Consider the following 72,089-nt stretch of genomic DNA (forward strand, 5'->3'; position numbering starts at 1 on the left):
TCTATGATTAAGTATTTCCATTAATTGAACTGAGTACTAGCAAATTGAGATTGATTATAGCTAATTCTCCCTTGCCGGGATGACTATTTCAATATCCTTGTTCCCTTGCCGAGAAGTTATTATATTACTTATGTTCCCTTGCCGGGAAGTTATTATACTACTTATGTTCCCTTGCCGGGATTTCTTGTGATTGTGTGGTGAAATGAAATGGGAGCGGGTGGTACGCCTACCACAAGATATTAGGAAATGGGAGCGGGTGGTACGCCTACCACAAAATATTATGAAATGGGAGCGGGTGGTACCCCTACCACAAGATATTAGGAAATGGGAGCGGGTGGTACGCCTACCATAAGATATAATGAAATGGGAGCAGGTGGTACGCCTACCACAAGATAGAATGAAATGGGAGCGGGTGGTACGCCTACCACGAGATATGAGAAATGGGATCGGGTTGCACGCCTGCAACAAGTGGAAACTGAAAGTGAAAGTTGCCTTTATTTTCTTCATTTATGATAGAAGTTATAGTGCTAGCTTCCTTATTATTCCCTGTTAATCCTTTTAACTGCTATCCCCGAAGCATGTTCCTCTTCCCCAGCATTAACTGCTTATTACTTGTTTACTTTTCCACCATATATTATATAACTGTACAGGTTTATCTGGACTCTGGTCCTAGCCTCGTCACTACCTTGCCGGGGTTAGGCCAGACACTTACCAGCACATGGGGCCGGTTGTGCTGATACTACGCTTTGTGCTTTTTTGCACAGATCCAGGTTTTGGAAAGCAGCAGTAGCGCGGGAGCCAGCCTTCAGTCCAGTGAGACACTGAGGTAACCTTGCAGGCGTTCGCAAGCCCGGCGTCTCCTCTATCTTTTATTTCCGTCTGTTATCTCACATATTCGAGACAAACAGTTTATATTTTCTTTCAAACGGTTGTATTTAGCACTCTTAGAAGTTCGTGAGTAATGTGACACCAGTTCTTGGGTGGAGGCATATGTTGATTCTCGCATTATTGTTCAGTTTTCTTTAAATTTAAGTCTTCCGCATATTTATTTAATTCCATTGCGTTCATGCTATCACCAATAATTGTTAAAAGAAGTAATTGTTAACGATGTAAGCAGTTAAGGATTAGTTTGCCTAACTCTCATTAGTAGGCGCCATCACGACTCCCGAGGGTGGAAAATCTGAGTCTTGGCAAGTTACTTTTAATTAATGATCCTCTATGATTAAGTATTTCCATTAATTGAACTGAGTACTAGCAAATTGAGATTGGTTATAGCTAATTCTCCCTTGCCGGGATGACTATTTCGATATCCTTGTTCCCTTGCCAGGAAGTTATTATATTACTTATGTTCCTTTGCCGGGAAGTTATTATACTACTTATATTCCCTTACCGAGATTTCTTGTGATTGTATGGTGAATTGAAATGGGAGCGGGTGGTACGCCTACCACAAGATATTATGAAATGGGAGCGGGTGGTACGCCTACCACAAGATATTAGGAAATGGGAGCGGGTGGTACGCCTACCACAGGATATTATGAAATGGGAGCGGGTGGTATGCCTACCACAAGATATTATGAAATGGGAGCGGGTGGTACGCCTACCACGAGATATAATGAAATGGGAGCGGGTGCTACGCCTACCACAAGATAGAATGAAATGGGAGCGTGTGGTAAGCCTACCACGAGATATGAGAAATGGGATCAGGTTGCACGCCTGCAACAAGAGGAAACTGAAAGTGAAAATTGCCTTTATTTTCTTCATTTGTGATAGAAGTTATAGTGCTAACTTCTTTATTATTCCCTGTTAATCCTTTTAACTGCTATCCCCGAAGCATGTTCCCCTTCCCCAGCTTTAACCGCTTATTACTTGTTTACTTTTCCACCATATATTATATAACTGTACAGGTTTATCTGGAGTCTGGTCCTAGCCTCGTCACTACCTCGCCGGGGTTAGGCCAGACACTTACCAGCACATGGGGCCGGTTGTGCTGATACTACACTTTGTGCTATTTTGCCCAGATCCAGGTTTTGGACAGCAGTAGTAGCGCGGGAGCCAGCCTTCAGTCTAGTGAGACACTGAGGTAGCCTTGCAGGCGTTCGCAGGCCCAGCGTCTCTTCTATCTTTTATTTCTGTCTGTTATCTCACATATTCGAGACAAACAGTTTATATTTTCTTTCAAACGGTTGTATTTAGCACTCTTAGAAGTTCGTAAGTAATGTGACACCAGTTCTTGGGTGGAGGCATATGTTGATTCTCGCATTATTGTTCAGTTTTCTTTAAATTTAAGTCTTTCGCATATTTATTTAATTCCGTTGCGTTCATGCTATCGCCGATAATTGTTAAAAGAAGTAATTGTTAACGATGTAAGCAGTTAAGGATTGGCTTGCCTAGCTCTCATTAGTAGGTGCCATCACGACTCCCGAGGGTGGAAAATCTGGGTCGTGACAAGTTGGTATCAGAGCTCTAGGTTACATAGGTCTCACAACTCACGGAGAAGCTCAGTAGAGTCTGAGGGATCGGTACGGAGACGTCTGTATTTATCCTCAAATGCTAAATGAACTTCTACTTTGTTCTTCATAGATGGCAAGAACACGCACCTCCTTATCTACCGCTCAGCAGCCCGAGCCCCCTGTAGTAGCTTCCACTAGGGGCAGAGGGTGAGGCTGAGGCCTTACTAGTGGCCTTGGTAGGGGCAAAGCTCAACCCCAAGCAGCAGCACCAGTGGCGGAGCCTCAGGTTGATTTTGAGGAAGAGTCTCCAGCCCCAACAGTTCTGGTGGGCCCAACTCAGGTCCCAGAGGGGTTTATCGCTACCCCAGTTCTTCAGGTCGCTCTGGTTTGATTGGTGGGCCTTATAGAGAGTGTCACCCGAGCAGGTTTGCTTCCAGTAGAACCAGCCACTTCTCAGGCTAGAGGAGGGGCTCAAACTCCCGGTACTCGCACTCCGGAGCAGGTAGCTCCCCGGATTCAGGTTCCAGCGGTTCAGCCAGTGGTGGAAGTTCAGCCGGGTGTAGGGTCTCAGATCGACAATAGAGAGGCTATGTCCGCCGATGCTTTGTAGAGACTGGACAGATTCACCAAGCTCTTCACTACTACTTTCAGTGGAGCTTCTTCTGAGGATCCCCAGGATTTCCTATACAGCTGCCATGAGGTTCTCAGGAACATGGGCATTATTGAGACCAATGTGGTCGATTTTGCTGCATTTCGCTTATCTGGATCCGCCAAAACTTGGTAGAGGGATTATTGCTTAGCGAGACCAGTCGGATCGCTATCCTTGACATGGGCGCAGTTTTCAGTGTTGTTTCTGGAGAAGTTTCTCCCCGTGACACAGAGAGAAGCCTGTCGGAGGCAGTTTGAGCGCCTTCAGCAAGGTTCCATGATGGTCACTCATTATGAGACCAGGTTCATCGATCTAGCTCGCCATGCTCTTGTCATACTTCCCACCGAGAGAGAGGGGTTGAGGAGGTTTATTGATGGTCTTATTCAGCCGATTCGTCTTCAGATGGACAAGGAGGCCGGGAGTGAGATTACATTTCAGGAGGCGGCCAATGTGGCCCGTAGAGTTGAGATGGTTCTGTCATAGGGAGGTGGTCATGGGTCGGATAAGAGGCCTCGCCATTCGGGCAAATTCAGTGGTACCTCGTTTGGAGGTAGAGATTCATATGGTGGAGGTCATCCTCCTAGGCCCTTTCAGTCAGCTCTTCAAGTCTCCCATGGTACTTCAGGTGGTTGTGGTTCTCATACGCACTATTCTGATCAGCAGCCTTATGATGCACCATCAACACCTATCAGTGCATCGCCGCTTTAGAGTTTCTAGGGTCATCTGCCCCAGGTCGAGGGCTTGTTTTACTTGTGGCGACACAAGGCATATTGCTAGGTATTGCCCTCGAGCTTCGAGCAGTTCTCCGCATCAGGGTTCTCGTGCTATGGTACATGCACCAGATGTCCCACAGCCTGCCCAGCCAGCTAGAGGCGGGGGAAGAGGTGTTGGAGGTGGAGGTAGAGGTCCTAGAGGTGGATCCAACCAGCAGTAGGCTGTCCCAGAGAGGCAGTTCAAGGTGGTGGGGCCCAGCCCCGATGTTATGCACTTCCAGCCAGGCCCGAGGCTGAGTCTTCAGATGCAGTCATTACAGGTACTATACTGGTTTGTGATAGAGATGCTTCAGTGCTATTTAATCCAGGGTCTACGTATTCGTACGTGTCATCTTATTTTGCCCCGTACCTGGTCATGCCAAGTAATTCATTGAGTATTCCTGTTTAGGTGTCTACACCGGTGGGTGATTCTATTATGGTTGATCGAGTTCATCGTTCTTGTATTGTAGTGTTTGGGGTCTTGAGACCCGTGTCGATTTAGTGCTTTTAGACATGGTCGATTTTGATGTTATATTGGGAATAGATTGGTTATCCCCATACCATGCTATCTTGGATTTTCATGCCAAGACCGTGACCTTAGTCCTACCGGGTTTGCCCCGTTTAGAGTGGAGAGGGACCCCTGGTCATTCTACCCGTAGTGTTATCTCTTATGTGAAGGCTCGGCGTATGGTCGAGAAGGGGTGTTTGGACTATTTGGCTTATGTTCGCGATTCTAGTGTGGAGGTCCCTTCTATTGATTTTGTACACATTGTTCGGGAGTTTCCTGAGGTTTTTCCTTCAGACCTGCCGGGTATGCCTCCCGACAGGGATATCGACTTTTGCATTGATTTGACTCCGGGCACCTAGCCCATTTCTATCCTGCCGTATCGCATGGCCCCGCCGGAGTTGAAAGAGTTAAAGGAACAGTTGCAGGATTTACTTGAGAAGGGTTTCATTAGACCCAACATTTTGCCTTGGGGTGCGCCGGTGTTGTTTGTGAAGAAAAAGGATGGGTCGATGAGAATGTGCATTGATTACCGGCAATTGAACAAGGTTACGATCAAGAATAAGTATCAACTGCAGAGGATTGATGATTTGTTCGACCAGCTTCAGGGTGCCAAGGTATTTTCAAGGATTGACTTGAGATCTGGCTACCATCAGTTGAGGATTAGGGCATCCGATGTCCTTAAGACAGCATTCCGCACTTGGTACGGGCATTATGATTTCTTGGTTAAGTCATTCAGGTTGACCAATGCCCCAGCAGCATTTATGGAGTTGATAAACCGAGTGTTCAAGCCTAAATTTGGACTTGTTCGTGATAGTCTTTATTGATGATATCCTGATATATTCCCGCAACCAGGAGGAGCACGAGCAACACCTCAGAGTGGTTCTTCAGACTTTGAAGGGCAGTCAGTTATATGCTAAGTTCTCGAAGTGTGAGTTTTGGTTGAGTTCGGTGGCATTCTTGGGTCACGTTGTATCAGCAGAGGGTATTCAGGTTGATCCAAAGAAGAATGAGGCAGTCAAGAACTGGCCTAGACCAGCATCAACTATAGAGATTCAGAGTTTCTTTGGATTGGCAGGCTACTATCGTCGGTTCGTAGAGGGGTTCTCATCTATTGCAGCCCCGATGACCAGGTTGACCCAGAAGGGTGCCTAGTTCAGATGGTCGGACGAGTGTGAGGTGATCTTTCAGAGTCTCAAGACAGCCCTGACTACGGTGCCGATGTTAGTTTTGCCCACAGGTTCAGGGCCTTACAGTGTTTATTGTGATGCATCTCGCATTGGACTTGGTGCAGTGTTGATGCAGGATGGCAAGGTCATTGCCTATGCTTCGAGGCAGTTGAAGTTTCATGAGAAGAACTATCCAATGCATGATTTGGAGTTGGCAGCCATTGTCCACGCATTGAAGATTTGGAGGCACTATCTATATGGCGTGGCATGTGAGGTGTTCATGAATCATAAGAGTCTTCAGTATTTGTTCAATCAAAAGGAGTTGAATTTGAGGCAGAGAAGGTGTGTGAAGTTGTTGAAAGATTATGACATCACTATCCTATATCACCCGGGAAAGGCCAACATGGTGGCCGATGCTTTGAGTAGAAAGTCAACCAGTATAGGCAATCTTGCTTACATTCCAGTCGGTGAGAGGCCGCTTGCTTTGGATGTTCAGGCTTTGGCCAATCGATTTGTGAGGTTGGATATTTCTAAGCCTAGTCGAGTATTAGCTTGCACGGTCACTCGTTCTTCGTTATTAGAGCGTATCCGTGATCGGCAGTTTGATGATCCCCACTTGTGTGTCCTTAGAGACACGATGCAGTGTGGGGGTGCCAAGCAGGTTACCTTAGGTGATGATGGAGTTCTGAGATTGCAGGGTTGAGTTTGTGTGCCTAATGTGGATGCGTTTCGAGAGTTGATTTTAGAGGAGGCCCATAGTTCCCGGTACTCTATCCATCCGGGTGCCACGAAGATGTATCGGGATTTGAGGCAACATTATTGGTGGTATAGAATGAAGAAGTATATCGTTGCCTATGTGGCTCGGTGTATGAATTGTCAGCAGGTTAAGTATAAGCATCAGAGGCCTGGTGGTTTATTTCAGAGGATTGAGCTTCACGAGTGGAAGTGGGAGAGAATCACTATGGACTTCGTTACTGGACTTCCGTTGACCCGGAAGAAGTTTGATACAGTTTGGGTCATTGTTGATAGGCTGACCAAGTCAGCGCATTTCATTCCTGCGGCAGTCTCCTATTCATCCGAGAGTTTAGCTGAGATCTTTATCCGGGAGGTTGTTCATCTTCATGGTGTACCGGTATCTATCATTTCGGACCGAGGTACGCAGTTCACCTCGCATTTCTGGAGAGCAGTTCAGCGAGGGTTAGGCACCCAGGTTGGGTTGAGTACAGCATTTCATCCTCAGACGGATGGACAGTCCGAGCGGACTATTCAGATATTGGAGGATATGCTCCGAGCTTGTGTTATTGACTTTGGAGGTTCGTGGGATCAGTTGTTGCCTTTAGCAGAGTTTGCCTACAACAACAGCTACCAGTCGAGTATCCAGATGGCTTCTTATGAGGCTCTATATGGTAGGCGGTGTCGATCTCCGATTGGATGGTTTGAGCCAGGAGAGGCTCGGTTGTTGGGTACAGATTTGGTTCAGGAGGCCTTGGACAAGGTCAGGATCATTCAGGATAGGCTTCGTATAGCTCAGTCCAGGCAAAGAGCTATGCAGATCGTAAGGTTCGAGATGTGGCTTTTATGGTTGGTGAGCGGGTATTGCTCCGAGTGTCACCTATGAAGGGCGTGATGAGATTCGGGAAGGAAGGCAAGCTTAGCCCAAGGTTCAATGGTCCATTTGAGATCCTTGATCTAGTGGGAGAGGTAGCTTATAGACCTGCATTGTCGCCTAGCTTATCAACCGTACATCCAGTGTTTCATGTGTCCATGCTTCGGAAATATCACGGCGATCCATCCCACGTGTTAGATTTCAGCACTATCCAGTTGGACAAGGATTTGTCATATGAGGAGGAGCCGGTGGCTATTCTATACCGACAGGTTCACCAGCTGAGGTCGAAGAGTTTTCCTTCGGTTCGTGTTTGGTGGAGAGGTCAGCCTCCTGAGGCATCGACCTGGGAGTACGAGTCCGATAGGCGGGACCGTTATCCTCATCTTTTCCCCCGACTCAGGTACTTCCTTCTTCTATCCGTTCGAGGACGAACAGTTGTTTTAAAGGTGGAGAATGTGACGACCCAAAGAGGTCATCACCTGTTTCTAATTGAAATCTATCTCCGAGGCCTTGAAAACCTCATATAGAGTTGCCTCGATTTGTGTGCACAGTCCGGGCGCGTAGTCGAGAAGCTTAAACGTGAAATCTTGTGAAAATTTCTAAGTTTTTACCTCGAAATGAATAGGTTTAACTCCAGTCAATATTTTGGGTAAACGGACCCGGACCCGTGATTTGATGGTCCCGGAGGGTTCGTAGGAAAATATGGGACGTGAGCATATGCCCGAAATCGAATTCTGAGGTCGCATGCCCGAGTTATGAATTTTTAATTGAAATTATTTTCTAAAAATGTTTAAAGAAAAGTGAAATGAAAACTGATGTGAAAGTAATGGTATTGGGCCGGTATTTTGGTTCCGGCACCCGGTACAAGTCTTATATATGTTTTGAATCACTCCTGTAAAGTTTGGTAAAAGAAAACGAACGTCGTTTGACGTGATCTGGACCCTAATTGGAAAATTGATGTTTAAAAGGAAATATGAGGAATTTCATGGATCTTAAGATCCAATTCGATGTTCATGACGTTATATTGGTGATGTGATGACACGAATATGTTCGTAGGGTGTTTTGAGGTAGTGTGCATGCTTGGTTTAGAGATTCAAGGGCTCGGTGAGTTTCTAGTAGGTTTCGGGATGCCTTAGGCTTAAAAATATCAGATGTTGCAGGTTCAGAGAAATATTGCAGGCCTCTGAACCCTTTGGCGCGGCTCGCGAGGAAACATGTGCGGCCGCGGTCCGCGGTGGGTGCTGCGCGGCCACGGTCGGACTTGCACGGTCCACGCGGGGCATAGATCCGCATGCCTTCAGGAAGCCTGTGCGGTCGCGGTCCTTCTTGCGCGGTCCGCGGTGGGGACTTCGGAGGGGTATAAATACACGTGAATTTCAGTTATTTTACACTTTTCAAAACCCCAAAACATAAGAGGCGATTTTCCAAACAACTTTTCTTCTCCAAAACAATTAGTAAGTGATTTCTAACTTATTTTCTTCAATTCTTAACATCTTTTAACATGATTTCAACTTTAAATCAAAGATTTTCATGGGGAAATTGGGTGATTTGAGTAGAACCTAGGTTTTTTCAAAAATTGGGGATTTGGACCTCAATTTGAGGTCTGATTTCAAAACAAACCATATATTTGAATTTGTGGGGGAATGGGTAATCGGGTTTGGTTTAACCCTAGCTTGAGGGATTAGGAGTTGGGTCATAATTGCTACTTGCTTCTTGTTGAGTACGACGTATAGGCATGGTGACGAGTATCTATATGTTGGTGTCAAGCATAAGCGTGGGTCTTATCTAGAAAATTGTTGTGTTTTTGAATGACACCTTGTATACTTTAATTAATGATCCTCTATGATTAAGTATTTCCATTAATTGAACTGAGTACTAGCAAATTGAGATTGGTTATAGCTGATTCTCCCTTGTCGGGATGACTATTTCGATATCCTTGTTCCCTTACCGGGAAGTTATTATATTACTTATGTTCCCTTGCCGGGAAGTTATTATACTACTTATGTTCCCTTGCCGAGATTTCTTGTGATTGTGTGGTGAATTGAAAAGGGAACGGGTGGTACGCCTATCACAAGATATTATGAAATAGGAGCGGGTGGTACGCCTACCACAAGATATTATGAAATGGGAGCGGGTGGTACGCCTACCACAAGATATTAGGAAATGGGAGCGGGTGGTACGCCTACCACAGGATATTATGAAATGGGAGCGGGTGGTATGCCTACCACAAGATATTATGAAATGGGAGCGGGTGGTACGCCTACCACGAGATATAATGAAATGGGAGCGGGTGCTACGCCTACCACAAGATAGAATGAAATGGGAGCGGGTGGTACGCCTACCACGAGATATGAGAAATGAGATCGAGTTGCACGCCTGCAACAAGTGGAAACTGAAAGTGAAACTTGCCTTTATTTTCTTCATTTGTGATAGAAGTTATAGTGCTAGCTTCCTTATTATTCCCTGTTAATCCTTTTAACTGCTATCACCGAAGCATGTTCCCCTTCCCCAGCTTTAACTACTTATTACTTTTTTACTTTTCCACCATATATTATATAACTGTACAGGTTTATCTGGAGTCTAGTCCTAGCCTCGTCACTACCTCGTCGGGGTTAGGACATACACTTACCAGCACATGGGGTCGGTTGTGCTGATACTACGCTTTGTGCTTTTTTGCACAGATCCAGGTTTTGGACAACAGCAGTAGCGCGGGAGCCAGCCTTCAGTCCAGTGAGACACTGAGGTAGCCTTGCAGGCATTCGTAGGCCCGGCGTCTCCTCTATCTTTTATTTCCGTCTGTTATCTCACATATTCGAGACAAACAGTTTATATTTTCTTTCAAACGGTTGTATTTAGCACTCTTAGAAGTTCGTGAGTAATGTGACACCAGTTCTTGGGTGGAGGCATATGTTGATTCTCGTATTATTGTTCAATTTTCTTTAAATTTAAGTCTTCCGCATATTTATTTAATTCCGTTGTGTTCATGCTATCGCCGATAATTTTTAAAAGAAGTAATTGTTAACGATGTAAGCAGTTAAGGATTGGCTTGCCTAGCTCTCATTAGTAGGCTCTATAACGACTCCCGAGGGTGGAAAATTCGGGTCGTGACAAGTTACTTTAATTAATGATCCTCTATGATTAAGTATTTCCATTAATTGAACTGAGTACTAGCAAATTGAGATTGGTTATAGCTGATTCTCCCTTGCCGGGATGACTATTTCGATATCCTTGTTCCCTTGTCGGGAAGTTATTATATTACTTATGTTCCCCTGTCGGGAAGTTATTATACTACTTATGTTCCCTTGCCGGGATTTCTTGTGATTGTGTGGTGAATTGAAATAGGAGCGGGTGGTACGCCTGCCACAAGATATTATGAAATGGGAGCGGGTGGTACGCCTACCACAAGATATTATGAAATGGGAGCGGGTGGTACGCCTACCACAAGATATTAGGAAATGGTAGCGGGTGGTACGCCTACCACAAGATATTATGAAAATGGGACCGGGTGGTACGCCTACCACAAGATATTATGAAATGGGAGCGGGTGGTACGCCTACCACGAGATATAATGAAATGGGAGCGGGTGGTACGCCTACCACAAGATAGAATGAAATGGGAGCGGGTGGTATGCCTACCACGAGATATGAGAAATGGGATCGGGTTGCACGCCTGCAACAAGAGGAAACTGAAAGTGAAAGTTGCCTTTATTTTCTTCATTTGTGATAGAAGTTATAGTGCTAGCTTCCTTATTATTCCCTGTTTATCCTTTTAACTGCTATCCCCGAAGCATGTTCCCCTTCCCCAGCTTTAACTGCTTATTACTTGTTTACTTTTCCGCCATATATTATATAACTGTACAGGTTTATCTGGAGTCTGGTCCTAGCCTCGTCACTCTCTCGCCAGGGTTAGGCCAGACACTTACCAGCACATGGGGCCGGTTGTGCTGATACTACACTTTGTGCTATTTTGCCCAGATCCAGGTTTTGGACAGCAGCAGTAGCGCGGGAGCCAGCCTTCAGTCTAGTGAGACACTGAGGTAGCCTTGCAGGCGTTCGCAGGCCCAGCGTCTCTTCTATCTTTTATTTCTGTCTGTTATCTCACATATTCGAGACAAACAGTTTATATTTTCTTTCAAACGGTTGTATTTAGCACTCTTAGAAGTTCGTAAGTAATGTGACACCAGTTCTTGGGTGGAGGCATATGTTGATTCTCGCATTATTGTTCAGTTTTCTTTAAATTTAAGTCTTCCACATATTTATTTAATTCCGTTGCATTCATGCTATCGCCGATAATTGTTAAATGAAGTAATTGTTAACGATGTAAGTAGTTAAGGATTGGCTTGCCTAGATCTCATTAGTAGGCGCCATCACGACTCTCGAGGGTGGGAAATCCGGGTCGTGACATCTGTCTCATGTTCTGGATTTTAGCACGGTTCAGTTGGACGATGATTTGACCTATGATGTGGAGCCAGTAACTATTTTGAGTTGTTAGGTTCAAAAGTTGAGGTCAAAGGATATAGCTTCATTGAAAGTGCAATGGAGAGGTCGGCCCGTGGAGGAGGCTACCTGGGAGACCGATCAGGAGATGCGGAGCAGATATCCTTACATGTTTGAGGCTTCAGGTATGTTTCTTGACTCTTTCAAGGACGAACGCTTGTTTAAATTGGGGAAGATGTGACGACCCGGCCAGTCGTCTCATGAGTTACCGCTCCGTTTCCCTCATTTCTGCTTCTTATTGCATTTTTATTCGTGTTTTATGGTATCGGGTTGGTCAGATCGAATCCGGAATAATTTTGGTAAGGTTTGAGACACTTAGTCTCTTTTAAGGAAGTTTAAGTTGAAAAAGTCAACCGAATATTGACTTATGTGTTAGAGGGATTAGATGTGAGTTCCGATGGTTCGGTTAGCTTCGGGAGGTGATTTATGACTTAGGAGCGCGATCAGAATGATTTTGGAGGTTCGGAGTAGATTTAGGATTGAATTGGCGAAATTGATATTTTGGCGATTTCCGGTTGGTAGGCGAGATTTTGATATTGGGGTCGGAATGGAATTTCGAGAGTTGCAGTAGTTCTATTGTGTTATTTGGGATGTGTGTGCAAAATTTCAGGTCATTCAGACGTGGTTTGGTTGGTTTTTTTATCAAAAGCGGAATTCGGAAGATTTTAGAAAGTTTGGCTTCAATCCGATGTGTTTTGGTTGATTTGATGTTGTTTGAGGTGTTTTGAAGATTGGAACAAGTTTGGATAAGGTATTAGGATATGTTTGTGCCTTTGGTTGAGGTCCCGGGGGCCTCGAGTGAGTTTCGGAGGGTTGAACGGATCATTTTAAGTTAAGAAAAATTGCAGAAAATAGTTTCAGCCATTGCAGGTATTTTGGTCTTCGCGTTCGTGAGTGGACCCTCGTATTCGTGAAGGGTCAGGAAGGGAGGCGTCAGGTTTGTCCTTCACATTTGCGAAGGGGAGTTCCGCATTCGCGAAGGGCCGGATTAGTAAGCATCGCGTTCGCGAGAGGGTTGGTCGCGTTCGCGTAGGTTGGTGAGGCTGAGGCATCGCGTTCGCGATGGTGGGATCGCATTCGCGAAGAAGAGTTTTAGTCAACGGAATTTTTGTGCTTCGTGAACGCGAGTCGTTGACCGCGTTCGCGAAGAGGGAAATTAGGCCTGGGCAGAAATTTTAAAAGGTCGTCTTGTCCGCGAAGGTGAGGTTTATTTCTTCCATTGTTGGTCATTTTTGGAGCTTTTTGAAGGAGATTGAAGAGGGATTCAAGGGGAATCACTTGGAGGTGAGATTCTTGGACTTAAAACTCGATTCTAATCTGAATTCCACCTAAATAATCATGGAAATTAAGCGAAAAATTGAAGAACTAGGGCTTGAGAATTTAGGCCTTTGATTGAGGATTTAAGGACCATTTGAGGTCGGATTTCAGAACTCTTGATATGTATGAACTCGTGGGGAAATAAAGAATCTATTGATGCAAATAATTTTGAATTTCGAGATGTGGGCCCGGGGTCGGGTTTTGATAATTTTGGGATTTATGTTGTAAATTGATTATTTTTGCTTGGACTTCGTTCCCTTAGCATATTTTGACGTCATCGTTCTGATTTTGGATAGATTCGACGCGAGTGGAGGCCGATTCGAGGGGCAAAGGTATCATGAGCTAGAGATTTGACCCGTTCAAGATGAGTAATGATTTTAAATGATGTTCTGAGGGTTCGAAACCCCGGATTACACATCGTAGTGCTATATTGAAGTGACACACATGCTTGATGACGAACGTATGGTCGTGCACTATTGGGGATTGTGACTTAGTCCGTTCCGAATGACATTTTACCGTGTATTTGACTGAAATCCATTTGCTATTATCATGATTTGGGCTGAATGCCATATTTGGGCCTTGTGCCAACTACTTGAACCCTTCGGGGATTTTTACTGGTATTTCCTCACTGATTTGACTTTATACTTGAACTCAGTCATGTTATATTTCACTATTTTCGTACTCAGCCATGTTTACTCTGTTTTTAAAAACTTGCATGATTTTTTAAATGATATTTTTGGGCTGAGAATCATGTTTTACCATTGCCCGAGTGGCTTGTGAGGATTTTGACTGAGTAAGGTCGAGGCCCTATGTTGTAAGGCAACATTTGATACTGATTATGAGGCCGAGGACCTGAGATATGTACGCCATGAGGTGGCTTGATTGATATAAGTCCGAGGGCCTAGTGATGATGCCACGAGGTGGCTTGATATCGAGCTTGGGCCGTAAGGGGCCCCTCCAGGAGTCTGTACATCCCCAGTGAGCACGGGTACCCATTGTGATGTGAGATTGAGCCCGAGGGGCTGGTATTGTTTTGAGATGTTGCTCGAGAGGCAGTTTTGTTGATACAGTGCCCGAGGGGCGAACTTCTATGCGTTTATTTTTCCTCAATTGTCGTCAATTACCTGCTTATTTATTGAATAAGGATTTTTCTCATCTTTTCACTGGTTCACTGTTTTCAAATGGTTTTACTGCTTCATTATAGAATGCCTTGTGCCTTACGTGTTTTCTTGCTTTCAGTTTTTATTTACTTTTGTTACTCACTGAGTTGGAGTACTCACTTTACTCCCTGCACCCTGTGTGCAGATTCAGGCGTAGTTGGTCTTGCTCCCGAGTGCTGATCATTCCAGCTTCAGGCGGATCTGAGGGGTCTTTAGGTAGCTGTTGTCGTTCGCAGCCCGGAGCTCCTCCCTATCTCTTTTCCTTTATGTCCTTAGTTCAGTACTAAACTCTGTAGTTACTTTGGAGTATTCAGTGTTGTTAGATGCTCATGACTAGTGACACCCCGGTATCGAGCTATGTTGGGTTGTTCTTCTGCGTATTTATGATATTATCGGCTACTTGGGTTTATTTATTTATGCTTAGACTGTTTCTTATTGTTTAACTGTTTAAAAATGGAATTGAGTTTAACTAGCTGGTCTTGTCTTCACGAGAGGCGCCATCACGATCGGGTCCGGATTTAGGGTCGTGACAATTACATTGTGAATTGAAAAAATTTGTGACGTTGTCCGATCTCAGTACCTTTACAGAAACATCAAACTGATTTCTTACCATTGTTAAGAAGTCTTTAAGCACAATTGAAACCTCACATGTGGATTGAATTAAACAGACCCAAGTATATCTACTGTAATCATCTACTATAATTACAAAATATTATTTTCTGTCAAATGTAGCCTTTTTATAAGGTCCCCAGACATCAACATGAATCAACTGAAAAATACTACTAGATTTACTCTTACTAATAGGAAAACTTAACCTGATTTGCTTTGCCATTGGGCAAACTGGGCAGTTCTCCTGTATTGTAATAGACTTTATTCTTTAAGCTAGGGATATGTTGCATTGCAACTGTTGATGGATGCCCCATTCTTAGATGCCATTACTCTGCTTCATTCACTCCTCCAACTATCGCTGCTCCTACTGTGGGTTTGAACTCTCTCTATAGAATGTAAAGACCATTACTTTCTCTACTAATCCTCATTACCTTGCCATTGTAAAGTCTCTAAAACACACAGAAGTTAGGGGAAAAGGTGACTTTACACAGTAGATCCTTGGATAATTTTGACACTGAAAGCAGATTAAATTTTAAGTCTGGGACATGTAATATATTTGTGATTTTATGACTCCCTAAAATCACTGTATTTCTTGCACATGCTATGGAAGATCTGCTTCCTATTGGCACTTGCACTCTACTGTCTTGTTGTTTTTCTAAGCTTCTTAGTTAATCTAATAGTTCCTTGCATGGTGTAATATGATGAGATGCTCCAAAATCAATTATCCACTCACATGCATAGGTACTATATAACAATGTAACAGTACCTGCCATCACATTTGAGGTACTGTTATTTGATGGTGACTTATTCAATAGGCCCATTAATTGTGAGTATTCTTCCTCAGTGAAGAAATGTTCTTGCAGCTGATTTTCAGTTGTTGCATTATTGGCATATGGTCTGAATCCTCCACTAGACTGTGCTCTGCCACCCGGCTGGCCTGTGTTTCCACCAAATTGTCCAGTTTTCTTCTTATTTTTAAAATCTGGAGGGTATCCTACAATTTTGTAGTAGTTTTCCTTCAAGTGACCCTTATAACCATAGTGTTCACAGATTAACCCTATGACTTTAGGTTTGAATCCTTGTGTCTTTCCTGCTAACATAGTTAGTGGATCCCTGTAGGTATCTACCACACCAAGTATTCTTTAGCTTTCTTCCTGAGTCATAATTGCATAATCTTCATTAATAGTAACTACTGGTCTCCTTGCAAGTATGTTACTCCTCACATTCTCATAGCTTTTATTTGAGCCCATAAAGAATAGCAACACACGCTGAGATTTCGAATGTTCAATTGATCCCTTGATTCCTCACAATCACAGTAAGAAAATGGAGCCAAAACATCCAACTCATCCCATAGGTCTTGCCGAGGCAAATGTGTATTGGATTTTCTTGCTCGTGCTTAGTCAAATTCTAATATAGTTTAAGATATTGTCCCATAGAGATTGGAAAATCTATGCTACAAATTGTAATATTTTAGTCACTATTTGAGAGAACCAAATTGATGAAAAGAGTAGGATTTTGAATTTGTAAATTACTTAAACAAAAACAACTTGTGGAAAATTTATATTTAAAGAGAGTTGGGAATCATTGAATTCACTTGACGATATTTTTATAATGAAATCTCAATTTTTTCATATATTTCGCTAATGAATAATTGCTTATTGCTAATACAATTATGTTTTGCTCACTATAAAGTAAACAATTAATAATACTCCTTGAGGTTATATTATTAACTGACTTATGACTAGTGACGATAAGACCGAAATATGTGTCTTGCCTGAATTGTGCTAAGAGGTAGTAAAAACTTCGTGAGAATATTTTTACTACAAAATCAATGATATTGCTTATAACAATTCCTCCGTGAGAATTAAAATTGAAGTAAGAAAAAATCAAGATTTGGAATGCTAGGTTGCTGAAAATTACCCTCTATCCATTGATTCACACTAGTAAGTATGTATCGATTTTGCTTCGTGAGGATTACAAAATCAATACAAGTAACTTGAGAAATAAATAGATAGATGTGGCTAAGCACAATATAAAAGTGGAGCTAGAGAACCTCAGGCCAAGTATGTAATAAGTGGAGCTAGAGAACCTCATATATATATCAAGCTTCATCAACTATCCTAACAGAAAGACACTACTCCATTATCGAGTATTTGAAAAAGAAAGGACTTCTATAATATGGCCTATATTGCCAATACTTCTAGGAAATCTGAAAATTATAAGTAATGAAAGAAGAACAAGAAATAATAAGTGACCAAAGCTTTAGAAAATAAAGTGGCTCTTTTGTTTCTTTTTCCTCGATGTCTACTACACAGAGAATTGCCTTCTATTTATAGACGTGCATTTCTTCTTGAAGTGTTGTGATCTCAAGTGAGGAAGATGCATCTTGAGGAGAATATGTCTTGAGGAAGATGTATCTCGAGGAAGATACGTCATGAAGAAGATGCGTCGTGATCTTCTTGCATTATGGAGTGAATCCGTTACGAGCTTCTTGATTCTTTCATTTTCTTGCTTAATTAATAGCATTCTTATCTCCTGCAAAATATTGTTAGAAAATACAGAGAATCGAAATATTATATAAATACTTTATTTAAAATAGTATATTTTTAAGTATATAATATATGAATATTTTATATTCATCAAACTCCCCCATACTTGAATCATTGCTCGTCCTCGAGGAGAATTATTTTATTAGTAATTATTGTTTCTTGTAGACTAGAAAAGTAATAAAATAAAAATTCACGTAACATTCAAAACCTATAAGTTTTTTAAGTCACCAAATCTTTACCGTGTTTCTACTCTGCTTTTGTTTGACAAAAACTTTTTCTCCTCCTTTTGATGAATTTTTTTGAGATTGATAACATTATGATCACAATCTTTGAGTTTCTCAAACTTTGTTCATAAGCTTTCCCTTCATGTCAGTCTCCACTAATATAGAATCAACATTGATTTTTAAGATCTTTTTATGACTTTTTCAGGCTTTTATTGTTAGGCTTAGTGCGGTAAGGGTAAATGAAATATTTATAGTGACTGTATTCCTTCCAGCTTTATAATGTGAGCCAATTATTTTACCAAAGGAACTAGTACAACTTAATACAAAGAACATAAACTCTAGAGATGTCTTCAGTTCCATGATTAACACCAATTAAGTCAACATTCCTTTCAACAGAAATATTCTCCATAAGTTCTAACTTCTTACACCAAGAATTTATTCCATAAGTATATTCACATCATTTTTTGAGAAGGATATTCATATCATTTTTTTTAACTTTATATACAAACCAATCCACCTTTCTCTGAATACAAACTTTACTCCAAAAGTATTCCTTCATCCCTTGATTAAATAGCCATTTCTGCTCAATTATAGCTGGAAGAATTTTTTTTCTCTTTGGTTAAACCAATATGGTGTATCAAGAAGAGTTGGTTTATCCTTTCTTGTTTTTTTAATAAGTCTCAAAGTTGGGTGCTAAAGGAATATATATATATATATGTGTGTGTGTGTGTGTGTGTGTGTGTGTGTGTGTGTGTGAGAGAGAGAGAGAGAGAGAGAGGCTAAAAAATGAATCAAGAAAAGCCTAATTTCATTTAAAACTCAATATTGTCTATAATTTCGCCTTGATAAACATTTGGGAAAGTTCTAGCAAAGCTTTATTGATTCTACCTGTTGAGATCATAATGTTTCTCAATTTCAACTATTTCTCGGATTAGGAGATTCATTATTGCCATCACAAAAGCACAAATTCAAACTTTGAAGTTATATGGCATAAATGAAAAAAATATGTTTGAAATCATGCGAATAATTATTTGAAAACTTTAATACTATACAAGAACAACAATTAAGAATAAAATAAAAGATGAGTTTATTTGTATTACCAAGGGTAAGTTTTATAACCAGCATGCTAATACCAAATACTAATTTTCACACCTCCTTTTTCCGCCCCCGCGAGGGTGCAAGGGAGTTTTTTCCAAATAAAGGACAGTCGAAACGGGATTTATTTCTTTATTTCAGAGTCGCCACTTGGGAGATTTAGGGTGTCCCAAGTCACCTATTTTAATCCCGAATCGAGGAAAAGAATATGACTCTGTCTATTTAACAGTCTGTGCACCAGAAATCCGGATAAGGAATTCTGTTAACCCGGGAGAAGGTGTTAGGCATTCCCGAGTTCCGTGGTTCTAGCACGGTCGCTCAACTATTATATTCGGCTTGATTATTTTGATTTGTTAAATACATTTTTATTGCATGATTTTATTGTTACCGCTTCTATTTAGATTTAAAGACCCTTCTTTGAATCGAATCACGCGTACGTATATTCGTGTTATAAATTATATTTTTTAAAACATGCGGAGTTGTGTCACGCGCACGTGTACACAATGATATTGATAATATAATTATTATTATTTTCGAATTTTTTTATTATTATAAAAATAGACTTAAGTTCGAAATTGTGCTTAAATAAAATTAAGAACGTCTGTCGCTCTTGTATGATTAAATAGTGAACTGCACATCTCAGGTTATATGAAATTAATATTGATGATCTCCGAAGAACCCCTTTTTATTAAAAATTTGCTCGAAGTTGCGCGAACGCATAATCCGAATCGCCTTTAGAAGTATAATCAAGTCACGCGAACGCATCCTTAATTATGCAAATATTCTTGACAGTAATATAAATTCTCTACAAATGTTTATTGCATCCATCTATTTTAAATGTAAGAGTCATGAGAAATCACTATTTGAGATGCCTCTAAATTCCTTGAAAAGAATTCACAATTCATTAAGTGACCGCAAATTATATTTTTTTACGTGTGAATTATATTCCTCAAAAACCATGAGTTTAAAGAGTAAAATAAAAATAAAATAAAAATAAACAACGTGTGATTAATACTACCGTTTTTATGGTAAATACAATATTTATCTACCCAAAAAGCGAATTGCGTATAAAACTTAGGAAAACAATTGATTTAATAAATGAAGTAATATTTTTTGAAGAATTTTCATTGTTATATTTGGAGCAAACGCTATTTACACATTTTTTGACTTAAAAAGTTACAATCTATAAATCTCATCCTTCTTTTACACCACTTGTTTTTAGTCCGAGGTTATAATTGTTTGGTTAATTTTGCTTACGAAGATTGGGTTTGAGATAAATAAACCAATTCTTATATTCTACCTATGCGAATATTTGCAAACACTAACTCTATATTTTGTAAAAAATCATTGACATTATTTCGTATATTAAAAGAAATGAGTTGATCGCGTTCCTAAAATAACTAAGCCATTTGTTATTAAGAAAGAGAACTAATCTACCAATTGATTTAATACTATATTAACCAACTAAAACAAAACTGAAATTTAAACTAATAAAATTTAAATGAGTAGAAAACATCCTTATAATCAAACTTCATTTACTTGCCATGTTGAAGCTTTTCATGACATGAATTTTCAGATATGTACCTGATATTGGAAGCAAAAGAAAATGATGATGAGAATCAGCAGCAATAATAACAGTACAATAGCAACAACTGCCCAGCAACAGTAACAACCCAGTAACAGACCGGTGGAGTAGTAATCCCAAAAACAAAAGCTTTAAGCTTTAAATGAAACAACAACCATTAATACTAATTTCAAACAAAGAAAGAAAGCAGTAGATTTTTTTTAGTTTTATTTTTATTTTGAAAGCTTAAATATTTTTCGGAATTTTTCTCTCTATCTGTGTGTGTATTTTTTTTCGTATCTCTCTCCCTATTTCTCTCTCTATGTATTTCTTGTTCTCTATTTGTCTTCAAGACTTCACATATATAACACATCCCATAAACCTTTTAATTAATTAAAATCAATACTTTTTCTCTACCCAACCCATTATCTTTCCACTCATCCCCATTACATTAAATAAACATATCACACCACCCCATTATATTTTGTTCCCCATGCTTTATTTAAAATAATGCAAGATTCCCCTTTAATTTAAATCTTGTCCCCCCTTTATATTAAATAATCATATCACAACCCACCCCATTTCATTTTGTCCCCCATGCTTCAAATAAACAATTTCAAAATGTACAATTCCTAAACTACCCCCTCCGACCTTATTGAAATTACCAAACTACCCCTGAATGTACTACAAATTTACCAAACTACCCATCAGCTATAACACATCAATTAATCAAACTTAACCAAAATATAGACAATATGATCAATTTTCTAACAATGTTCAAACAACAATATGAACATGGATGAACATCATAACAACAATATCACATGAACACGATTTTAACAACATTTCAACAATAAATCACATGAACACGAATTGAACAACAAAGAACAACTAAAATTTGTTTGAACAATATTTTAGCAACAAACAATCCTATTTTCGGATTCAACAACAACAACAAACAAAGTATGAAGATTTCTAAATTCAATCATATTGAACTTAAAATCAATTCTAACAACATTACAACAAACAATTCTTATATTAAACTTTAAACAAGATTATGAGAACAATTCAAGCAATAATCATAAATGGTAAACAAGAAATCAAACTATACAAAATTCGGATTCAAGATCATCCAAACAAAGTATGAACATGAATGAATCTATTTTAAGACAACAAACATGACGGATTAAACGATTAAAACAATATATTCCTTTAATACAACTAAATTCTTTAAACAAATAACAAGATCGACGAAGAAACAATTATGAATTTAAACTTGAACTTAACAATATTAACAATTTCTAACAATACATAAACACATGAAACAAATTGAAGAAATAGTTGATTAAATTTCAATTTGAATCTAACAAACATCAAACTAACAAATACTTACTTAAACAATAATACAAACATGAAATAAACATGAAAACAACTAATTAAACTTCCATTTTAAAATCTGAAAATTAATTTAACAATCAACATGAACATGAACTAAAAATTAATTCAAACGATAAACAAAACAAACAAGAATCAAATACTTATCAGCTTTTACTTCGAAAAATATAAAAACGAAATAGACTCAAAACCAAACTAACCGGTTTAAAACAAATATGAAGCACGAAGAAGATGAAGGAACAACAGAAATGGCAACGTGCGCAGCAATCTAGCTGTGTCCATGGCAATGAAAGAACCGAAACATGGCCATGGAAGTCGTTGAAACAGCAGACAAGGCAGTAACGGACGGGCTGGCAGCGTTGCGGCAATGAAGGAGCTTTGTCAACGTATTTTGGTGAAGCAGTAGCAGTTGATCGATGCCGAACAGCAGCAGCAGCGGAGGCCATGGCAGCAGCAGTCGCGAGGCAGCTGGAGCAGTTGTTCGTGTGTTTGGCTAGCGACGGAGTAAGCAGCGACGAGCCGCATCCATGGAATCCATGGTGTTTCAGAAACAAGGGCAGCAGCGAGACACAATGGCGTTTGGTGGTGGTTTGGACGTGATGCTGGTGCTGGTCAGCCATGGATGTTGATGGCGAAGCTCAGTGACGACGGGGATGAAGCGGGCAGCGGTGGGTTTGATATTTTTTCTTCTTTGATTGAGGGTTTTCCGGCGATGCAACGGGGAGGTCGACGTGGATGGTGGTGACGTTGGTTGTTCTGAGTGGACGAAGAAGAAGGTAAGCGCAGCCATGGGAAGTAGCCATGGATGGGGTGTGAGGAAAGCTTGGAGAAGAAGAAGCAAAGAGAGGGGGGGCGGATGTGTTTTTAGGTTTTTTAGGGTTTTTGGTTTTTGTCTTTTGTTTTGTTTTGTTTTTGTTTTGTAAAAATGAAAAAATGAAAATGAAGAGGGGGAGTTGGGTTATGGACTGGGTCGACCCAGTTCGAAATGGACTGGGTCGTAGGGACGATTGGGCCATTTTTTGGGCCTATAGCTTGAAATTGAAGAAGAGGCCCAATTCCGACTTTCTTTATATTTTCGCTCTCTTTTCTTCTTTTATTTCTCTAAAACTAAATTATAAAAATACTTAACTTATTATTAAGAACTAAATTAAGTTACAAAAGCGCAAATTAACTCTCAATAATAATTAACGCACAATTAAGTAATAATTAAGCATAAAATTGTATATTTGGATATTAAATGCTAAAAATGCAAACGATGCCTATTTTTGTAATTTTTAATTTTTGTAAAACAAATTTAATTACTAACAATTGTAGAATTAAATCCTACATGCAAAATGCGACATATTTTTGTATTTTTTATTAATTTAGCAAATAAACACGCACGGACAAATACATATAATTATTCAAAATATCACAAAATTTCACAAAATTGCACACCGAAGAAAAATCATTTTATTTTTGGATTTTTTGGGAGTAATTCTCATATTGGGCAAAAATCACGTGCTTACACTAATAATTCTATTATTTTGTTACCACTAATAATTTTTATATGTATAATTTTAAAACATATATCGGTAAATATATATTTTACATGTAAAAAAAAAACTTTTTGGCTTTCAAATTTACAATCACAGAAGAAAGCTTGAAAGAAACTGTATCACACATATTCTATGTGTACTAGACTGATGAATTTAAGACCTTATCAGTCATTTGGTCTTGGTTTAAATATAAACAAAAACTTACCTGAGCCAGTAATTAATTTGCACAATTAAACGGTTAACCAACCAGTCACTTAGGCATACCGATCACCATGGAATTACTCCTGTATAGGTGACTCTATTTTTGTAGAGGCCTTCATAAAATATTCTGGTTGTACAATAACCTGGATATTAACCAGATCAATTGGCTAAGCAATTTTATTATGCAAATTTATACGGGACTTATAAGGCTCCATTGCTTCACTCTCAATGGCTATGGTAGGAAAATTTAGTTCTGAGTTTAATATCGTCAGCTCGACTTATTTTCTACATGATTCTTCATTCAATTAGAGTAACTGATGGTTGTTTCTCAAATGGCCCTCCAAAATATAATTTTAGTTTGTGACCATTTACTTTAAATTTGTCTCTACCACTAATCTGTTGAATCTCAATAGCACCATATGAAGTAACCTTTGTAACATTGTAAGGACATGTCCATCTGGATTTTAATTTTCCAGGGAATAGCCTAAGTTGGCTATTGTAAAGAGGTACCTTATCACCAATTTTAAAACTCTTTTGATGGATCAAATTGTCATGCCATATTATTGTTTTTTCTTTGAAAATTCTTACATTTTCATAGGCTTTCAGCCTCAGCTCTTCTAATTCATTAACCTGAAAAAATCTATTTTTACCAGCAGAGGTTAAATCAAAGTTTAGTGCTTTCAAAGCCCAAAAAGCTTTGTGTTTTAATTCAACTGGCAAATAACAAGCTTTTCCAAAGACTAGTCTTTATGGGGATGTTCCAATTGGAGTTTTGAACGCCGTTCGGTAAGCTTATAATGCATCATCTAATTTTAAAGACCAGTCTTTCCTAGAATTTCCAACCATCTTCTCAAAAATTCTTTTTAACTCGCGGTTTGAAACTTCAACTTGTCCTTGAGATTGAGCATGATATGTTGTTCCTATTTTGTGAGTCACACCATATTTTAATAGCAAAGTAGAGAATTGCATATTCATAAAATGAGTTCCTTGGTCACTAATGATGACTCGCGGTGTGCCAAATCTAGTAAAAATATTTTTCTTAAGAAAATTACACACTGTACAAGCATCATTCTTTCTTGTGGGGATCGCTTCAACCCATCTTGATACATAATCCACAACCACAAGAATATATTCAAAAGAGTGAGAAGAAGGAAAAGGTCCCATGAAATCTATTCCCCAAACATCAAAAATTTCACATACATGTATCAATTGCAATGACATTTCATCTCTTTTAGTGACGTTACCTGTTCTCTGACACCTATCACATTGTGCAACATATGTTCGGGCATCTTTAAAAACTGTCGTCCAGAAGAATCCAGCTTCCAAAACCTTAAAAGTTGTTCGATTTGCTGCATAATGACCTCCAATTTCTCCATCATGGCAGTGATATAAAATTTTAGTCATCTTTTCTTCAGGTACACATCTTCTAATGATATTATCTGCACAAAATTTAAACAAGTAAGGTTCGTTCCACAGATAATACTTAGCATCAGATATAAGTTTTTTCGTTTGTTGGTATGAGAGATCTTGGGATGTCCACTTTCCAACCAAGTAATTTGCAATATCTTCAAACCAGGGTGGTTGAGTCACTAATGAGTCGATCAAAAAAATATGTTCATCAGGAAATTCTTCCTTTATCTCACTAAACTCAAGGGGAGGATTTTTAATCTAGACAAATGATCAGGTGCCTGATTTTTCGTTCCCTTTTTATCTTTTACCTCAAGATTAATTCTTGCAGAAGTAAAATCCATCTTAACAATCTAGGTCTAGCATCTTTTTTTGCTAAGAGGTATTTCAAAGCTGCATGATCAGTGAAAACTGTGACCTTAGTTCCAATAAAAAATGGACGAAATTTATCAAATGCAAATACTACTGCTAATAACTCTTTCTCTATTGTAGCATAATTAAGTTGAGCCTCATTCATTGTTCTACTAGCATAGTAAATTGGACGAAAAATCTTATCCTTTCTCTGGCCTAAAACAGCTCATACTTATATGTCACTAGCATCACACATAACTTCAAAAGATTGATTCCAGTCAGGGGACACAACTACAGGGGCAATTGATAACTTTTTCTCAAGGGTCTCAAATGCATGTAGGCAATCACCTAAAAAATTAAACTTAGTATCTTTCATCAAGAGGTTAGTCAGCGGTTTTGAAATCTTTGAAAAATCTTTTATGAATCGTCTGTAAAAACCTACATGACCTAGAAAACTTCTAATGCCTTTTATAGTTGTGGGAGGGGGTAATCCTGCTATAAGATCAATTTTAGTCTTATCAACTTCTATCCCTTTAGCAGTGATTTTATGTCCTAAAATAATTCCCTCAGTAACCATAAAATGGCATTTTTCCTGTGATGACCCAAAAGGTCATCACTTGTTTTAGAAATAAATTTAGTGTTTCAAGGCCTAAAAACCTCCTTATTACAACACCTTGATTTGCGTGCATAGTCCGGACCTATATCCGGAAAGCCTTCTATATGAAAAGATGAGAAATAGAAATCTCTAGAGTTAAAATTTTGATTTTGGTTGACTTTGGTCAATATTTTAGGCAAACAGACCCGGATCCGTGTTCCGACGATCCCGGGAGGTCCGCAGTAAAATATGGGACTTGGGCGTATGCCCGGAAATAAATTTCGAGGTCCAAAGCCTTAGAAATCAATTTTTGAAAGAAATTATTTTGTTGAATTATCTAAGAAATGAAGAAAAGAATTAATGTTTGAAACCATTGGTATCGGACCCATATTTTGGTTTCGGACCCCTGTACAAACTTGTATAGTATTTGAATGATAACTGTGAAATTTGGTGAAAATGGAGTCTATTTGACGGGAGTTGGACTTCCGGTTGAAGAGTTATGAGCTTTAAGTGTTTTTGATGAAAATGATGAGTTTTGAGGTTTACTTCATGGTTTTACATGTTATTTTGATAATGTGATCGCATGAGTAGGTCCATATGATGTTTTTGAGTTAGTATGCACATTTGGTTTGAGGTCCCGAGGGCTCGGGTGAGTTTCTGGTCAGACTTCGGAAGCCTATATATTTTGATCTACAAGGAATTTAGAGATGATTCAAAAACGAAAGTTGTAGCCCTTCGTGTCAAGTTTCCAGAGAGGAAAAGATATCACAATTTGGACATCTGTAGAGAAAGTCATGGCTACAATACTAAAGCATATCACTGCAGTCAACATTGTGAGCTCCGCGGCCGCAATTCTTTTTGTACGGTCTGCATAGAGGGTCTGAGAGTGGTATATTTAAATGGGATTTTCAGTTATTTTTTACTTTTCAAAATACTAAAAACATAAGAGGCGATTTTTCAAACAACCTTTCTTCTTCAAAACATTAGTAAGTGATTTCTAACTCATTTTCTCTACTCCTTAACTTCTTTTTACAACATTTCATCCTAGAATCTAGGGTTTTCATGATGGAATTGGGAATTTTGGGTAAAACCTAAGAATATTAAAATTTGGGGATTTAGACCTCAAATTGAGGTCGGATACCAAAACCAATTATACACCCGGGCTCAGGGGTGAATGGGTAATCAGGTTTTGGTTCGAATTTCGGGTTTGGACCAAGCGGGCTCGGGGTCGATTTTTGACTTTTTGGGAAAAACTTTAGAAAACTTATTTCCATGCTTTAGAATTCATTCATTTAGCATTTATTAATATAATTAAGTAACTTGTGGCTAGATACGAGCGAGTTGGTGGTGGAATCAAGAGGTAAAGCGATAGTTGAGGCTTGAATTGTGTTCGCGGCATCGAGGTAAGTGTTTGGTGTAACCTTAACTTGAGGGATTAGGAGTTGTGTCTTATTTGCTATGTGTTAATTGTAAAGTATGATTTATAGGCATGGTGACGAGTATCTATATGTCAGTGTCAAGCATGCCCGTGAGTCTCGTATTGTAATTGTTGTGACTCCGTTGTGATTTGTTCATGCCTAAAATGTTGATTATCATTGTTGGTTCCCTTGTTGGGATGTTATGGTTTATAATATTGTCTCCCTTGCCGGGATGTTATTGTTATGACATTGTCTCCCTTGCCGGGATATTGTTGTGTACTTTTGTACCCTTGTCAGGATCCTTTGTGATTAATATTGATTTGTAAATGGGAGCGGGTGGCACACTGCCACGGAGACATATGAAATGGGAGCGGGTTACACGCCTGTAACAAGATATATGAAATGCAAGCGGGTTGCATGCCTGCAACGAGATATATGAAATAGGAGCGGATTGCACGCCTACAACAAGATATATGAAATGGGGTCGGGTGGCACGCCGCCACGGTAATATTTGAAATGGGATCGGGTTGCACGCCTGCAACAAGAACAGATGAAAGTGCATACTGTGTTTGTTTTTCTTACTCTGTTAGTAATTGAAGTTTAGTTTCTTTGTATTCCTCTTTGGTATTCTGTTGTTATCCGATACTCCCCGCAGCATGTTTCCCCCGCCCAACTTTAGTTGTAATTATCTGCTTCTATTTCCGTTATATATAATTTAACTGCACAGGTTTATTTGGTAGTCTGGTCCTAGCCTCGTCACTACTTCGCCGAGATTAGGCTAGGCACTACCAGCACATGGGGTCGGTTGTGCTGATACTACATTCTGTACTCTTTTGTGTAGTTCCCAGTGCTGTAGACTTCGGACCTCAGTGAGATTGTTGTTTCTTGTTCATTAGGCAACCCGAGGTAGTCCTGCAGGCGTCCGCAGGCCTTGGCATCTCCTTCTATCTTTTATTCTTATTTCTTTCATGGATTTCCAAAGACAGTGTTGTATTTATTTTTTTCAGACCTTTATTTGTAGTACTCCTAGATAGTCTATGAAGTTGTGACACCAGTCTTGGGTAGATTTGTTATGGATTGGTATTAGCAATATTATTAAAACTTTACAATGCAGCCTTCCGCTTATTCAATTATGTTGTTATCTAATTGTTGGCTCTTAGCTGTTATTGGATTAAAAATAGAAACAAGGTAAATAGTTCAGTTGGTTGGCTTGCCTAGCTTTCACTAGTAGGTGCCATCACGACTCCCGAGGGTGGGAAATCCGGGTCGTGACAAGTTGGTATAAGAGCTTTAGGTTACATAGGTCTCAGAATACACAAAAAAGCTTAGTAGAGTTTGAGGGATCGGTACAGAGACGTCTATATTTATCCCCCAGAGGCTACAGAGTTAGGAAAAACTTCATATGTATTCTTTCCTATCGTGCAGTTTGATTTCTCAATGCTGATTAGATTTCTACTTTGTTCTTTAAAAGATGCTGAGAACACGCACTTCCTCATCCACTGATCAATAGCCTGAGCCCCCAGCAGTAGCTCCCACCAAGGGCAGAGGGCGAGGCCGAGGCCGTGCTAGAGGATAAGGTAGGGGCAGAGCTCATTCCAGAGCAGCAGAACCAGTGGCGGAGCCTTAGGTTGAGTTTGACGAGGAGGTTCCGACCCAGGCAGTTTCAGCAGGACCAGCTCAGGTCCTAGAGGGGTTGATTGCTACCCCGGTACTCCAGGATGCTCTGGTTCGCCTAGTGGGCCTTATGGAGAGTGTCACTCGGGCAGGTTTACTTCCTGTAGCACCAACCATCTCTCAGGATGGAGGAGGGGCCCAGACTCCTGCTACCCGCACTCCGGAGTAGATGACTCCCTAATTTTAGACTCCAGTAGTTCAGCCAGTTGGAGCAGTTTAGCCGGGTGTAGTAGCCCAGGCCGATGATTGAGCGGCTATGTCTGCTGATGCCTTGTGGAGATTGGATAGGTTTACCAAGCTCTTTACTACCACTTTCAACAGTGTATCTTCTGAGGATCCCCAGGATTACTTAGATAGTTGTCATGAGGTTCTCATGAACATGGGGATAGTAGATACCAATGGGGTCGACTTTGCTACTTTTCGCTTATTTGGATCCGCCAAGACTTGGTGGAGGGATTATTGTTTGGCTAGACCAATTGGGTCACCAGCTTTGACTTGGGATCAGTTTTCTTAGCTATTTTTGGAGAAGTTTCTTCTTGTCACTCAGAGAGAGATCTATCGGAGGCAATTTGAGCGTCTCCAGCAGGGTTCTATGATTGTTACTCAGTATGAGACCAGGTTTATTGGTTTGGCCCATCACGCTCTACTTATACTTACCACTGAGAGAGAGTGTGTGAGAAGGTTCATTGAGGGGCTCATTTAGCCTATTCGACTTTAGATGGCTAAAGAGGCGGGGAGTGAGATTTATTTTCAGGAGGCGGCCAATGTGGCCAGGAGAGTTCAGATGGTTCTGTCGCAGGGAGGTGGTTAGGGGTCTGACAAGAGGCCTCGTCATTCAGGCAGATTTAGTGGCACCTCGTCTGGAGGCAGAGATTCTTTTGGTAGAGGCCATCCTCCTAGGCCTTTTCAGTCAGCACTTCAGGCTTCTCACAGTGCCCCAGGTGGCCGTGGTTCTCACATGCAGCATTCCGATCAGTAGTCCTACAGTGTACCACCAACTCCTATCAGTGCACCTCCACTTCAGAGTTTTCAGGGTCGTCAGCCCAGTAGCCGAGGGCTTGTTTTACTTGTGGCGACACGAGGCACATTGCTAGATATTATCCTCAAGTATCGAGCAGCTCTCAGCATCCGGGTTCTCATGCCATGGTTCAGGCACCGAGTGTTCCACAGCTCGCCCAGCCAGCCAGAGGTAGAGGTAGAGGAGCTAGAGGTGGAGGTAGAGGTGTTAGAGGTAGAGCTCAGACCACTAGAGGTGAAGGCCAGTAAGCTGCAGGTCATCCCAGAGATGCAGTCTAGGGTGGTGAGGCCTAGTCCCGATGTTATGCTCTTCTAGCTAGGCCTGAGGCTGAGGCTTCCGATGCAGTTATCACAGGTACGGTTCTGGTTTGTAGTAGGGATGCTTCAGTGCTATTTGATCCAGGGTCTACATACTCTTATGTATCATCTTATTTTGCGTCGTATCTGGTCATGCCTAGCGATTCTTTGAGTGCTCCTATTTATGTGTCTATACTAGTGTGTGATTCTATTGCAGTAGATCATGTTCATTATTCTTGTGTAGTTGTGATTGGGGGTCTTGAGACCCGAGTAAACTTATTACTGCTAGACATGGTTGATTTTGATGTCATATTGGGGATGGACTGGTTATCACCTTACCACGCTATCTTAGATTGTCACGCCAAGACTGTGACCTTAGTCTTATTGGATTTACCTCATCTTGAGTGGAGAGGGACTCCTGGTCATTTTACCCGTAGTGTTATCTCATATGTGAAGGCTCGGCGTATGGTCGAGAAGGGGTGTTTGGCCTATTTGGCATATGTTTGTGATTCTAGTGCCGAGGTTCCTTCGATTGATTTTCTGCCTATTGTTCGTGAGTTTTCTGAGGTATTTCCTTCAGACCTGCCGGGTATGCCACCCGACAGGGATATTGACTTCTGCATTGATTTGGCTCTTGGCACCCGGCCCATTTCTATCCCGCCATATCGTATGGCCCCGCCTGAATTGAAAGAGTTGAAGGAGCAGTTGCAGGACTTGCTTGAAAAAGGCTTCATTAGACCTAGTGTCTCGCCTTGGGGTGCGCCGGTGTTGTTTGTTAAGAAGAAGGATGGATCAATGAGAATGTATATAGATTACCAGCAATTGAACAAGGTTACAATCAAGAATAAGTATCTATTGCCGAGGATTGATGATTTGTTTGATCAGCTTCAGGGTGCCAAGGTATTTCGAAGATTGACTTGAGATCTGGCTACCATCAGTCGAGGATTAGGGCATCTGATGTCCCTAAGACAGCTTTCCACACTCGGTATGGGCATTATGAGTTCTTGGTGATGTCATTCGAATTGACAAATGCCCCAGGAGCTTTTATGGATTTGATGAACCGAGTGTTCAGGCCTTACTTGGATTCGTTTGAGATAGTCTTCTTTGATGATATTTTAATTTATTCCTGCAGTCGGTAAGAGCACGAGCAACATCTTAGAATGGTTCTTCAGACTCTGAGGGATAGTTAGTTATATGCCAAGTTTTCGAAGTGTGAGTTCTGGTTGAGTTCAGTTGCATTCTTGGGTCGTGTGGTATCAGTAGAGGGTATTCAGGTTGATCTGAAGAAGATTTAGGTAGTCAAGAACTGGCCTAGACCATCATTAACTACAGAGATCAGGAGTTTCTTGGGGTTGGCAGGCTATTATCGTCGGTTCATGGAGGGGTTTTTGCCTATTGCAACCCCGATGACTAGGTTGACACAAAAGGGTGCCCAGTTCAGGTGGTTGGACGAGTGTGAGGTGATCTTCCAGAAGCTCAAGACAGCTTTGACTATGGCACCGGTGTTGGTTTTGCCCACAGGTTCAGGGCCATATACAGTTTATTGCGATGCATCTCGTATTGGACTTCGTGCGGTATTGATGTAGGATGGCAAGGTCATTGCCTATGCTTTGCGGCAGTTGAAGATTCATGAGAAGAACTATCCGGTTCATGATTTGGAGTTAGTAGTCATTGTTCACGCGTTGAAGATTTGAAGGCATTATCTGTATGGCGTGGCATGTGAGGTGTTTATGGATCACAAGAGTCTGCAGTACTTGTTCAAGCAGAAGGAGCTAAATTTGAGGCAGAGAAGGTGGTTGGAGCTATTGAAAGACTATGATATCACCATCTTATATCATTCGGGAAAGGCCAATGTGGTGGCCGATGCTTTGAGTAGGAAGTTAGCCAGTATGGGCAGTCTTACTTATGGGCATTATGAGGTTCTTGGTGATGTCATTCAGGTTGACAAATTCCCCAGCAACTTTTATGGATTTGATGAACTGAGAGTTCAGGCCTTACTTGGATTCGTTCGTGATAGTCTTCATTGACTATATTTTGATCTATTCTCACAGCTGGGAGGAGCACGAGCAGCATCTGAGAGTGGTTCTTCAAACTTTGAGAGATAGTCAGTTGTATGATAAGTTTTCGATTTGTGAGTTCTGATTGAGTTTAGTTGCTTTCTTGGGTCATATTGTTTCAACAGAGGGTATTCAGGTAGATCCAAAGAAGATAGAGGCAATCAAGGACTGGCCTACACCCGCATCAGCTATAGAGATCCAGAGTTTCTTGGGATTGGCAGTCTATAATTGTCGGTTTGTGGAGGGATTTTCATCTATTTTAGCCCCGATGTTGACCCAGAAGGGTGCTCAGTTTAGGTGGTCGTAAGAGTGAGGCGAGCTTTCAGAAGCTCAAGACAGCTTTGACTACGGCGCCAGTGTTGGTTTTGCCCATAGGTTCAGGGCCATATACAGTTTATTGTGATGCATCTCGTATTGGACTTGGTGCGGTATTGATGCAGGATGACAAGGTCATTGCTTATGCTTCGCGTCAGTTAAAGATTCATGAGAAGAACTACCTAGTCCATGATTTGGAGTTAGCTGCCATTATTCATGCACTGAATATTTGGAGGCATTATCTGTATGGCGTGACATGTGAGGTGTTCACGGATCACAAGAGTTTGCAATACTTGTTCAAGAAGAAGGAGCTAAATTTGAGACAGAGAAGGTGGTTGAAGCTTTTAAAAGACTATGACATCACCAACTTATATCATCCGGAAAAAGCCAATATGGTGGTCGATGCTTTGAGTAGGAAGTCAGCTAGTATGGGGCGTATATTCCGGTCGGTGAGAGACCGCTTGCTCTGGATGTTCAGGCTTTGGACAATCAGTTTGTGAGGTTGGATGTTTCTGAGTCCAGCCGTGTATTAGCTTGCACAGTTGCTCGCTCTTCTTTATTGGAGCGTATCCAAGATCAGCAGTGTGATGATCCTCATTTGTGTGTCCTTAGAGACACGGTGCATCACGGAGGTGCCAAGCAGGTTACATTAGGAGATGATGGAGTTTTGAGGCTGCAAGGTCGAGTTTGTGTGCCTAATATGGATGGGCTCCGGGAGTTGATTTTAGATAAGGCCCATAGTTCCCGGTACTCTATTCATCCGAGCACCGCAAAAATGTATCAGGATTTGCAGCATCATTATTAGTGGAGGAGGATGAAGAAGGACATTGTTGCATATGTGGCTCGGTATTTGAATTGTCAGTAGGTTAAGTACGAGCATTAGAGACCTGGTGGTCTATTTCAGAAGATTGAGATTCCTGAGTGGAAGTGGGAGCATATCACTATGGACTTCGTTGTTAGACTCCCACGGACTCAGAGGAAGTTTGATGCAGTATGGGTTATTGTTGATAGGCTGACCAAGTCAGTGCATTTCATTCTTATGGCAATCTCCTATTTTCTGAGAGGTTAGCTGAGATCTATATCCGGGAGATTGTTCGCCTTCATGATGTGCCCGTGTCTATCATTTTAAATCGAGATACACAATTTACCTCACATTTTTGGAGAGCAGTTTAGTGGGAGTTGGGCACACGAGTTGAGTTGAGCATAACATTTCATCCTCAGACGGACTATTCAGATTTTGGAGGATATGCTCTGAGCTTGTTTCATTGATTTTGGAGGCTCATGGGATCAGTTTTTGCCTTTAGCGGAGTTTGCCTACAACAACAGCTACCAGTCGAGTATCCAGATGGCTCCTTAGGAGGCTTTATATGGTAGGCGGTATCGGTCTCCGGTTGGATGGTTTGAGCCGGGAGAGGCTCGATTGTTGGGTATGGATCTAGTACAGGATGCCTTGGACAAGGTCAGGATCATTCAGGATAGGCTTCGTACAGCTCAGTCCAGGCAAAAGAGTTATGTCGGCCGTAAGGTCCATGATTTGGCATTCATGGTCGGTGAGCGGGTATTGCTTCGGGTGTCGCCTATGAAGGGTGTGATGAGATTTTGGAAGAGGGGAAAGCTTAGCCCTAGGTTCATTGGCTCGTTTGATATTCTTGATCGAGTGGGGGAGATGGCTTATAGACTTGCGTTGTTGCCGAGCTTATCAGTCGTACATCCAGTGTTTCATGTGTCCATGCTTCGGAAGTATCATGGCGACCCATCCCATGTGTTAGACTTCAGCACTGTCCAGTTGGACAAGGACTTTTTATACGAGGAGGAGCCGGTAGCTATTATAGACAGGCAGGTTATCAGTTGAGGTCGAAGAGTTTCCCTTATGTTCGTATTCAGTGGAGAGGTCAGCCTGCTGAGGCATCAACCTGGGAGTCCGAGTCCGATATGCGGAGCCGTTATCCCCATCTTTTTTCCGACTCAGGTACATATTTCTTATGTTTGTTCGAGGACGAACGGTTGTTTTAGAGGTGGATACTTGTAATAGAAATAAATTCAGTGTTTCGAGGTCTAAAACCCTCTTTTTTACCTTACCTTGATTTGCGTGTGTGGTCCGGACCTATATCCGAAAAGCCTTCTATGTGAAAAGATGAGAAATAGAAATCTCTAGAGTTAAAAATTTGATTTTGGTTGACTTTGGTCAGCATTTTGGGCAAACGGACCTTGATCCGTGTTCCGACGTTCTTGGGAGGTCCGTAGTACAATATGGGACTTGGGCGTATGCCCAGAAATGAATTTCGAGGTCTCAAGCCTTAGAAATCAATTTTTGAAAGAAATTATTTTGCTGAATTATCTATGAAACGAAGAAAAGAATTAATGTTTGAAACCATTGGTATCATGCTCGTATTTTGGTTTCGGAACCCGGTACAAATTTGTATAGTATTTGAATGATAACTGTGAAATTTGGTGAAAATGGAGTCTATTTGACGTGAGTTGGACTTCCGGTTGAAGAATTATGAACTTTAAGTGTTCTTGATGAAAATGATGAGTTTTGAGGTTTAATTCATGGTTTTACATGTTATTTTGATGATGTGATCGCACGAGTAGGTCCATGATGTTTTTGAATTAGTATGCACATTTGGTTTAAGGTCCCGAGGGCTTAGGTGAGTTTCGGGTGGGTTCCGGGATGTTTAGGCTTAAAACATAGTTGTTGCGGGTTCAAAGAAGTTGCATATCTCTGAACCCGCCAGTGCGGTCCGCAAAGATTTGTGTTGTCCGCGGTGGGGGGCTTTGCGGCCGCACTCGATTTTGTGCGGTCCGCGGTGAGGAAGAATTTGCAGGTTCACTGGTCTGACTTCGGAAGCCTAAATCTTTTTATCTACAAGGAATTTTAGATGACTCAAAAACGAAAGTTGTAGCTCTTCGTGTCTAGTTTCCAAAAAGGTAAAGAAATCATAATTTGGATATTTGTAGAGAAAGTTATGGCCAAAATACTAAAGCATGTCACTGCAGTCAACATTGTGAGCTCCGCGGCCGCAATCATTTTTGTGCGGTCCGCACAGAGGGTCTGAGAGGGGTATATTTAAATGGGATTTTCATTTATTTTTCACTTTTCAAAACCCTAAAAATATAAGAGGTGATTTTTCAAACAACCTTTCTTCTCCAAAACATTTGTAAGTGATTTCTAACTTATTTTCTCCACTCCTTAACTTCTTTTTACAAGATTTCATCCTAGAATCTAGGGTTTTCATGGTGGAATTGGAAATTTTGGGTAAAACCTAAGAATATTAAAATTTGGGGATTTAGACCTCAAATTGAGGTCGGATTCCAAAACCAATTATACATCCGGGCTCGGGGGTGAATGGGTAATCGGGTTTTGGTTTGAATTTCGGGTTTGGACCAAGCGGGTCCGAGGTCGATTTTTGACTTTTCGGGAAAAACTTTAGAAAACTTATTTCCATGCATTAGAATTCATTCATTTAGCATTTTATAATATAATTAAGTAACTTGTGGCTAGATACGAGCGAGTTGGTGGTGGAATCAAGAGGTAAAGCGATAGTTGAGGCTTGAATTGTGTTCGTGGCATCGAGGTAAGTGTTTGGTCTAACCTTAGCCTGAGGGATTAGGAGTTGTGTCTTATTTGCTATGTGTTAATTGTAGATTACGACGTATAGGCATGGTGACGAGTATCTATACGTCGGTGTCAAGCATGACCGTGAGTCTCGTATTGTAATTGTTGTGACTCCGTTGTAATTTGTTCATGCCTAAAATGTTGATTATCATTGTTGGTTCCTTTGCCGGGATGTTATAGTTTATAATATTGTCTCCCTTGCCGGGATGTTATTGTTATGACATTGTCTCCCTTGCCACGATGTTATTGTTTACGATATTGTCTCTCTTGCCGGGATATTGTTGTGTACTTTTGAGCCCTTGATGTTATCCTTTATGATTGATGTTGATTTGTAAATGGGAGCGGGTGGCACGCCGCCACGGAAACATATGAAATGGGAGTAGGTTGCACGCCTGCAACGAGACATATGAAATGGGAGCGGGTTGCACGCTTGCAACGAGATATATGAAATGGGAGCGAGTTGCACGCCTGCAACGAGATATATAAACTGGGAGCGAGTTGCACGCCTACAACGAGATATATGAAATGGGATCGGGTTCCACGCCTGCAACAAGATATATGAAATGGGATCAGGTGGCACGCCGCCACGGTAATATTTGAAATGGGATCGGGTTGCACGCCTGCAACAAGAAAGAGATGAAAGTGAATACTGTGTTTGTTTTTCTTACTCTGTTAGTAATTGAATTTTAGTTTCTTTGCATTCCTCTTTAATATTCTGTTGTTATCCGATACTCCTCGCAGCATGTTTCCCCCGCCCAACTTTAGTTGTAATTATCTGCTTCTATTTCCGCTGTATATGATTTAACTGTACATGTTTATTTGGTAGTTTGGTCCTAGCCTCGTCACTTCTTCGCCGAGGTTAGGCTAGTTACTTACCAACACATGGGGTTGGTTGTGCTGATACTACACTCTACACTCTTTTGTGCAGATCCCAGTTCTGTAGACTTTAGACCGCAGTGAGATTGTTGTTTCTTGTTCATCAGGCGACCCGAGGTAGTCCTGCAGGCGTCCGTAGGCCTTGGTGTCTCCTTCTATCTACTATTCCTATTTCTTTCATGTATTTCCAGAGATAGTGTCGTATTTATTTCTTTTAGACCTTTATTTGTAGTAATCCTAGATAGTTTGTGAAGTTGTGACACTAGTCTTGGGTAGACTTGTTATGGATTGGTATTATCAGTATTATTAAAACTTTATAATGCAGCCTTCCGCTTATTCAATTCTATTGTTATCTAATTGTTGGCTCTTAACTGTTATCGGATTAAAAATGGAAACAAGGTAAATAGTTCAGTTGGTTGGCTTGCCTAGCTTTCACTAGTAGGCACCATCACTACTCCCGAGGATGGGAAATCTGGGTCGTGACATTTCCCAATTAAGAATCAAGTTTGTCTCTTCACATCTCTTAAGAACTAAAGTCAAGTGATAAAGACAATCCTTAAATGTTTTTCCAAAGAGTGTAAAATCATCCATAAAAATCTCGAGAAATTTCTCGATCATGTCAGAGAAAATTGCTGACATGCAACGCTAAAATATAGCAGGGGTGTTGCACAAACCAAATGGCATTCTCCTATAAGCATATGTTCTATGAGGACATGTGAAGGTTGCCTTATCTTGATCTTCTGTGCAATTGGTATCTGGTTATACCCTGAATAGACATCAAGAAAACAATAAAACCCATATCCTGCAATTTTTTCCAACATTTGATCAATAAATGGCAAAGAAAAATGATCTTTTCTAGTAACATCATTGAGACGTCTATAATCAATACAGACTCTCCATTCTGTGACAGTCCTGGTAGGTATGAGTTCATTATTTTTATTTTTAATAACTGTCATACCTCCTTTCGTTGGCACTACCTGAACAGGACTTACCCAAGGACTGTCTGAAATAGGATAAATGATACATGCTGCAAAAAGTTTTACAATCTCCTTTCTTACCACTTCCTCCATTGCTGGATTTAATCTCCTTTGGGGTTGGACTATTGGTTTGTAGATATCCTCCATGAGGATTATTTGAATACAAACAGCTGGATTAATCCCTTTGATATCTATTATAGTCCATCCTAAGGCTCCTTTGTGTGTTTTCAAGACTTCAATTAATCTTTCTTCTTATTCTGCAGTCAAAGAAGATGAAATAATCACTGGAAATTGTTTCTTTTTCAAGATAGGCATATTTTAAATGAGATAGGAGAATTTTGAGTTTGACTTTTGGTTGAACTTCTTCTGGTTGCATCTCCTAATCCTCATAATCTTTTTCCAATATTTCAGCTTCTCTTCTTATGGTGGGATCATCATCTTGTATGGTGCATGATTTGGCCAAGCATCTTTCCATTGAGTCTGGAGTTAATTGATCATCTTTATATTCATCTGTAAGATAACTAATCATGTCAATTGAAAATCTTAGTATTTTTTGCATGTCAAAAATGATCCTTTCTTCATCAACTCTTAGAATTAGCTGTCCTTGGTGGACATATATAATTGCTCTACCTGTAGCAAGAAATGGTCTACCCAAAATAATTGGTTCATCAGGACATTCTTTCATTTCAAGTATTATAAAATCTACGAGGAAAACAAACTTATCTACTCTTACAAACACATTTTCAATTATTTCCTTAGGTTTCTTAGTACTAAGGATCTACAAACTGAAGAGAAACACCTATGTCCTTCATTTCTCTAAGATCCAATTTTCTAAAGATGGAAAATGACATCAAATTTATTGAAGCTCTAGAATCACAAAGTGCTTTTTCAAAATATATTCCTCCCAAAGTGCATGGAATGGTAAAACTGCCAGGATCACCAAGTTTTTTTGGTAGCTTATTTTGAAGTATAGCACTACATTTTTCAGTAAGCATTACTACATAAACTTCTTCCAATTTCCTTTTACTTGACAAAATTTCTTTTAAAAATTTAGCATATGAAGGTATTTGCAACAAAGCATCAGTGAAAGGAATATTAATATGAATCTGTTTCAAGATTTCCAAAAACTTTGCAAATTCACCATCAAGCTTTTCTCTTTTCATTTTTTGTGGAAAAGGAATTGTCACAGGGAGAGGAATCATTTTTTCAATATTTTTCTCTTCTTTTTTCTTGACTTCTTTATCTTCTAATGGTTCAGAGGGTGTTTCAACATTCTTACCCTTGTTTACCTGTTATTCTGACAGGTTCTTTTCTTGTCTAACTTTATTGGGTTCATCAAGCTCCTTACCTGATCGTAAGGTGATGGCCTTAAGGTATTCCTTTGGGTTTTTCTTCTTATTGCTTGGTAAGGGGCCTTGAAGTTTTTCTGACACAAGAATTGCCAATTGGCTCAACTGGATTTCCAAATTTTTAAGGGCTAAATTTTGTCTTTTCATTTTTTCATCAGTGACCTTAATGTATTTGTACAAAAGGTCATCAAGACTTGGATGTGTTTGCTGAGGCCTTTGCTGATATGGAGTTGCTTGCTGATAAGGTCTGAAATTTGATTGCCTAGGGTTTTGATTTTGGTAACCAGGTGGACCTTGTACCTGTGGCTTCTGGAAGCTCTGAGAGTTCTCAGCACCATTTGGATTGCTCCATTGAAATCCTGGATGTTTATGTGCCATTGGACTTCCAAAGGGGTACTTCTTGTAATCGATTGCATTGACATGTTCATCATTTTGATTGATTGCTTGTCATTCATGATTCAGATGGTTTCTTCCACACATATCACAAGCCTCAGACTGACTTAATTGTTTTGTATTCACCTGAAAAGATTCAAATTTTTGTGCCAAAGAAACAATATGTTGTGTTAGTGTGTTTAAAGCATCAACTTGATTTACCGTAGCGGCCTTTTTGATGATTACACGCTCAGATGACCATTGAATGGCATTTTCAGAAATTTCATTCAATAACTGCAATGCTTCTTCTTTTGTTTTTCCCATCACAGAACCTCCTGCAACTGCATCAATCACATTTCTAGAAGAGCGTTTTAACCCGTGATAAAAAAATATACAACTGCATGTGTTCAGGAATATCATGGTGCGGGCATTTTCTTAACATTGCTTTTAATCTTTCCCAAGCTTGATAAACTGACTCTGTATCAGTCTGTAAGAAATTAGATATTTCTTGCCTTAACTTTGTTGTTTTAGCAGGAGAAAAATATTTATTGAAAAACTTCTGAGTCATCTAGTCCCACGTGGTAATGCCCCTTGAGGTAAACTCCACAACCACGTCTTGGCATTTCCTTTTAAAGAAAAATAAAATAGCCTTACCTTGATTGCTTCAGGAGGAACTCCATTATACTTAGCAGTTTCAACAAGTTCCAGAAAATCGATTAAATGCATGTGTTGATCTTCCTTGAATCTTCTGTAAAGATACAAGATTGTTGAATTGTTTGAATTATGTCAATCCTAATTTCAAAGTTGTTGGCTGCTACTGGGGGTTTTCTAACACTAGATTCACAATTGAAGCGGTCGGGTCTAGCATAATCCCTTAGGATTCTGTTTGCTGGTCTTGACGCCACTTCGTCAAACTGATCTTCTAAATGGACTGGTGGTACTTCGGGTGGATTGATATCTTCTACTCCTTGGTTTTCCATTCCTTCACAAGCTACGGTCTGAGAAGATGATATTTATTCTTTCCTGTGCAATCGAATAGATCTTTCAATTTCAAGATCGTAACGTGCCAACTCTTTTGTAGAAGAGCGGGTCATAAACTAAGTGAAAATTTTTAAAGTAAAGAAAATTAAAGCTCCTTTTTTTTATTCTTTTTAAAAGACGAAAAACTTAATTTCTAAAATAATAGTAGCACTAAAAGAAAATAGTAAAAGAAAAATAATAGTAGTGATTAGTACACTTGGTGATAAGAAATATCAATAGTAAAGAAAAGGATAGTTGGTACAAATAGTATGGTACAGTGATGAAGGTACTATGAGTTATGATGTGAAGTTGCTGACAATAGTATAAGTGTTATAGATATACACGCTAATCATAGCTACACATTTTATTGATAAAAACAGTAGGTAATAGTTACAACAATGATAAAGAAAGAGAAAAAAGAACTTTTATATTACTACGTAAAAAACGTTAGAATGGATATAATAATAATAGTTATAGAAATATTTAGTAGGTGATGATAATACAAATAAGGATACCAATACATATTATAATAAATTCTTAAATTAGTAATAAAATATTTAATTTGAAGTAGATTTATGTCAATCCTCGGTAACGGCGCCAAAAATTTAACGAGGCCAATGTATATAGGATTTTCCTGCCCGTGCTTAGTCAACTTCTAATATAGTTTAATACATCGTCCCACATAGATTGGAAAATCTATGCTACAAACTTGTAATATTTTAGCCACTATTTGAGAGAACCAAATTGATGAAAAGAATAGGATTTTGAATTTGTAAATTACTTAAACAAAAACAACTTGTGGAAAATTTATATTTAAAAAGTGTTGGGAATCATTGAATTCACTTGACGATATTTTTATAATGAAATCTCAATTTCTACATATATTTCACTAATGAATAATTGCTTATTGCTATACAATTATGTTTTGCTCACTAGAAAGTAAACAATTAATAATACTCCTTGAGGTTATATTATTAACTGACTTACGACTAGTGACGATAAGACTGAAATATGTGTCTTGCCTGAATTGTGCTAAGAGGTAGTAAAAACTTCGTGAGAATATTTTTATTACAAAATCAATGATATTGCTTATAACAATTCCTCCGTGAGAATTAAAATTGAAGTAAGCAAAAATCAAGATTTGGAATGCTAGATTGCTGAAAATTACCCTCTATCTATTGATTCACACTAGTCAGTATGTATCGATTTTGCTTCGTGAGAATTACAAAATCAATACAAGTAACTTGAGAAATAAATAGATGATGTGGCTAAGCACAATATAAAAGTGGAGCTAGAGAACCTCATATATATATCAAGCTTCATCAACTATCCTAACAGAAAGACACTACTCCATTATCGAGTATTTGAAAAAGAAAGGACTTCTATAATATGGCCTATATTGCCAATACTACTAGGAAATCTGAAAATTATAAGTAATGAAAGAAGAACAAGAAATAATAAGTGACCAAAGCTTTAGAAAATAAAGTGGCTCTTTTGTTCCTTTTTCCTCGATTCCTACTACACAGAGAATTGCCTTCTATTTATAGACGTGCATTTCTTCTTGAACTGTTGTGATCTCAAGTGAGGAAGATGCATCTTGACGAGAATGTGTCTTGAGGAAGATACATCTTGAGGAAGATGTATCTTGAAGAAGATGTGTCGTGATCTTCTTGCATTGTGGAGTGAATCTGTTACGACCTTCTTATTTCTTTCATTTTCTTGCTTAATTAATAGCATTCTTATCTCCTGCAAAATATTATTAGAAAATACAGAAAATCAAAATATTATATAAATACTTTATTTAAAATAATATATTTTTAAGTATATAATATATGAATATTTTATATTCATCAGGTATTTCATTTTAGTGTAATAGCTGGTAACTGAATATGTTCCCTGCCTCATTGTTGCAATCTCCATCCAAAGGGGATAGATCCTTGGTAGGTTTGACCGATCAAATCTCTCCTGAAAGTCATTCCATACCTTCCTCGCATCTGAGGCATAAACAATCCCTGGCATTAATTCGTTCGGAACTGTACTTCCAATCGAAGACGGTACTATCGCATTATATTTTTCCCATTGCTAAACCAATTCACCTATGTATCTACTCTAAGTAGCAGAACTATCTACAAATCCAAGCTTACCTTTTTCTCTCAAAGCTAGTTTCATTGCCCTACTCCACTGGGCATAATTCTCTAGCCCTATGAGCTTAATTGTGATCAAAACTAGCCCTGGAGTATCTCCTGCTTGAAGAAATAGTGGGGGATTATGATCAAGCGAGCTTACCTCGTTTCCAGCCATGTCTACAGAAATTGCCTTCTGTAATTAGCTCAATTTCGTCGGAGCTTCACGCTGAATCAGATCCTCACGATCACTGCTATGATATCATGAATAAATTGACACAGAGATGAAGCTTCACTGCTAGATCAATAGAGCAATGAATTAGGGCACATGCTGAGATGAATATTCTAGAATCTGAGATAGAGAATGAAAAAGAGAAAGGATATTTTCTTATTGCTCAAAGTGTACGAATGACCGCCTTTTACAGACAAATACATCTGTATTCTCACGTGCAATTAACTATCTCTAATAGTAGTAACTAACTCTAACAACTTAATTAACCGACTCTAACAGCAATTAGACAAGCTAAGTCACTATTATTGCAACAAATAGGTGTTTGAACATGATTGTGTTGAAGTTTGAAAAAAAAAAGAGTTTAAAAAAGGTAATTAGAAGTTAAAATTGTGTTTGAATATAGATTTTACTTGAAAAACGGTTGCGGTTTTGTGAGCAAAGACCATTATTTCATACTAATAAATTTTTCAAACTTCAAATTACCTATTTTAAGTTTGACATTGAAATATTAATGGACTAATTGTAAACAAATACTTATTTGACATAATCTTCAAATATTATTTCAAATATTTGAAATTAGAGTGTTACCTTCTTGTTCATTTTTTTTAATCCTTATCCATCTCTTAGAAATCAAAATTTCGCCTTCATATTTCACAGAAATGAGATCAATTAGGATATTCCTATTTTTGCATTCATCTTTCTTTCTTTCTTACTCGATCTCCCTTTCTTTTTTGGTATTATATTTTTATTTTGTTTAAGGGATTTATACTACCGTAGATATCAGCACAAGTTTGAGGTCAATTAAGTGCATGTATTTTCTACTATGGATTCTCTACATCATTAATTGTTGACTGAACCTTAAAATTTGAAGTAAACCAAAGCTCTCTAGCCAAATTATACGCCCTAAGTCATATATGAATTTTTATCTTATAAGCACTTTAAGTTTGACCAAGATTTTCACTATTTTATTCTAAAATATTCCTTTTTAGAACAACACTCCTACATCGATACTCACTACTTTAAGTATTCAACCTAACACTTCCCTTCCCCCCCCCCCCCGTCTTCCCCCACCTATTCAAGTCTGCAATTCTCATTGACTATTTAAGATAAGCAAATTTTCTATTACTTTGCATACTTATATCTATTAATCTATGTGATTGTGTATTAATCTTTGAGCTGTATGTAATAAATGAGGACATATCAAATTTTTGGTATATTGCTTTCTAAGTGTTGTGGTGATGAAGACAATGTCTGTTTCTCTTCAAATAATTAACTTATCCTATTTAGGTTTATTTTTTGCTGAGAAATTTTGTCAATTTATTAATTATTATAACTTATGATTATATGTTTATCTGTGACGACTCGGCCGGTCGTCTTAAAAATTAACACCCCGATCCCCTATTAACTGCTTTTCCCAAGTTTATTTCTGCTAATGTGATTTGCCGGGATGTTCGGTTTTGAGTTTCAGAGAGTTTTGGGACACTTAGTCCCTAAATGAGAGCTTAAGTGTTGGAAAGTTGACCGTAGTCGAAACAGTATGAAGACGGTCTCGGAATGGAAATCTGATGGTTCCGTTAGCTCCACTGGGTGATTTTGGGGTTAGGAGCATGTTCGGATTGTGTTTTGGAGGTCCGTAGCTAAATTAGGCTTGAAATGCCGAAAGTTGAATTTTGGAAGTTTCCGGTTCGATAGTGAGATTTTGATTTGAGGGTCAGAATGGAATTCCGAGAGTTGCAATAGTTCCGTTATGTCAATTTGGATATGTGTGCAAAATTTCAGGTCATTCGGAGGTAGTTTGGTTGGGTTTTTGATCGAAAGCGTATTTTCGAGAATTTTGGAGTTCTTAAGCTTGAATTCGATAAGTTTTGATTGTTTTGGTGTTGTTTGAAATGTTTTGAAGATTGGTACAAGTTTGAATAAGGTTTTACGATATGTTGATGCCTTTGGTTGAGGTCCCGGGGGCCTTGGGGTGATTTCAGATGGTTAGCGCAAAGTTTGAGGAAATGTTGCAGCTGCCTTTCTTTGCTGCTTCTGGTATTTTTGCATCTGCGGTTTGGGGACCGCAGATGCGGCACTGCAGAAGCGGCTAATAGGCCGCAAAAGCGAATTTTGGTCTCTTCAGCAAGAACCACAGATATGGTTATTTTTCTGCAGAAGCGGTACCGCATCTGCGGATTGGGAGTCGCAGATGCGAAAAATTGCCATTTAAGTGAAAAGTCGTAGATGCAATATTAGTTCCGCTGAAGCGGGACCGCATCACGACCGCAGATGCGAAAATCGTTGGGCAGAACATATAAATAGTTGTCTTCGTAAATTTAAGGGATTCTTTCACCATTTTCATCCGGGTTTGAAGCTTTTGAGAGAGATTCTTGAGGAAAATAAAGGAAAATCGCTTGGAGGTAACATCCTTGACTTAATAACTCGTTTTTATGTGATTAAAGACCTAATTAGTGGTGAGAAATTGAAAAAAATGGTTAATTAGGGCTTGAGTTTATGAGGCCTTTAAATGAGGAGTTGAGGGGTCATTTGGACTCCGATTTCAGTGTTCTTGTTATGTATGGACTCGTGAGAGTACGAGGTTTCTAAAAATATAAATTTCACCCGATTTCGAGACGTGGTCCCAAGGGGCATTTTGGTCATTTTACATAATTTTGCGTATTAGCTTAGAATTTAATTGTAGAATCAGTTACTTGAAGTGTTATTTATATTATGCAATTGAATTGTATAGATTTTGGCCATTTGGAGTTGAGTACTCGTGGCAAAGACGTGGTGTTGGGTTGATTTTGAGCCGGTTCGAGGTAAGTGGCTTGTCTAACCTTGTGTGGGAGACCTTCCCCTTAGGATTGGTATATTTGGTAATTTGAAATGCCTTGTACGTGAGATGACGAGTGCGTACTTGTGCTAATTGTTGGAAATCCGATTTTCTTAAGTAATTACTAGTATGTTTCCTTTCCAGTTTCTATTTCTTGCACTATTAAGCGTGTTGTTAACTTAGGAAAGCATGTCTAAGTGACTTAATTTGCTTTATTTGATTTAACTAGCCTTACTTGAATTCTGTGTGGCATGCTATGCTAGAATCACTTGTTGCCTTAATATGAAATCTTGTCATTTCTGTATATCTTCCTGCTGTTGCTGTGCATTTATTTTGGGACTACGAATGTGGGATTCCGGTAGCTCATCCCCCTCCCCCCCCTTGTGCATATTTACTTTGGGACTATGGGTTAGATTCCCGGTAGATCCCCCTGCATATTTACTTTGGGACTACGAGTTAGATTCCCGGTAGATCCCCCTGCACAGTTATATGAAACTACGGGAATGCACCCGGTAGGTTCCCCAAGTACTGGGTATTTACATTTGGGATTACGGAACGGGATTCCGGTAGATCCTAGTGCACTATGAGTTGGACTACGGGACGGTATCCCAGGAGATCCTTCGGATAGTCTTAGGGTACGCGCTTTGCGCGTGTACCCTATATCATGAGTATACAAGTTTAAAAAAATTAGGTAACTATATTAAATAATTTGTTTGAGTTATTGAACAAAATTATTGAAAAAGATCTGAGCTCCTAAATATATAAATATTGATCCAATTTGGATAGTTCAACAAATAAAGAAATTTTGTCTCACATATGCATTATTGTAATTTCTTGAGACATATGTGGATATTTTATGAAAATTATTGCTATTTTTGTTACCTAATCAACTTTGCTCTATTTTTTTATTTCTTTCATTGTCAATGCTTTTCTCGTGAAAATAAATTGATGTACCATAAGAGTTTTATTAATTTAAAAAATAATTTTGCTTATATGATAATTTTTAATAAAGAATCAGATTGAATTATTTTGCTAATTACTATTGTCTTTCTAGTTTATGTGGATCTTTTCGCTTTTCAAGAATTAATTTGACTAATTTTTGAAGCTAAATTGAATTAGATTAACTCGATATTTTAAAGTTAGTATTTGGATATTCAAAAATAATATGAAAAATACTATAAATTGTAATTTTTCTCGTGTGAGTATGCTGAAAATTTTATTTTAGAATTTTGTCAAAGTTTATATAGCTCGAAGCTTGGAAAACTAAAATGTTTTACATAAATTGAAACCGAGGGAGTCGTTGATCAAAGACTTAATTATTTGTTCTAAATATTAAAAAAAATTGCATTGCGGCTTCGTACTTTTATAATAATATAAAAAATATGGATAATTCTTAAACTCCTTTCCTAGTCAGATAATATTTTTCTATTGATTATTTTTTTGTATAATATTCGAAATCTATATTCACTATTTTTTTTTAAAAAAATCTTAATTCAATATAAACCTCTACTTTATAGCAATAATGATATACAAAAGCTTCCCCTTAGAATTCTAAATGCCCTATAAGAAGAATAAATGTCAAACATTTCATTGAAATTATAGTAAGCAAACGTATGGGGAAAAAACGCAAAAATCATATATACCGAAAACGATATTTTTTTTAATGTCCTAAATATTAGGACTTTTTATGTAATTAAAATAAGGAAAGATTTAATAACCAAAATTTTGGTTAATTTCAAAGTCCTAAATATTAAAAAAATAATTAAATTATGATTTTGTCTAATATAAAGTCTAGTTTTAAAGGGTAAAAATGTCAAGACCCGAATATTCCAGCATCGGAAATCGTGATGGTGCCTACTAGTATGAGCTAGGCAAGCCAACTATTGAACAAATTACCTTCTTCCCATTTTAATCCTTTACAAGAAATTATGAGCAATAACTTAAAGACGACGGAATTTAAATCGAGCGGAAGAAAAATAATAAAATTGTTGAGTATAACCAATACAACTGTTTAAACAAGACTACCCAGAACTGGAGTCAGAGCTTCACAGACAGTCTAAGAGTACTACAAATAAAGGTCCGAAAGAAATAAAAGATACACTGTTTCTAAAATAAGTAAAAGAAAATAGGATAAAGGAAAGATAGGAGGTGATGCCAAGGCCTGCGGATGCCTGCAGGACTACCTCGGGTCGCCTGATGAACAAGAAATAACAATCTCACTGGTCCGAAGTCTACAACACTGGGATCTACACAAAGAGTGCAGAGTGTAGTATCAGTACAACCGACCCTATATGCTGGTAAGTGCGCAGCCTAGCCTCGGCGAAGTAGTGACGAGGCTAGGACCATACTACCAAATAAACCTGTGTAGTTAAATCATATAAAGCTGAAATAGAAATAGATAATCACAATTAAAATTGGGCGGGGGAAACATGTTGCGGGGAGTGACAGATAACAACAAAATATCAAAAGGAATATAAAGAAACCAAAATCCAATTACTAACAAGGATAGGGAAAACAAATGCAGAGTTCACTTTCATTTCACATCTCGTTGCATGCTTGCAACCCGATCCCATTTTATGTATCTCGCTGCAGGCGTGCAAATCGATCACATTTCATATATCTTGTTGCAGGCGTGCAACCCGATCTCATTTCACATATCTCGTTGCAGGCATGCAACCCAATCTCATTTCACATATCTCGTTGCAAGCATGCAACCCGATCCCATTTCACATATCTCGTTGCAGGCGTGCAACCCGCTCCTATTTCATATATCTCCGTGGCGGCGTGCCACCCGATCCCATTTACAAATCAACAACAATCACAAAAGAATCCCGACAAGGGAATAATTATGTTTCAACAACATCCCGACAAGGGAACAATAATATCAAGAAAACATCTCAGCAAGAGAACAATAATGATAATAACATCCAGGCAAGGGAACAATAATGATAATAACATCCCGACAAGGCAACAATCATGATAATAACATCCCGACAAGGGAACAATAATGATAATAACATGTGAAGCGCAACAAACCACAATGGAGTCATAATAATTACAATACAAGACTCACGGACATGCTTGACACCGACGTATAGATACTCATCATCATGCCTATACGTCGTACTCCACAATTAACATGTAGCAAATAAGACGCGACTCCTAATCCCTCAAGCTAAGATTAGACCAAACACTTACCTCGATGTCACGAACACAATTCAAGCCTCTACTATCAATTTACCTCGTGATTCTACCACCAATTCGCTCGTATCTAGCCACAAGTTACTTAATTACATCAATAAATACTAAATAAATCAATCCTAATGCATGAAAATGAGTTTTCTAAAGTTTTGCCCAAAAAGTAAAAAATTGCCTCCGGGCCCACATGGTCAAAACCCGAGGTTTGAACCGAAATCCGATCACACATTCCCCCACAAACTCAAATATATAATTTGTTTTGAAATCGGACCTCAAATCGAGGTCCAAATCCCCAATTTTTAAAAAATCAAGGTTCTACCCAAAACATCAAATTTTCCCCATGAAAATCATTGATTTTTAGTTGAAATCATGTGAAAAGATGTTAATGATTGAAGGAAATGAGTTAAAATTTACTTACAATCGATTTAGAAGAAGAGTTATTTTTGAAAAATCGCCCAAGAGTATTTTGGTTTTGAAAGAGTGTGAAAAATGAAAGATTTTCGGCTAAGTTATAAAATTGCAGGTTGCAAATGTCGCATTTGCGACTAGGGTTCGCAATTGCGAACTCAGACTTCTGCTAAGTTCGCATTTGCGAAGAAGTTCTCGCATTTGCGAGCTAGGAATTGCGAACAACTTGTCGCATTTGCGACGACTGGCTGAAACTGGGGGGATCGCATTTGCGATAGAATCCTCACAATTGCGCGGCAGGCTGGCCTGGGCTACATTTCACATTTGCTTCATGGCCCTCGCATTTGCGAGTTTTGCGAGCCAGGCTTCGCAAATTGCGTAGCATGTAGGCCTGCACTGAAACAGTTGAAAACTTGCAATTCTCCAAGCCCAAAATCAACCCTGTGGCCTATCCAAAACTCACCGAGCCCTCGGGGCTCCAAACAAAATATGCACACCAACCTAAAAACATCATACGTCCGTTTATCCAAAATATTAACCGAAGTCAAATTAATTCATTTTAAAGTCAAAATTTATCATTTTTCACAGATTTTCACATATTGGCTTTCCGGCTACGCGCCTGAACTGCGCATGCAAATCGAGGTGAGACAGAAAAAGGTTTTTAGGGCCCCGGAACGCAGAATTTACTTTTAAAACAAGTGATGACCCAAAAAAAGGCGAACGACATTTTACTAAGACCTTCGTGCTTTTAATATAGTATATAGAGTATGGATATGCAAACTCATTTCTCTCGTTTGAATTGACAATATAGTAATTATAATTGAATTTATCATTCGAAGTAGAAGAATATATACCTTGATATTTTGATGATTCCTTAATTCAAAACAAAATTGTCAAAATCGATAGAACTTTGTTCGTTCATATACATTATTCAGTTGTTATTAGATCATGATAAATAGGAATTTGAAATTAAATTTTTGAGTTTTCTTCTTTGGACATGAATTAAAATAAGGAGTTATAGTTATTTTACACAATTCAAGTAAAAAAAATAATTAATATAAATTAAAATATTATTAAATTTTGAATTCTAAATATTAAGAGTTCCTATTATAGCAAAACTTTTACTTAATTTTTAAATTTTAAATACAATAATTAATGACAATGGTATTTAATATAAAAGATGATGTATGTGCTATCCGTTATTATTAATTAAAGTACTTATAAGTATAAAAAATGTATAATTCACCTTAAACACTTTGCCTACTTGTGAAAAAATAGACTTTACGCTACTCACATGGTCCAAAAAAGAAGTGGACAAAGAATTAGAATTTGAAACATGCTTAATGATTCTTAGGTGTATAATTCTACAAAATTAGACCGAGACAAAAAATTTGTGAAAAAATTCATTACAATTCCTATTGTGTAAAAACTTGGAAACATGGAAGGGTTATATGTAAGGAAAATAGTTACACTAAATATAGAAAAATTATCCAAGTAAAATCTAACTCAATATTAGATTCCTAAATATTAGAAATTTTTACATAGTTCAAACAAGGAAGTACTTAATAAATAAAAATCAATTAATTTAATGTTCTAAATATTAAGAAAATAATTAAATTATAATTACAATTCTATCCAATGTGAAATTAATTTTTAAAGGGAAAAAAGGGAGAACGACATTTCACTAAGGGCCTTCGTGCTTTTAATATAGTAAGATGGACTACGGGACGGTATCCCGGGAGATTCACTGGATATGTAAAGATGGGACTACAGGACGGTATCCTGGGAGATCCCCGATTGTTACTATCGGTGTTGAGTTGCATTTCCTTTCCATGTTTACCTTGTTCTGTATAGTTGTTGTTATTCTGTTCACCCTGTGTTATTTTACTGCTGTACTCATTTATATTGTTCCGTTCTATACTATTAATCTTTATATTTTATTTAACCTCAGTAGGGCCCTGACCTTCCTCGTCACTACCCAACTGAGGTTAGGCTTGGCACTTACTGAGTATCGTTGTGGTATACGCATGCCTCTTCTGCGCATGTTTTTCATGTGCAGATCCAGGTACCGCTGATCAGGCCTTCTATCGTTGAGGAAGGTGACTGCTTAGAGACTCCGAGGTACATCTGCCGCGTCCGCAAACCAAGGAGTCCCTTTTTCTATTCATGCTTTTAGTATTTAGCCCTTCTGTACTTTTCTGCTCTTTATTAGAACTTCCGAAGTTAGAGCTTTGTAATATTTCTTTTCTTAGCTTGTGATTCATGGGTTTCCGGGTCTTGGATTTATGTTTGGTGTTGAGAGTTAAACATGGTATATGCCGAGCGGCACATTTACACACTGTTACTACTTTATTTCTGTTTTAAATTGTTTGCTTCCGCAAATTTTGATTTTTCTTCCGCAAATTAGGTTTACCTAGTCGGAGAGACTATGTGTCATAACGAGGGTTCGTAGAGGGCGAAGCGGGGTCGTGACATTATCATAAAATAAATTAGATTTATCATAAAAATCATCTTATCTAAGCATATTTGTATTTAAAATAAAATGACAAATAGAATATTTTGTATTTGAATCGATCTGGAATAAAAAAAAAATTGAAGAAATTACGTCCTTATAAGTGTAACTAGTTCTAAGGTTATTTAAGTCATTTTAACAGAAAAAGAGCTTATCAGCATTTTTTATGTCAAATACTGCAACAACTTATTATCAATTTCAGCACTTGTACCCAAACACGTAACTGCTTAATTATTAAATTAGTTTCAACACTTAAAAGTGTTTTTCAGCACCTAATGTTTATCAACTACTTCAAATAAGAAACGGGCTCATATTCAAACTTGAAAATGCCACGGTAAGCGGAGTTATTAATTAGAAGAACTAAAAGAGAGAAAATTTACAAAGGGAAAAAATAAAGGAGGAAAAAAAAGGTCTTCAAACGCTCTTGCGAAATCTAAATTTCTCATATCTAGATGTGCTAAAAACATAATAAATTTTCCCTTTCATTCATATACTAGTCACTACCATATTCCATAATCGTCCACACTCAGCTTACTATTTCCAGAATTACTATAACCAGCAGAAGTAGAAGTACCACTCCCTTGCTCTAATTTGTCCTTTGATTTCTCAGCCTGATCTTCATGATTATAATAGTATCCATAATTATTCCTAGAGCCTTCCCCTATTGAATTACTTCCAAAAAAGTCATTCTTCATGCCATCAGTTGGTGGTCCGAAACTTAGGTTAATTGGACCCTTTTGATTCTTGATCAGTACTGGAGAAGTGTGACATCCAGTGTATTGTTGCACCACTGCTCGAAAATTCGTGATGCTTGTGTTGACAAGAGTTGTAGGTGTTTTCTTGGAAGCTCGAGTACTCCGCCTCCGAACCGGTTTCCCTTTGCTGGTAACTTTAGGACTCAACTCGTGAATATCATCATTATTTCCAGCAATCTGTGAAGAATTTTCAGGACTTAAAGTACTGGAATATCGATGATGATCACTAGAAATACTTACTGCTTGACTAGTGTTAATTTGAGTAGTGATGATAGTGGAATCAGAGAAACTCTCATATGGATTTGCTATTCCAAAATCAGTTTGTTGGTAATATGGCATTCTAATATCCATCCACTCATGATCAGTAGGTGAAGATGGGATAGTGTTTTCCATGTGGTTAGGTAACGGTTTTGAGTTGCATGTGCATTATAATATGAATCCAAATGGTTTGGCAATTGTCATGAGATTTATTTTATATATAGGATCTCCTAGTCAAAATGCAACATTTTTGGCTTTGATTTTTTCTTTTCAACTTAAGTTTAGACAGTGACGTTCACTTTTGACAATTCAAATTTTGACCTTCTGCCCTCCTCTCCGATCCCCTCTCTCCTCGCCAACCAAGAAATTTTATTGGTACAGTGTGTAGTTTCTACTTGTAATCATGGTATTGGATCGTTGAGTAAAGATGCGGTCCTACCTTTATACATGAATTTAGTTTATATAAATGACAGCCCAAATTTTTTACACTATCAATATATTTTAATTCGTTGTAACACTTAACAGTAACCTGCCTTATTTTTAATGTTACTAATTTCACGTTTTATGGACGATTGCATATATTTATCTCTTAAGTAACCCGATAGTTTAAAATTCTTTTATCTACCGTTAATATATTGAAGTTAAATTCTTCCTAGCTATACATGTATAATCACACTTTTTTTTTACTTTTCTTCTCTTTGTTGAGAAACTTTTTAGGTGGGAATGCGATTGGGGTTGGGAAGTAAGTGCATGTAGCTTCGAGGAAACAGCGCGCATGTTACATGACAAAGAGAGGAAATAAAAAGCTTGGAAAGAACGATGAATCATATCTAGGAAAATCCAATAGCATGTTATTTTAATTTTGCTTCTTCCTCAGACAAAATCGCTAAATTAATTAATACATTAACAAGGTACACAAAATTAATTGTCATATAATTATTGCAACCTGCACATGTTACTGCGCATGCATGAGGAGGTAGGTGTTCCTTGTCCTTTTCAGCCGATTTTTTGATATATTTTATTATTTTAGTATTGAGATCTAATTATATAATTACGACCTCTTAAAAGTGTAATTGATTCAAGTTAATAACTACTCGTTCTGTTACATAGAGTTTGCCTTAGAAGATATTGTAGCTATATCCCTCTTTAACCTAGTATATGAATATTGAAAAGAGACTGCAAGTAAATTACATGCTGAGCTACATCATCAAATCCTATTTGGGCTAACTTGGGCTCGTCTTTATATTGTGCCCAAGCCCATGAGTCCAACTTATAACAAAAAGAGGAATTTCCACAAACGACTATAGTTTAGAACCTAATAATTATAGTTTGTCTAATTACCGTTTGCAACTACTTTTCGTTGTATTCGTGTAACGAATATAATGTGTACCAATTGTATACAGAGACTATACAAATAGGGATGGCAATAGGGCGGGGCGGGTATGGGGCGGGTGCGGGTTTTGTTTGATGCGGGGCGAGTTAAAATAATTTTTAAAAATTTTAAAGCGGGGCGGGGCAGGTTGCGGGTTTATAATTTAATGCGGGTTCAATGCGGGACAACTTTGAATTTTATCTTTTTTGAAACAAAGCAATTATTTCAACTACAATTTCACATTCTTCTTCACTAGCATGAATACTATTTTGATTTATAATTAACCAATTTGCATAAATCTCACCAAAATGATATTATATAAGTCAAGATATATCGTATTAGTAATAAGAAATGATAGTAACCCATTTATTTTGGAAGATCAACGTAATACTCTCTCAGTTTTATGTTTATGTGATTCTATTAAACACTCTATTTTATAAAATAATAAAATATCTAACTAGTTTGTTTTAGAGAAAAACTTAAAGAAAAAAGAAAAAAAAAATAAGCGGGGCGAGGCACCCGCGGGCGATACAACATGTATTGACTGTATTTGTTCGCGCAATAAATACAACTAAGCGAAATACAAAAATATAGAAAAATAAAATATTTCTGTTGAGAGTCGAACTCAAGACCTCTGCTGACTAAGCGGGCACTCTAACCAGTTATTGCTCTCTTGTTTCAGTTCAAAACAATTAATCTTTTATTTCATGGATTTGCTATAAATTCAAATATAGCTACAAATAGTAAATTTAGTGAAAGTATAGCTATAAATAATAAATACAGTATACATTTTTGATGTGACGCGTAATCTTCCCTAACAAGAAACCTGCCCCATCATCTGTGTGACAAAAGTTGAAATTCATTAAAAATGTGAATAGTACAAATGCATTCAAAATCTAAAAAATAAATACAAAAAGAAGCACAAATGCATTCAAAAAAGCGAATGATTATATATTGAGAGGACAAAGAATTCTCTTGCTGTATTTTTTTTTCCCATGTAATCTCTCTATATTTAATTATCGGGTTCATATAATGAAGTAAACCACGTAGAATTTTGTTTCAATCAGAATGAGTCAAATTTACAATAGAAGAGGACAAAAAACTTGAGGGGAGGAATGTGAAAGTAATTGGTTGACAAAGTGAGCTTTAAGCAAAAATCGTTAACACGTATGCAGTAGTACGACCCATTCTCTAGTAAAAAAAAAGTGACTAGAAATTCCTCCTTCGATCATCTAGGAAAAAGATAAACGAAAAAATCCAGAAATAAATGAAGATGTCAAATCAAACAAGGCAAATTCAAAGGTCCAATGAATACTTCCTGTAACACTTGAAACTAGGGTGTACATCGATATGATTGATTCGATTTTTTTCAAAATTATACCAAACCAATTATATTAATTTGGATTGATTCGATTTTATCGAATTTTTCTATTTTTGTTACTTAAATATTATTTCAATCTTACTTTCTTCAATTTTTAATAAGTAAATATATGTTTAGCAAAAATATAAAAATAGTTGACAAACATATTATCTATTAAAATATTCTTATGAAAGAATTTTCTTAGTAACATAGAAATAGTTATTTTTTGCGTCTGACAATAATGTTTCGTTAATGTACACTTTCAAGGTTCACCGAATTTAATAATTATATATAAAATCAATATGATACCTAAATAATATAATAATCACTTCACATTCGAAAAAGATATAACAATTTAGTAGATCTTAACATATGATATGAATATCGAAGAACAAAGAGATTGACGCATCAGTAAGCATGACGAGAAAGTGATCATACAACTCATTATTTAAGGTTAATAAATATGGAGCACTTCATATGCTATTAAATATTATATCCCGCAAGATAATCCCAAATATTTCAAGACATCTTTCAAAAAAAATTCTATATAAAGTCTTAAAAGTATATAAAAATTATATATTTATATGTCGGTTTGGTTAAGGTTTTTTTACTCAACACCAAACAAATCAAATCAAACTTAGTCGAGTTTTTTAATTGATTTGGTTTGACTTTTCGATTTGGTGCGGTTTTCCGGTTCGGTTTCTACACCCTACTTGAAACCCTGGCATATGGTTAAGTTTGGTTTAGTTCGATATTAAGAGAGAGAAAAAAACGAACCCACTAACTAAATTATATTTTTTATAGATCAATTAAGAAAGTTTATATAATTTTCATGTAAATATTACAGTCGAATTTTAAGTTCATCCTCCACTTTTGCCTTTTAAAACATTTTCCCAAACCTTATGTTAATATTCTTGATTTCATAAGGGTGACACTGAAAACAATGTAGTTTATTTGGTCTCAAGTTGTACATAAAACCATTGTATACATCCTAATTACATATTCTTGATCGCGTTCTCACTGTTCCTTTCAGCATTCAACTGTCAAGTCTTTTCTTACTGCTGTTTTCTCATGATAAGATCAGGACTTATTTGTTTATCTTTTAATTTGCTTGATTATATATAAAGGATGTGCATGTGGTCAAAATAAACATTTTGGTTGGACGATTCCTTACTTCTCAACCAAGAATAGACATATTCAATTTGACCATTCAAATGTACGTTGATTAAAAAAAAGAGGGGAAGGGGGAACGTGCATTTTCAATTCAAGTGAAGGGATCTCTTGGAGCAACAATAAAATTGTCTCTGTGTAATTTATAGGTCACGGTTCGAAAGCCATGAATACTGCCACTAATGTTGGCATTAGAGTAGTCAGTCGACATCACACTCTTTGGATGCCGCCCTTCCCACAATCATACGTAAACGTTGGATGCTTTATGCACCGAACTGCCTCTTTTATTTATTTTATTTTATTTGGAATTCAAGTCAATTGCGGGTGCTCCCTCCTCCCCACTCCTTTTCTCTTATCTTAAAGTAGTTTATTTTTCTGTCTTCATTTCTTGGATAGCATTCAAGGGTCATGTTGCTTCTAGGAAATAGCACAGAAGAGGAATCATGCTTGAAAACAAAGATGTAATTAAGTACTACTTTTTGGAAAATTTAACTGATTATCATTTACTTTGTGATGCACAGCTCTTGCTTCTTCCTCAATTACGCAGATTATTGAAGAATATTGCATTAAACAAAAGAAGCATAATTTTATTATCTGCACAAGTACTAATTTAATTCTATATAATGACAAAAATAAAATTATTATTAAAATAACTGGAACCAAGAAAAAAGCAAAAATATAAAAATAAATGCAAGATTGGAGCGGTCAAAGGTCACAATTCACCTTTGTTGTTTACTTTCAAGTCCAATCCTTGGTCATATCTAGTCAAGGAAATTAGTCCTGTCAGAGTCTATTCATACCTTCTTCAGAATGCTGCCTTTTATTCTAAAGGCTACTCATTGTTCAACTTTGTGAACAACAAGTAAACTTATGCGATTTGTTTTGTTAAAATATTCAAGGCTACACCATCTTTAATTTAAAGTAGAAGCATCCTGGGATACTCCTTCACTTCATTTTCATTCCAGACATTAAAAAAGTTTCTCCTTATATCCCCTTCCCCACTTATATGAGATACTAATGATCAGAGGAGAATTCAGAGTTTGAAGTTTATAGGTTATTATAGTAATCTCAAATTAATAACTCAGTTTACATTTGAATATTTAATATTTTTTTAATACATATACAAGGTTTAGACAAAAGCTACTAGGTTCTGAAAAACCCGCATCTTAGCCTTTAACTCTGCCACTGCTAATGATCCCATAGCATGAACAAAAAAGCAAAAGACGTGCTTTCTCGTTCAACTTGATAGACATGAATTTAACAATGATTTCACAAGTGAAAAAGAAAAAAGTTTCGAAACTATATATTTTCGCTAGAATATATATATATATGGGGGTAAAGATGAACTAGTACGTAAATGACTCTCTTCTAAACTTGTTATTTGTCGTTTAAGGTTTTAGACACCTATTAAGAAAATTTAATTTGTTTCTTGGAGTAGTAAGGGCGGAACTGAAAAGTTTAATTAACGCCTCTCTTTTTTTGTTGCTATAGTGACAAATAAAAAGGACCAATGCAATTATTTTATTTTATTTTGGTTTTAAGAAAGAGTGAAGCTGAGTAGTTATAAAGTCATTAGTATGGAATGAGAAAAATTATTGAGCAATGCAAAACCAGTCATGTATAACTTCTACTTTCTAGATTTGTGTATGGAATGTATAGTGAATACTGTTATAGTGCAACCTTTAAAATAAGGTGCATAATGTGGAATTATCTCATAAACTATCAAAAGTCACCACAGGTTAGATCTTGCTTAATCAGTCAATTTTGGTAGTTGAGAGCCTATGTCAGTTATTTTGACAAATCCCCATGGAACCAAAAGAATATAGAGACGAACAGTATAATTTTTTTAAAGAATAATACAACTTTTTTTTTTTGTAGTATTTTTGGATCAGTTATTAAAAAGAACAGAAGAAGGAAGGGCAGAAGTAAAGAATACAGTGACCAAAGATGACAACATTCGACCATTGATTTCAAGCCCCTTTTTTTCTAGGTCTACTTCTGTTAGCAGAAAATATTAAACCTTGAGATGGACTACATATACAATATGGGAAAACAATACTAAAATTTTCACGCTATGGAGTATAATCAATATTTCTATTACCCTAAAAAGGACAAAATTTATGAATAAAATATATTTTGCATAGTGATCAAGTGTTCATGGCATAAAACTGCATGGTGGAAAATATTGTAAACAGACGACTGAAAATTTTGGTCTCAATAAACTACCCGATATTCTTTTCCCAATATCAGAGTATTTTACTAGAATCTGTGTGAATTCCATTGATGAAAAACTTGTGATGACAATAGCATGTTAACAATCGATGTACAAGTACAACACTTCATAGTGTTTTCTTCAAATTAACCGAACAATTACCTCTCTTTTTTTTAAACTAGTGTTAGAACTCGCGCGATGCGCGAATAATTTGACGGAATATTAATCTTATAAAATTATGATCAAATATATCATATTATTTTAATAAATATTAGTTACTATTTTATTATTTAATGTAGTGTACATAAATATAATAAAATCTATACAAAATTAAAGGATACAAAGCATTATACGTTATGTAGAGAAAGAGGCAAACCCGAAAATAAGAAAGATAAAGAACACCGAATTTCAACGTGGAAAACCCTTCAAATCGAAGGTAAAAATCACGGGGTCACAAAGATCCAAAATGTTCCACTATAACATTAAGAGGGTTACAAAAGTTCTCCAAATTGACTACACAATAAGTGCCAAACATGGAGCAACAACTAATCAATTGAAAGAGGAGAATCCACAAAAATGAAGCTGATGTTAGAGGCTCGAAATCAAATGCTACGAGACACTAAATCTGATCTTCACCGTTCAAATCAAAGATCAAGATATTACGAACATTTAGTCAAAATTCATCCCGATCTGACGGTTAACGAATACAAAAATTTGATTTAAAGTTTGATGGTCAGAATAAAAATCTACATCAATACAAATACTTTTCTTCTCTCTTCTTTCTTAATAAAGCTCTCTCAAAAACCACTCTTATGTACTTAAGTCTTTCAAAGACTTCTATCAATGAGCATGGAATAATTCTCCAAGGTTGTCCTATTTATAGATCATGAGTGGTGCTTTCTCTTAAAGCCAAAACCCACTTAAAATAGGAATAAACACTGAATCCAATTCCGAATATGAATGGAAACCAAAAGAGAATAGGACTAGGCCATTGGGCTTTTGACTGGACAACATGGGCATGTGCCCAATAAACTCCCCCTCCAGCCAAGGGGCCAAATGTGTCTTCAAGTAGAGGAACTATCGACAGGCTTCATGCCTGCCAATTTTCTGCAAAACGCATGCTTATCTGCAAGCTTAACTACGAAGTCCTCAGGCTGCTCCATATAAATCACCTCATCTAAATCACCATGAAGAAAAGCAGTCTTGACATCCATTTGCTCAACCTCTAAATCTAGATTTGCGGCTAAGCCTAGAACCATACGAATAGAAGATGTCTTCACAACAGGGGAGAAAATTTCATCAAAGTCAAATCCCTTCTTCTAGCCAAAACCTTTAACAACTAACCTCGTCTTGTACCAAAGGTATGGTTATCTTGATTTATTCTAAATATACATTTGTTAGATAAAGCTCTCTTACCTTTCGGCAATTTCATTAACTCATATGTGCCATTCTCATGGAGTGACTTCATCTCATCTTCCATGGCTTCTATCAACTGATCTTTGTGAGTATCTTGCATGGCTTCATCATATCTCTCAGGCTCTCCCATGTCAGTCAAAAGTACATACTCATCAGGAGGATAGCGCATGGATTTTTGCTTCTCCCTTGTAGATCTTCTAAGAGAGGTTTCAGGAGCATTCGAAGTAGTTACCTGAGTAGGAATTGGTTGCTGATCAACCATAACTTCATCAATTGGAGAATCCATAACATCTATATCATGACAATCATTTTGACCTTGATCATTATCTCCATCATTGTCTTGGGTTCCTCCATATGCAATAGGTGTCTTAGCAATAGAAACTGAATCAATATCAACTAAGCTCTCATTACTCTGAGAATCTATCTTCTCAGCTTTGTCAATATCTTCAATATTCTAGTCTTCAAAGAATATTGCATCACGATTTCTAATAAGTTTATTGTCAACTGGATCATAAAAACGATACCCAAACTCATCTTGACCATAACCGATAAAGATACACTACTTAGTTTTGACATCCAGTTTCGATCTCTTATCTTTAGGAATATGTACACAAGCTTTACACCCAAAAACTCTCAGGTGATCATAAAAAACATATTTGAAAACCAAACTCTGTCTGGGACATCACCATCCAAAGCAACATCAGGAGACAAATTGATAACATAGGCAGCAGTGTTAAGTGCTTCCGCCCAAAATATATTTGGAAGTTTAGCCTCTGAAAGCAAGCACCTAACTCTCTCAAACTAGAGTTCTATTCATCCTCTCTGCCAAACCATTCAATTGAGGTGTCTTGGACGGAGTTTTCTGATGACGAATTCCTTGTTCCTTGCAATAGTTATCAAAGGGATAAAAATATTCACCATCATTATCAGTGCGAATACATTTTAATTTCTTCCCCGTCTGTCTCTCAGCTAAGGCCTGAAATTCCTTAAACGCGCCAAGTGCTTGATCTTTAAATTTTAAAGGATACACCCAGAGTTTACGAGAATGATCATCAATGAAGGTCACAAAGTAAAGTGCACCACCTTTTGACTTTACTTTAAAAGGATCACACAAATCAGAGTGTACTAGCTCCAATAAATCGGGCTTTCTTGATGGAGTACGGCTATGAAAGGAAACAATTTTATGTTTGCCAGCTAAACAATGGATACACCTTTTCAGCTTTGCTTATTTCAATCCAGAAAGCAAATTTTTCTTAGCCAAACATGTAATCCCCCCTATTGCTCATATGACTCAATCTTCTGTGCCACAGTTCTAATAAAGTATCACTTTCTACCAGATTTATTGAGTCATTAAGAATAGAGCCCTGTGTCACATATAAATAACCAGACTTGACTCCGCGAGCCACTACTAACGAGCCCTTAGTGAGCTTCCATTGGCCATTAATGAGGGCATTATGGTAACCTTCATCGTCTAATCTTCCTGCAGAGATCAAATTGAAAGGAAAGTCTGGAGTATGCTTGACATCTTGAAGAACTAACGTTGAACCACTATTAGTTTTCAAACAAATTGTGCCAACACCAAACACCTTAACTTCACTGGTATAGTTCATCTTTAACATTCCAGAATCAACAGGAGTATAAGATGAGAAAAATCTTTTCTTGGTGTGATATGTGAGGTAGCTCCAGAATCTACTATCCATCTAGTCTCATTGGATACCAAATTGATGACGTTTTCATCATAAGCAAAAAGAAGGTCATCTCGAACAATAGCAGCAACATTGTTCTCGTTATTTTCAGCTTTCTTTCCTTCTCTAGTGTCTTGATTCAACTTGTGAAAAAACCTTTTGATGTGTCCTTTCTTGCCATAGTGGTTGCATGTAATATTATAGTATTTGGACCTTGACTTACTTCTACTTTTATCTCTATTTCTTGAGCCTCTTATTCTATCTCTCCCCCGGTCTTCTCTAACCAAGATATCTGCTTGTGAGGATGAACCCTGAGATTTTCTCCTTACTTTCTCGTTCAACACACCGCTCTTGGCATATTTCATGGTCACCTTACCTCCAGGAGTTGAATTTGTCAAAGAAACATGAAGAGTTTCCCAAGAGTCTGGGAGAGAATTAAGAAGCCAAAGTCCTTGTATCTCATCATCAAAATTAACTCTCATTCCAGACAGCTGATCAAGAACGCCCTGAAAATAATTTATGTGATCAAAGATAGGTCTGCCTTCCTTGTATTTAAAGTTCATCAATTGCTTTAGCAGGAACAACTTGTTGTTCCCAGTTTTTGAAGCATAAAGAGCCTCTAGCTTTTCCCACAATGATCTCGCATGTGTCTCGTTCACAATATGGTTGCGAACATTATCTTCAACCTATTGGCATATATATCCACATACATGTTGGTGCTCGAAATCCCCATCTTCATCAGATACACTCTCGGATTTATGAGCTGCAAAAACGGGTAGATGCATCTTCTTCACGAACAACAAATCTTTTGTCTTGCTTCTCCAAATATTATAATTTCTCCCATTTAAACATACCATCTTGATCATATTCACCTTCATTCTGTAACAACCCAGATAAATAACCAAGGCTCTGATACCACTGTTATATCGAGAAAGAGGCAAACCCAAAAATAAAGAAGATAAAGAACACCAAATTTTAACGTGGAAAACCCTTCAAATCGAAGGTAAAAACCACGGGATCACAAAGATCCAAAAAGTTTCACTATAACAATAATAGAGTTACAAAAGTTCTCCAAATTGGATATACAACAAGTGCCAAACACAGAGCAACAATAGCAACAACTAATCAATTGAAGAAAGAGGAGAATCCACAAAAATGAAGCTGTTGTTCGAGGCTCGAAATCAGATTCTACGAGATTCCAAATCCGATCTTCACCATCTAAATCAAAGAGCACGATGTTGCGAACACTCAGTCAAAATTTCGGTTCGATCCAACGGTTAACGAATCAGAAACTGCGATTTGAAGTTGGCTGGTCGGAATAAAAATCTACAGCAACACAAATACTTTTCTTCTCTCTTCTCTCTTGATGAAAGCTCTCTCAAAAACCACTCTTATGTGCTTAAGTCTTTCAAAGACTTCTACCAATGAGCATGGAATAATTCTCCAAGGTTGTCCTATTTATAGATCATGAGTGGTGTTTTCTCTTAAAGCCAAAATCTATTCAAAATAGGAATAAACACTGAATCCAATTCCGAATATAGGAATGGAAACCAAAAGAGAATAGGATTAGGCTATTGGGCATTTGGCTAGACAACATGGGCATGTGCCAAATATTATAGTAATCAAATAAATTGTTTATTCCTTGTTTATTCTTTATTAAATTAGCAAGTACTTAGTACTATACATTTACTAATGTGATTTTTTATTAATTTGTCAATTGGCTTAATATTTTGATACTACTTCTCTTCTAGTAGAACTTGTTGCGATTTTAAGCTAAATTAGGCTTAAAAGAGGGTGAATAGGAAATGGAAGGAAAATGAAATATTTGAGTTTCATTTAAGATTCTCTCTTTGGCAAAGGGACATTGTCGCATATTGGAAGAGGAAAATGTTTTTGATGGGTATATATACAATTGCACTTCTTCTAACTCTTAAAGAGTTAAGAAGAAGGCAAGCCGTGCGCCGTCGTCATCGTCGCTTGCTCGTCTTCGGCTTCGGTCAAATGATTGATTGATTAATTTTTTGGACCAAATTTATTTGTTAATAGCAAATATTAACATAAATCCAACGAAAATATTAAACGTTTTTTTCCCGTTATCCGTTTTTAGTTTTTCAGTTTTGTACTGAAAATTAACCTCCCTCTTCAATTCCCGGTTTATTATTGCATAAATAGCCATTTATGTTATGACATTTATGTTATGGCCGTTTTACATAAATAGCCATTCTGAAGAGTTGCACCTCTTCAGTTTTGAGCTCAACATTGGCTACAAATACCAGTCCATTCTCTCAGATTTTCCATACGATTTTCTGATTTCTCCTCCTTTCTTATGCATTGTTTTAACTTCAAAGAAAGCAACAGTAAGTGTGATTTGTTACCGAACTTTGTGTTCGCAGAAACACTAGGGTTTAAAGTACCACTACACCAATGTATAATTCATTCCATCCTGGGAGGAAATAATCCACAATCTTGGATACTAGGAGGGGGTTAAATTCCTTAAGGAAACACTATGAATTCAGTGGGCTTGGATTAACTTCTGTTTTGTTTATATTTCTGTTTATATGTTATTTTATTCTCTCTAGAATTATTTTATAAATACAGTATACTAACAGAACATACGTATATATTTTCTTACTCTTAAAATATATATTTTTGTACTTATGTTATACTGTTTAAAATTCTTCAATTGTCTAAATTTATAAATAATTTTCTTGAGTTTTATTTATTAATTAATTCAAAATATAAATAGTATAAAATTATCTTCTTCTTTTTTTGGTGGAATGAAAAAATATTATTCATCACCAGAACAATGTACAATGAGGAAATACAAAAAAATACTCTACCATCCAACTATATATAAAACTCCCGTACTTACGCAGCTATGCCCAAGTAAGTCTATTTGTTATCCTATTCTTTACAAGTATTATTTATGTCTATCTCCTATCTATCTATATATTTGTTCTATCCATATCCTATCCTTGTCCCTTTTCCGCTTGTTGATTATCTCCATCACTCGAACTTTGCATTCCTTTTTGATTTGATCACATACTCTGTGTGGTATAGGCACTGAGCTCTGCCACAGAGCTTCGTTCATCCCCTTACATATGTGATAGTTCAATGGTTCCAATACAGCAAAAGAGAACTCCCTACTTAGTGTTCCTCCCATTTTCTTGGCTACTCTCTTCCATAGATGTTGTCATTCATAGTTTGTGATTCTTATTTTTAACCACTGAAGTACGTCAGTGATACATAGTTTGGAGAATTGACACTCATAGAACATGTGTTCAATATATTCTGGAGCATTTCCACATAGTACACATAGGCCATCTGAATTGATTCCTTTGAGAGCTAGCCTATCCTTTGTGAGCAGTTTCTTTTGCAGAGTCAGCCAGCAAATGAAGCTATGTTTTGGAATATTTTGCTTGTTCCAGACCCATCTTCCCCATTGGCATGTGTCCAGGTTTCGCTTCAGCCATGAGTACCCTTTTTGATTGTATATCTCCTTGTTTGTGATTTCCATCTCCATGAGTATAACCCCCTGCAAACTTGTCTCTTATGTGACATATTTTCTTCCAATATCAACTACTATCTTGTGGTACATTGTATAGCCACCAATCTATATTTTTAAGTAGATGTGGTTGATCCATTTGACCCATAGAGATTCAGTCTGTTGAATTATGTCCCATACATACTTCCTTATGGCTGCTTCATTCCATGCTATACAATCATTTATCCCAATCCCTCCATCTTGCTTTGATTGACAAACAAGGTCACATGCTACTAGTGGTATCCTATTGGTTTTCACCTTTCTATCCCATAGATAATTGTGACAAATTGTTGTTATTCTTTTGGGAACTGCTTTGGGGAGTATAAAAATTGATGCCCAATATATATGGATATATGCATCAGTACTACATTGATCATTTGCACTTTCCCAACATAGAATAAGTTCTTTGAACCCCATCTCCTTATTCTAGTTATTAGTTTGTCCACTAATACTTGGCAATCCATTTTTGATAGTTTCTTAGATGATATTGGAACACCTAAGTACTTGAAAGGGAGACTGCCTCTGTTGTAGCATGTTATTTCACATAAGCTCTCTATCTCCTGAGTCTCCATATTGACAGCAAATATGTTAGACTTGCCTGCATTGGATGTTAGCCCTGAAGAATTGGAAAATGCTTGAATCCCTCTTAGCATCAACATGACAGAGTGGAACTATCCTTTATAAAAAAAGTAGTACATCGTCTGCAAAGCATAGATGGTTGAGTTGCAAGCACTTGTATTTAGTATGGTAGCCAAAACGTTCCTGCTGTGCCACTAGCTTTATTATTCTAGTGAAACATTCCATACATATGACAATCAATAAAGGGGATATGGGATCCCCTTGTCTTGGGCCCCTCTTCCCTTTTATGCTCCCATATAGCCCTCCATTTATAGCCACAATATACTGAGTAGTTGATATGCATTCCATCGTCCACCTTGTGAACTTAATTGGGAAATTGAGTGCATGTAACATTTCCTTTATAAACTCCCATTCGATGGAGTCATAGGCCTTCTTAAGGTCTATTTTAATCAAGTAGCTCTGGGTTGCTGCTTTCCTATTGTATAATCTGACTAGGTCTTCGCAAATTAATATGTTCTGCATGATTGTTCTTCCTGCTACGAAGGCACTCTGATTTTCAGAAATAATGCTTGGCAGGATGATTTTAAGTCTATTACAGAGCATTTTGGATATGACCTTATACACTGTGTTACAGCAGGCAATAAGTCTATAGTCCCCAACTGCTTCTGCAGGGCTGCTCTTAGGAATTACTGTAATGACTGTGTTGTTGATTACCTTTAGCATCTTCCCTGATTGAAGAACTCTAGTACTCCCTCCTTCAGGTCTTTTCTGATTATGTTCCAGCTATCTTTAAAGAATTTGCTACCATATCCATCAGGACCTGGAGCTTTTTCCCTATCAATTTTCCATAAAGCCTATTTGACCTCCTTCTCAGTGAATTCTTCAACCAGTATGTTCCTTTGTTCCTCTGTCACTATTGGTCCTTTTCTCACTAGATTGTTGCATACATGTGTTCTATCTTCTTTTGTAGATCCTAGTAGTTCTGTATAGAAGTCCACAAAAACATCTACTATCCCCTCCAAGTCAGTGACCATACTGCCTTTAGAGTCTGTCACACCTCCTTTTTCTTACACCCGAAGGTATAAGGGAGTTTTTTCCAACTTAAAGTGACAATCAAAACGGGATTTATTATTAAAAGATTCAGAGTCGCCACTTGGGAGATTTATGGTGTCCCAAGACACCGGTTCAAATCCCGAATCGAGGAAAGGATTGAATCTGTATTACAGTCCGCGAACCAGAAATCCGGGTAAGGAATTCTGTTAACCCGGGAGAAGGTATTAGGCATTCCCGAGCTCTGTGGTTCTAGCACGGTCGCGCAACCGTTATAATTGACCTATTTACTTGATTTTAAAACATGTTTTAACCTATGGTTCAATTTTAATTTTATAACCGCTTTTATTTAGTTATTTTTAGGAAAGATTCAACGTCATCTAAAATGCGTCTTGAACCACGTCACATAAATACACTCGCGGTCCACGACACATTTTATCTAACGTTGTTGAGATTTGAATTTGGGTCACATAAATGCAAACCCGAGTTTAAGGAAATTAATTTAAATAGCGCGCCTAAAGCAACTACGCCCTTTCAAGTTTGCGAGGGCCATGGAAAATTCAACTAAATGGCATGCCTCGATTTCTAAAGATTAAAATTAATTAAGTGAGGGCCATGCGTTTTGAGATTTTATTTGCCACGGCGTACCTCAAATTATTTTATGAAAAGAATTGTATTTAGCTAAGGCAGACTTTAATACTCCTACTTATATCTAAAAAAACTAAGTATCACAACCACGTCACGGGAACCGTACCCGTAGTTGTAATTATTTATTAATCGTTTACAAGCTTTTATTGAAATGCATAAATATTGGAACCATGAACAACTAAACGGCTAATTAACAACCGATAAAGTAATAAACCAGCATTTGAAACCTTCAAGGGAATTCAATAGTAAGATTACTGTATTTTAGCAAAGTTTAACACTACACTAATAATTATCTAATCAAACAAACACACAGAACATTTACTACGCAAAAAATGAATGCCTCCACTTGGTTGAACTAATAACAGAACATAATTAAAAGAAATATTTAGTACGTCTTTTAGCCTGCATCTGAATTCAACAACTTCTGTACTAGAAATATTATACTCCAATTAACGAGGGGCTATATGTAATGGTTTTTCCTAGAAAGCTGAAATACTACTTACCACAAAAGTATTATACTCCAATTTTAGTTTTATTTAGCTCTAGTGAAAGCTCAATCTTAAAACAATAAACACCACAACTATGTACTGAGTTTCTAGCTTCAGCTAAATCAACATTTTTAATTTTAATTCTAATAAACATACTCACCAGCTTCACAGCAACTTCTTCTCCAGTTTGTACATTGACTCCTTTCGTGAATACAAGAACTAAATGCTCAATATATAGCTACCGAGTTCAGCAACGGGAACCGGGGTCCAGAACCTCAAACAGACTTTGAATAGAACTCGAATCGACTTGAAACATCGGCTCAACCGAACTCCATTTTTAAATACCCAAAATGTGAAAGATCTGTATTTTTTTTTAATTTGAAGCAGAGATTAAGGCATAAAGAAAAAAAATTCTCTGGCTTGTATTTTCTAAAAGATAGAACCGAAATTTAAGAAATGAGAAGAATCCTAATCCCCTTTTCTCAAGTCTGCCACTCCGTTCTTTTCATGCAAGGTTGCCGATGATCCTTTTTTGGTGGTAGGCGGCTACTGCTTTTTGTCAGCTGATTCCCTCTTTTTCTCTTTTTTTTTAGTGTCGTTTTAGCTTTAGGGTCTTATAGGTCTAGAGTCTAGGTTTACATTTTGTGTATTTGCTCTTGGGTCCTTAGGGTCTTTTTATTTATTTTTTTGTTCAAAGAAAAGTCTAGAAAGGTCCTTAGGATTAGCTTAATGGGTATTGGGTATTGGGCTTAATGGGCTGATCCGAATTGGGTTAAAAAAATGGGCCTAAGACTCCTAATATTGTGGCCTAACACCTTAGTTAACCCTATTTAATAAAAGATAAAAATACTACACAATGCAAAAACTAATTTTAATTAATTAAACTAAACTATATTAAAACATGAAACTATTATATATTTTTTTGTATTTTGCAAGATTATATAAAGATAAAAATAAGGTACTATTTTTGTATTTATTTATTTAAATTTATGAAAGATACGTAAACTAAAATATTTTTTGTAATTTTTATTTGTTGTGACAAAATAAAGTAAAAGAGTCAAAATTAGTTGAAATAAAGATATCAAGCCTAAATTAAATATTTACGTGCTAAAATATGAAAAATCTTGGGGAGGGTCAAAAATCACATGTCTACAACTGCCCCTCTTTGACTGAAAACACGAAGAGTTTTCGGACAACGAATGACTAGACAGATTTTTTTGACCCGACCCTTACTTGGAGAGACTAAAACTAAGAGGAAAAGGGAATGTGACCGAGCCCTGGTATCTGAGCTGCCTACATATCCTTGGCTATAAAGGAATCAGGCCACTTGTAGTTCAAAGGTGAGTGAGATGATGGAGTATGCCGAGGCGAAGAACCGGTCGAGGTGCCGTTCCGCCGAGGTTCCGGTCTGCGGTCCTGATGTTACATCAAAATCAAAAATGAAAAAGACTAACTAAGCCTATCAGCTACGAGTTACAAGATTCCTATATATGAGTCTTCTGAAGCTTGATCTTGAGTCTTGACTGATTCTTCATGCGTACCCTCATCTGAATCTTGATGCTTGTTAGCCGCAGGTGTTGGTTCAATCTTCTTCATCTTTTCAAACCAAGACGGGACATACAAATCTTGTGACCTCAGCTATGTCTTGAGCAGCTCATATCTTTTATTAACTTCTGCATTTGGATTCACTTCTTGTCTTTTTTTTTTGTTTTTTTTTTTGTTTTTTTATTATTATTATTTTGGATTGTGACTAACTTTTGTTGATCATCTCGGATTACTGACTCGCATTCTTGATGCGAGCCTCTTTTGTTGCTGACCTGAATTGCATTCTGAATTGAATTCTCTTATTTTCCAGGCGGGCGCCTAATTGCTGAACTTGAACCGTCTTCTCTTGTTACTTGACACTGTTTTCCTTTGCACCTTGAACCATTTTCCCTCGAAACTTGAACTGTCTTCCTTCGAAACTGTTTGCCCTAGAAACTTGAGTTGTCTTCCTTTGAAATTTCTTTTCCTTGAAACTTAAATTGTCTTCCCTTGTTCTCCAGGTTGGCGCCTGATTACAACAAAATAGACAAAACGAAAAAAAAAAATTCTGCCCCAGTTTGCACTAGGAAGATTTGTGAGTTGTTAGAAAAATTGTAAACCACTTGTACTATTGATGCAATGATGAGAGTAAACTAAAGAATAGATTAGGAAAACTATAAACTAAGCTTGACTAAAGTAAAAACTCACCCTATTCTCCAGGCGGGGCCCCCTAATTTCAGGAAAACTAAACATTGATAATCTTAAGAAAACTAAAAATTGACCCCTTTTTTTTCAAATCCAAACTTCCTCTTCTTTTTTTCTTTTTTTTTTCAAAATATCCTAGGAGAAAATTCGCCAGACTAGGTTTTCTATCTTAGGAGAAAGATTCATCAGACTAAGACGTTAATCCTAGGAGAAAATTCATCAGACTAGGTCATTTTCTCTTTTTTTTTTGTTTTTTTGGTATCTTAGGAGAAAGATTCATCAGACTAAGACGTTTACCCTAGGAGAAAATTCATTAGACTAGGTTTTCTATCTTAGGAGAAAAATTCATCAGACTAAGATCTTGATCCTAGGAAAAGATTCATCAGACTAGGTTTTCTATCTTAGGAGAAAAATTCATCAGACTAGGATTTCGATCCTAGGAGGAAAAATGTGAAGATAAATGGCAAGATTTTATGCATAATAGCAAGATAAATAAAGGCAAAGATTTGAGAAACTTCCCTTTGTCGGCTCCTCTCGTCTTTCCTTTTTCTTCTCTTTTTTTGTTTTTTTTTCTCTTTTTCATTTTTTCTCTTTTTGAATCACTTTTCTTGCACCGCTTTGTTCCTGTTTCATACAAAGAAAAATTTATCAGTTTTGAAAATGGTGGTGGATTTGTGGCCTTGAGTCTTGGGCAGCTTGGCTTCTGCTCAATCAGCTTGAGTCGGTTTCAAGAGTCTTTTGCTCTGCATCAACCCTAATTGTTTCACACCCGGTACCATTGTATTTCTGGCTCAAACAACATTATCCCAACTGGAGATCCTTTCTTATATGACCTTTTCTGATATCTTGAATGACTTCCTGCTTTTGAGCAATTTGTCTGTCAGAGAGAATCACAAGGTGTCTTTGCTTGTGCCAAGTAGGCTGACGAGAGTCTTTTAGGGGAGCCTTTGCGAATCCTCAAGGCACGTTGACAGTCCAACTAAGTGTACTGGCCAAATTTACTTTGTGCAACTGAAAAGCTGATAGCAGATTTTGAAATCTTTTCTTGCTTGTTTTGACAAGGACTGACTTAGAGGGAAGGAGACAATGCTATAAAGAAACAATATTAACAAGAAATGCCCCCTGTCGGAAGGACAGAAGGAAGAGTTTTTTTTTCAATAACTAGCCTTAATGGTCATGACATGCATTTTGGACTCAACGACCTGATCTATCAAACTAATCCAATCTTCCCTTTTGCCATTCTTATGAGCTTTGAAGTCGGGCTTGTTCGTGCCACTTCTTTGCATCAGCTTCGCAACTCACTTTCGACTAGTGGTGCCCCGAGGGGTTTTTACCAACAAGTCTCTCTCATTTATTCATCTCTGCTTACCGTCGTCTTACAGTGCCCGTAAGAGTTTTCACTAATAAGACTCTCTCAT

The 72,089-nt window shown here is 37.7% G+C and overlaps 1 long non-coding RNA gene and 1 other non-coding gene across 2 annotated transcripts; one reads left to right on the top strand and one right to left on the bottom strand.

Annotated features, from left to right (window-relative positions):
• Positions 1-16,865: 16,865 nt before the first annotated feature.
• Positions 16,866-21,226, bottom strand: LOC107800036 (uncharacterized). The gene is made up of 2 exons (XR_012707952.1): positions 20,096-21,226; positions 16,866-17,245 (listed from the first exon to the last, which is right to left on the bottom strand). It is a non-coding gene; the product is annotated as an uncharacterized LOC107800036 (long non-coding RNA).
• Positions 21,227-40,013: 18,787 nt separating this feature from the next.
• On the top strand, positions 40,014-40,120 carry LOC142179741 (small nucleolar RNA R71). The gene has a single exon (XR_012708278.1). It is a non-coding gene; the product is annotated as a small nucleolar RNA R71 (small nucleolar RNA).
• The last annotated feature ends 31,969 nt before the right edge of the window (positions 40,121-72,089 follow it).

The sequence above is a fragment of the Nicotiana tabacum genome, chromosome 3, assembly GCF_000715075.1.
Source record: "Nicotiana tabacum cultivar K326 chromosome 3, ASM71507v2, whole genome shotgun sequence".
NCBI lineage: Eukaryota > Viridiplantae > Streptophyta > Magnoliopsida > Solanales > Solanaceae > Nicotiana > Nicotiana tabacum.